The 59,887-nt window shown below is 41.1% G+C and overlaps 3 protein-coding genes and 2 pseudogenes across 3 annotated transcripts; all 5 read right to left on the reverse strand.

The window, feature by feature from the left end:
* Positions 1-1,783: 1,783 nt before the first annotated feature.
* On the reverse strand, positions 1,784-2,722 carry LOC103127373 (olfactory receptor 2AE1-like). The gene has a single exon (XM_007538272.1). The coding sequence runs from the start codon at positions 2,720-2,722 to the stop codon at positions 1,784-1,786; it is 939 nt and encodes a 312-aa protein (XP_007538334.1).
* An 8,209-nt stretch (positions 2,723-10,931) lies between these two features.
* LOC103127363 (olfactory receptor 2AE1-like) lies at positions 10,932-12,168 on the reverse strand (annotated as a pseudogene).
* Positions 12,169-29,363: 17,195 nt separating this feature from the next.
* Positions 29,364-30,287, reverse strand: LOC103127372 (olfactory receptor 2AE1-like). The gene has a single exon (XM_007538271.2). The coding sequence runs from the start codon at positions 30,285-30,287 to the stop codon at positions 29,364-29,366; it is 924 nt and encodes a 307-aa protein (XP_007538333.1).
* A 7,616-nt stretch (positions 30,288-37,903) lies between these two features.
* Positions 37,904-38,842, reverse strand: LOC103127362 (olfactory receptor 2AE1-like). The gene has a single exon (XM_007538265.1). It carries the CDS (start codon positions 38,840-38,842, stop codon positions 37,904-37,906), a length of 939 nt encoding a protein of 312 aa, XP_007538327.1.
* A 9,641-nt stretch (positions 38,843-48,483) lies between these two features.
* Positions 48,484-49,408, reverse strand: LOC103127371 (olfactory receptor 2AE1-like; annotated as a pseudogene).
* Positions 49,409-59,887: the final 10,479 nt, after the last annotated feature.

Raw genomic sequence — 59,887 nt, forward strand, 5'->3', positions numbered from 1 at the left:
TGCTTTTAGAAAACCTAGGTGAGGGTCTGCAGGAATTAATTTGAATTGATATTGGAGTGTTTCTGGACAATTTGTCCTTTTGCATAACCGTGCTATTTCCTCTGCTCCTGATATGTCATTCTAACAGCTCTGATATCTCACTGGAATTCTTATTTACATTTCCCTAGCATGTGATGATGGACATTTCATTTACCTATTGGCCACCTGTATGACTGTTTTTGAGAACTATCTACTCAGATCGACTGCCTTTTTTTTTTTGGTCTTGTCATTTCCAGGGCTTCAGGGCTTCAGGGCTTCAGTGTTCCAGTGCTCTAGGTAGCTTTTCCAAATTGGAACAGGATGACAGAGTCAGAAAGATAGAAGGGCAGGGTGAAAGACACCATAGGAACACAACTTCCTCCAATGCAGTGGGAGCCAGGCTTGAATCTGGGTTGCTACCTTACCCTCCTCACTGACACTTTTTTTAAATGGGTTGTTTATTTGTTGTTGAGTTCTGTATATGAGTGCTTCATGCATTGTGGATATTCTGATCTTGGCAGGTAAGCATGTATGTTTTGTCTTCTCCCACTCAGTAGGTCGTGACTGTGTTTGGTGGCAGGCTTCTCTGCTGAGCTTTTGCTTTTGTTGTCTTTACTATTGGAGTAAGACCCCCAGATACATCTCTTTTTTTCTAAATTCCTTTAAAAAACATTTTTACTACCTTTATTTATTGGATAGAGACAGTCAAAAATTGAGAGGGAGGTAGATGATATAGAAAGAGGGAAACAGAGACACCTGCAGCACAGCTTCACCAGTTGCAAAGCTTTCCCCTTGCATGTGGGGACCAGGGGCTTGAACCTGGGTTCTTGTGCATTGTAACATGTGTGCTCAACCAGGTATGTTACCACCCCCCCAATACATCATTAAGGCCAGATGCAAAGGAGATTTTTGTATATGTTTTCTTTTATGTATTGTATGGTTTTTGACTCTTACATTCACGTTTTTAATCCATTGTGAATTAATTTTTATGTGATGTACATTAGTGACTTAATTTCATTCTTTTGCATGGGTCTGTCAAGTTTCCCCAACAGCATTTATTGAAAAGACTATTCTTTCATGGTCTGGGAGGTGGTGCAGTGGATAAAGCATTGGACTCTCAAGCATGAGGTCCTTAGTTCAATCCCTGGCAGCACATTTACTAGAGTGACATCTGGTTCTTTCTCGCTGCTCCTATCTTTCTCATTAATAAATAAATAAATTCTAAAAGAAAAGAAAAGACTGTTCTTTCTCCAATGTATGCTTTTGGTATTTTTGTCACAAATTAGATAGCCATGTATATGTAGGTTATTTCTGGACTCTCAGTTATATCCTGTTAGTCTGTGTGTCTGTTTTATAATTACTTTTAAACTGTTTTCAATTACTATTTGTTCTCCATGCTTATGGTATTGTGCAACCTATTGTGATTCTTTGCTTTATAAATACTCTCCATTGGCATGTCTTATGTATGGTTTTATTAAATGAAAATGATAGCTCTTAGCATTCCTCCCAGCACCTAGATCTTTGACTCCTAGCCTATAGATTGTGAAAATTCAATGCTGCCAGTGTATGGTATTTTTTACTATAGCAATATACTAATAACTAACACAGTATTCTCTGGTGCTTAGACACCTAGGAGAGTTAGGAAACTGGAGTTAAGCCACTTCATTTATGAGTAGTCAAAGAGCGTCAGGGGTCTGGACTCTTGAAAAATCTCAAGATTTTTCCAGATCAACCGAGGAGCTTATTGTGCTCTACTACACTGCTGTCATTGAATAATAGCATCTCTCCCTAGCACTTTCCTCAGTGCCTTAGTTATATCCTTATTCCGGAGAGTATAGATCAGAGGATTCAGGGTGGGAGTAATGATGCTATAGAACACAGAACCAACTTTTTCTTGAAATGGAGTGCGCTGGGACTTGGGTCTCATATATGCGAAGATGCCAGTACCAAACCAGAGAGAAACCACAGTGAGGTGAGAGCTACAAGTGGCAAAGGCATTTTTTTTACTCCCAGCAGATCGCATCTGGATGACACTGCAGAGGATGAAGGCATAGGATGTAGAGACCAGGACTATAGGGAGAAGGATAAATAGGACACTGCTGATGTATACTGTGGTCTCATAAACAGTGATATCAGCACATACCAACTTCACAATTGCTGGAAACTCACAATAAAAGTGGTGGACTTTTCGAGACCCACAGAGAGGGAAGTTCATTAATATCACTGTGTGAATTAAGGAGTTTGTGGATGCCCCTAGCCATGATGTGGTCGCCATCATCAGTGTTACCCTTCTGTTCATGAGAACAGTATAACGGAGTGGGTTGCAGATGGCCACATAGCGGTCATAGGACATCAGAGTTAAAAGAAGACACTCAGCACCACCCACAGCCAAATAGAGGAAGTGCTGTGTAGCACAGCCCACAAAGGAGATGGACTTCCTGCCAGAGAGGTAGTTGGTGGCCATCTTGGGGATGGTGGTGTTAACATGCATCAGATCCATGAGGGAGAGCTGGCTGAGCAGGAAGTACATGGGGGTATGAAGCCTGAGGTCAGCACAGATGAGGAGAATGGTGAGGGTGTTGCTACTCACTGCCACGAGGAAAACCACCATGGTCAAGGAGAAGAGAAAGACATGGGTGAAGGAGTCATCAAAGAGCCCTTCAAGGATGAAATCAGCCAGAGAGGTCTCATTTCTTTGCCACATCTCCTCTCTTTCAGTCCCTATGGAAACAGGAAGTGAAGTTGAACTGATTCCATAAATAATATGTATCAGCCTGACAAAGAAGCATCTTTTTTTTAAGATTTTTTAATTTTTGGTACCAGGGCTTTATGCCTGTGGAATTCCAGTGAACCAGTGGTCTCTTTCCCCTCCCCCTTTATATTTCAAGTAGAAACAGAGAAGGAGGAAAGAGAAAGAGAGAAGGGAGATATCATAGCACTATCCACCATTAGTGAAATTTCCCCTAGTGCCATTTGTGCTGCTCCCATGTGGTTCTGGAGAATTATACCCAGGTCTTTGAGCATCATTAGCTGTCTCCCAGCCCCCATTTCTTTAAGAACTCTCAAGAAAAAAAGTTGTTATAAGTATTAAACCAGCCTAATTGTTATATAATTTTGTTAAAGACCTTACAGTCTCTTCACAAACATTATCATTTTGAAATTTTCACTATATCTGGACTCTACAGATTGCCAAAATTTTTTTTTTCCTCCTCCAAGGTTATTGCTGGGCTCGATGCTTGCACCATGAATCCACCGCTCCTGGAGGCCATTTTTCCCCCCTTTTGTTGCCCTTGTTGTAGCTTTGTTGTGGTTATTATTATTGCCCTTGTTGACGCAATTCGTTGTTGGATAGGACAGAGAGAAATGGAGAGAGGAGGGGAAGACAGAGAAGGGGAGAGAAAGATAGACACCTGCAGACCTGCTTCACTGCCTGTGAAGCGACTCCCCTGCAGATGGGGAGCCGGGGGCTCGAACCGGGATCCTTACGCCGGTCCCTGCGCTTTGCGCCACATGTGCTTAACCCACTGCGCCACTGCCCGACCCCCAGATTGCCAAAATTTAAAATAGGATTTTATCCCATTAAGGAAGAAATATACATGTACATTTATACATATATAGTAAGTAAACCTTACTAAGTATATACACATTATATACATTATATCTTATATATGCTCTGTACATATTCCTTCTATATTTAAAATAAATTTACATATTATATCAGTGTTTAAACAGAGAATCTGGAATGTAAAGAGATTATACATAATCATTGAATAAATTATACAAAAACTGGCCTCATGCAATTATGAAAGATGATTAAGCAGTCTATGTAAAGCTGTCACCTTTGTGTCTTTTGCTGTAACTAGAAGTCCTTGATACAGACAAGTAGGGAGGGATGTTGGATATAAAGTGCAATAGGGGAAAGATAGGCTACACATACAGGCATGAGAGGTAAGCACTGAAATAAATGTATTTTCTTTACTCTGGAAATGATGATATGGTGCTGGAACTCTTCTTTTGGAACACACACACACATCTTATAGTCAGAGAAGCAAAAGGATAGCTCAGGGGAGAGCTACAGAGAAAAAGTACAGAGCCATTTGATGCTTTATACCAATGAGATGAGTTTGTAGGTCAGCCACAAATTGTGTAGAAAGTCTAATGACTGCAGGATACTCATTGTGTACCAGGACCTGAGGGTGTTCTTTGTGGATACCTAACTTGGTGAAATGAGGAACTGTACTCATCTGCCAATGACTGTATTGCAAACTAGTAGTCTCCTAATAAGAAAATAAAAAGGAGAAGGAGAAGGAGAAGAATTGACAGAAAAAAAGAAGAATAGTAGAATGATTGCTTTCATCTGCCCTTTACATTTTGTGGGTTCACCTTAGTAGAAAGACTAGTAAGACTTTCTGGGAGAGACTGTTTATCTTAACCACCTTGACACATGACAAGGCACTCTTAAGTGCATCCTTCACTTATTAACACACACACACACACACACACACACACACACACACACACACACACACTTAATTAATCTAAAATAATTTCAAATAGCAACATCAAACATTACAAAGGCTTCTTCTACCTAATGTGATATACTACCCAGATACACCAAGACCATGTTAATTCTTTTGGCAAGTGAGAATATGAATTGCTTTTCTTGCCTGTGGGTGATGTTAGTTTCTCTCTTAACTGATTCGTATATGACTTTTATATTTTGTATAAGTACTTTGTGCTAACCCATTGCGCCACTGGAGCTCCAGCTTTTATATTTTGTAACTTAAAATATTTATCTACAGACACATGCAAAATATTTGAGTAAAGCAAAGAAGAAATACCTATTCCACTGTCTGCATCCCGAGTTACTCTTCATATTCTCACAAGCCCTTGCTATGGGATAAATACAATAAATTGATGGAAATCTAGGGCATTTACCACATCCCAGAGAACAGTCTCTGGATATGCAAGAATATGAAGAGTAGAAATAGGAGTGAATTCTCTCACTATAGCCTCTATACCTACTATCCACCTTCAAAACATTTGATCTGCCATTTTGAAGGATTTGGTTCCAAAGGAATTCTTCAACTACATGACAAACAATGATTACATATATTTTGAGTTAAGACTGACACCTTGCCTCTTTGTTGGCACTTCTTGTCAATGAATCAACAAATAAATTAGGCCATTGTATTGAATTGTGTGATTGATCCTGATTAGTGAGATAAATTGGGTTGCTACTACATCATGGGGATTAGTCAGAACATAATGAATACAAAAGGTTTTTCAGGATACCTTTCTCTACTCAAATGCCCTGGGACCAAAGCTGATGGAGAACTACAAAAGCCCAATTCAAATGGACTGTTATCAGGTCCTTAGGGACTGATGGTTTAGGTCAACACACCAGATGAGGAACCATGACCCACTGTGGAAAACAGGAATAGGAATGCAACAAAGGAATGTATTTATCAATACCACTGACAACTACATGAGCAACTATATAAACAAAACCTGCAAGGGTTACAGGCAGTTCGCCCTTATTTTGTTACTTTTTGGCGTGCATGTATTACCCAACTGTTGTTTTATTTCCCTTGATCACCTCTTCTAAAATAAGATATATTAATGATAGTTAATATCTCACCTTAGCATTTAAGTTACATTATATAGAAAGGAGGTTATGGAGTCAGATAGAATAGAAAGAATTTCACCCAACTTTAGAATTCTTTAGAATGGGGATTCTGTATCTTGTGAATACTGGTGTTTTATTTCCTCTTCTTGGAAAAGGTGAACATGATTTGGCTTATATGTGGGAGAGTTGTTCCATGTACGATGAAAGCTAAGCTGATATTCTACTTATTTGGAGATTAAGCCTAGTTTAAAAAAAAGTGCATAAGGGGTCAGGTGGTGGTGCACCTGGTAGAGCACACACATTACAGTGGGCAAGGATGGACCTGGGTTCAAGCCCCCAGCCCCCACCTGCATGGGGGAAACTTCCTAAGTGGTAAAAACAGTGCTGCAGGTGTCTCTCTGTCTCTCTCCCTCTTAAACTCCCTCTCCCTGCTCAATTTCTCTCTGTCTCTATCCAAAATAAATAAATAAATAGTTACCTTTTTTTTTTTGCCTCCAGGGTTCCTGCACTATGAATCCACTGCTCCTGGAGGCTATTTTTTCCCATTTTGTTGCCCTTGTTGCGCTTGTTGTAGTTTTTATTGTTGTCATAGCTATTGTTGTTGTTGGATAGGACAGAGAGAAATTGAGAGAGGAAGGGAAGACAGAGAGGAGGAGAGAAAGATAGACACCTGCAGACCTGCTTCACTGCTTGCGAAACGACCCCCTGCAGGTGGGGAACTGGGGCCTCGAACCAGGATCCTTAAGCCAGTCCTTGTACTTTGTGCCATATGTGCTTCACCCGCTGTGCTACTGCCCAGCCCCTTAAATATTTAAAAAGAGAAGTGCATGGGTACCAACTGGCACATAACAAAGCCTCTACTTTATATCTGAAAACCAATAGCCATATGTCCTGGGTAGACTAGAGATCAATTTTTAGACTAAGGTAATAAACCTGGGATTATGACAGTCAGAATTTCCCAGTTGCACTCTTATCCAATTCTCATGAATGATGATCAGAATGAGAACTTGATTTCTACTTGAAAAGTCTAAATTGAACCAAAATACTTACCCAATTTGAATTTTTTCCTCATAATAATCTCCCTAGAACTCTAGCTCGGTTGCTACAATTTGAAGCAAAGAACTCAAAACAGAATTTCTTCTTCACAGGAATTTGACCAGAAAGGAAGAAGTCAGTTATTTTTCTTCCTGTCAATGTACCTTACTGTGCCATTTTTTTATTACTTTCTCATATTTTCATAAAATCAGTTGCTGATGAACTAGAATTAACTTTCTCCCATGCTCCTGCTGCCCATGCAAACCCACTCAGATATCCACACATCTTCCTTTTACTCAAAGATCAGTGTATTTCCCTATCTTGCCCTCCATAATCCCCCCCCAGTAGTGCTCTGTAATGCTAGTCTTTCCATTATCTGATTCATATCTCTCTTCCTCCCAGGATAACTCCCCTAATAATTTGATGTTCTGATTCTATACTTAGATGACTTTATTCCTCTACTTTCTCAGGAAACATTACTACTGCAGTGACCAGATATCACACTAGTGGTTGGGAGATGACTCAGTAGGTAGAACACGGACTTTAAACCCTGAATTTAAAATCAGTACTGCATCAACATAAAAGATCCTCTTACTGGGGCCAGGAAGTGGCATACCTGGCTAAGCACACACAGTACTTTCTGCAAGGACCCAGGTTCAAGCTTCAGCTCCCCACCTATAGTGCAAACACTTCATAAGCAGTGAATCAGGAGGTCCGCAGGTGTCTATCTTTCTCTCTCCCTGTCTATCCCTCCCTTCTTAATTTCTTTCATTCATTCATTTATTTATTCCCTTTAGTTGCCCTTGTTTTATTGTTGTAGTTATTATTGTTGTTATTGATGTCGTTGTTGGATAGGACAGAGAGAAATGGAGAGAGGAGAGGAAGACAGAGAGGAGGAGAGAAAGATAGACACCTGCAGACTTGCTTCACCACTTGTGAACCGACTCCCCTGCAGGTGGGGAGCCGGGGGCTGGAACCTGGATCTTTAAGCCGGTCCTTGCGCTTGGCGCCACCTGCACTTAACCCGCTGCGCTACTGCCTGACTCCCTCGTTTTATTTCTTTTTTGCCTCCATGGTTATTTCTGGGGCTCAGTACCTGCACTACGAATCCACTACTCTGGGAAGCTATTTTTTCCCCTTTTGTTGCCCTGGTTGTTTTATCGTTGTTGTGGTTATTATTACTGTTTTTATTGATGTCACTGTTGTTGGATAGGAAAGAGAGAAATGGAGAGAGGAGGGGAAGACAGAGAGGGGAGAGAAAGATAGACACCAGCAGACATACTTCACCACTTGTGAAGTGAAACCCCTTCAGGTGGGAAGCCGGGGACTTGAACCAGGATCCTTAAGCTGGTCCTTGCACTTTGTGCTATGCGCGCTTAACCCACTGCACTACCACCCGACCCCTCCCCCTCAATTTCTGTCTGCCCTATCGAATAAAATTGAAAAAAAAAAAAAAAGAAAAAATGGCCCTTGGGTGCTGTGGATTAGTGGTGCCAGCACCAAGCCCCAGCAATAAGCAATAACTCTACAGGAAACAAACAAAGATAATCTTATCTCTTGCTTCTCACTCTTTGTTATTCTTTCCTACTATTTTCTAATAAAATTTTGGATAGCTCACACCCCAGCATTACCTTACCTGGAATCTCCTCTGCAGAGATGTATGGGCGGAACAAGTGGAGAAATTAAAAGGAGGGCAGAATGGGTCCACACTAACTTACACATTGAAACTTATGATCCAAAGAAGTTTTTCCCTAATCCTGAAATTGTCACTACCTGGTGGAAAGACAGAAGAGATTGGTCCATACAGTCGTTGCTTACACAAATTATCCAGAGACAGAGCAATACTAGGAGTCATGATATATGTGATTCTGCCATTTCTGGTTAGGATTTGAAACCCATCAGCTCATAGCAGGACAGATCATATAACTGAACTTCTTTAAGCAGTACTACTTTGGCGTTCATGAATATGATTCATCAACTTAAACATATATCCATCTGTACTGCCTCTGAATTCCAAAAGGACCATGCAAGCTTGGACAAAAAATAATTTTTATGTTATCCAATTAAGAGGCTTCATTTAATTCCAGCTTGACTATTAATGAATTTATCTTCAGTAGAAATTGTGACTGGATTTTTGGCTATTTGGATCACTCAGTGAACTCTGTTCTTCCTTCCTTCTTTCCCTACTTAATAGCACGTTGAATCTAGAACTGATGTTTTCAGAACCATTTCTTTCCTGATGGCATGGGTATTTCCTAGAAACATAGGGGTTAGAAGGAGGACATACTTGACTTAACTTAATCTGATCATGAAGGGAGAGGACTCTGAGATAAAACAGCCCTTACCAGAGCACCTATGGTATCACTGTGGAAAATTGTGGGCATTAAATATATGATGTCAGATATTCCAATCTAGAGGATACACTTATCTCTTCAGGAAACATGTCCTCAAGATGCCAATTAGACAACTTTGTACACTGAGATAAGCATTCCCTAAGGGCTTTGCATGGAGTTTGTCTACAGGGGTCAGGGGAATGGGATATTTGGATGAGAGTCATTCTGAAGGGAATATCTTCTCAAAGGATCAATTAGCCACAGTGAAAGACAATTCATAGAAGTCACAGATAGTTTTAATGTTGGAATCCAAACTTCTTTGTAATTTTTTTAATTTTTATTATTGGGTAGAGACAGAAATTGAGAGGGGAGGGGATGATAGAGACAGACAGAGAGAGACACCTGCAGCACTGCTTCACCACTCATGAAGCTTCCCCTGTTAGATGGGGACCAGGAGCTTGAACCTGCATCCTTGTGCACTGTAGTGTGCGTGCTTAACCAGATGCACCACCACCTGGCCATGGAACCCAAACTACTGCTCCTCCTCCTCCTCCTCCTCCTCCTTCTCCTCCTCCTCCTCCTCCTCCTTCTCCTCCTCCTCCTCCTCCTCCTCCTCCTTCTCCTCCTCCTCCTTCTCCTCCTCCTTCTCTTCTCTCTCCTTCTCCTTCTTCTTTTCTGACCAGAGCACTGCTTAGCTCTTGCTGATGGTGGTATGTGTAGTTGAACCTGGGACTTCGGAGCCTCAGGCATGAGAGTCTCTTTGCATAAACATTATGGTATCTACCCAGAACCCAAACTTCTTTATCCCACTTCCATTCAACCATTGGGGAAACGAATCTGAGAAAGACATTGCTCTCATGCCCATGGGATTCTTTTGAGAGTGTGTAATGTGCCCTAACAACAAAAGAAGTTAAGCAATGAAGACCGGTCATTAGCCCTGCTATCCTCTTCCTTCCTTCTTTCTTTCTTTCCCTTTTTCTTTTTCTTTCTCTTTTTCTGCCTCCAGGGTTATCTCTGGGGCTCAGTACCTGCACTGTGAATCCACTGCTCCTGTGACTTTTTTTTTAAAAATTTTTTTGGATAGGGCAGAGAGAAATTGAGATGGGAAGGGAAGATAGAGAAGAAGAGAGAAAGACACCTGCAGACCTGCTTCATCACTTGTGAGGCGACCTGCCCTGCAAGTGGGGAGCAGGAGGCTAGAACCAAGATCCTTGCCTGGGTTCTTGCACTTCATACTATATTCACTTAACCTGGTGTGCCACCAACTGGCTCCCAGCCCTGATATTTTCTCCTAGCTATTGATCATTTTATGATTCTACATACTATGCTAATTACATAGAAGGAGGGGAAGACAGAGGAAGGAGAGAAAGCGAGACACCTGCAGACCTGCTTCCCTGCTTGTGAAGTGACCCCTTGCAGGTGGGGAGCCCTGGACTTGAACCAGGATCCTTACGTAGGTCCATGCACTTCGCACCATGTGTGCTTAACTAGCTGTGTTACCACCCGTCCCCCCCCCCCCTTTTTAACAGACACCAGGGTTATCACTGGGGTTTGGTTCTGGCATTATGAATTCTAAAGTGCTCTCATTCTCCCACAGAGTGAGAAGATAACTATACCAGAAGGCATCTACCTAGCACACCTTGATCTTGAACCTTATACCTTCCAGAAATGTGAGACAAATAGATGTTCTCTTTAACCCCCTGGGTAGATAGGATGTGTCATAACTGCATTCTGGAATATTAATAGTCTATGGTGCTCTGATGCTTGACATCAAGTCACAAGAATCATGTGTTAATTTTATTACTAGTATAGAGCATCAGCAATCTGACTGCTTAAAAATATTAGAAATACATGCAGATCAACTTACGGAGTTTATCTCATTCAATGATTACCATCAGGGCAACTGATTACAGCCATTAGGTGATGGTATCTCTCCCTAAAACTTTTCTTAAAGCCTTGGCTACATCCTTATTTCTCAGAGTATAGATGAGAGGATTTATGGTGGGAGTGATGATGCTGTAGAACACAGCACCAACTTTGTCCTGCAGTGGGGTGTGCTGTGACTTGGGCCTCATATAGGAGAAGATGGAGGCACCAAAATAGAGAGAAACCACAGTGAGGTGAGAGCTGCACGTGGCAAAAGCATTTCTCTTACTCCCAGCAGATCGCATCTGAATGACACTGCAGAGGATAAAGGGATAAGATGCAGAGACCAGCAGGATGGGGATGAGGAGAAGCAGGACGCTGCAGATGTACACTGTGGTCTCATAGACAGTGATGTCTCCACACACCAACTTCACAACAGCTGGAAGCTCACAGTAGAAATGGTGAATCTTATGAGACCCACAGAAAGGGAACTGCATCAAGGTCACTGTGAGCGTCAGAGAGGTTGTGCATCCTCCTATCCATGATATCCCTGCCATCATCAGTGTCACCCTTCTGTTCAAGAGAACAGTATAACGCAGTGGGTGGCAAATGGCCACATAGCGGTCATAGGACATGAGAGCTAGGAGAAGACAGCACACCCCAGAAGCAAATAGAAGAAGTGCTGGATTGCGCAGCCTCTCTGCTGGAGACAGAGACAACCAGGAACTCGTGGCTGAGCTGAGAACGCAGTTTAATCTTTATTCACAAGTGGGCAAGCAGTCCAACAACCTAATCACCACACAATGGGCTCCTCCATCTCTCTCCCCAGCATCCGGAACCAAGGAAGTATGTTCCGCAGCATCCGCAAGGAAGTATGTTCCGCAGCATCCGGAACCAAGGAAGTATGTAGAATAGGGGGCGGGGAGAAGCAAGAAGCTAGAAAAGGCAAAGACTAAACCAGAATCTCCCAGAGGCAGGGGGAGTGAGACCAAACCAATGTAACAGAATGACCATGGACTTCCTGCCAGACAGATAGTTGACTGCCATCTTGGGGATGGTGGTGAAGACATACATTAGGTCCATGAGGGAGAGCTGGCTGAGCAGGAAGTACATGGGGGTGTGAAGTCTGGGGTCAGCACAGATGAGGAGAATGGTGAGGGAGTTGCCACTCACTGCCACCATGAAGACCACCATGGTCAAAGAAAAGAGAAAGACATGGGTGAGGGAGTCATCAAAGAGCCCTTCAAGGAGGAAGTCAGCCAGAGAGGTTGCATTCCTCTGCCACATCTCCTCTTTCTTAGTCCCTGGGAAATACAAAGCAGAAATGAGCTGATACAGAAACGTTGTAGTCCCCCACTTCTGACAGAAAACACCTTTAGTGTAGGACATTTTGAAGAATTCAACAGCACTAATTATGGTATAACCTTTTATACATTTTTTTTGTTCCAGAACACTGCTCAGTTTTGGTTTATGGTGATGTGAGGATTGAATTTGAGGTTATGGAGGCTCAGGCATAGGAGTCTCTTTTCATAACCATTATGCTAACTATCCCCATAGCAGCTATAGCTTTTTCTTAAATGAGAAAACCTAAAGTCATCACAATTCTAGTCACTTTGAAATTTTGGTCTATCTGGAGTCTACCAAGTTCTGTCAAATTTCAGAACTAGAGTTTATTCTCATCAAGGAAGAAATAAATACAATCAAGGGGGCTGGGTGGTGGCACAGTGGGTTAAGGACACATAGTACAAAGTGCAAGGACCCGTACAAAGATCCCAGTTCAAGCCCCTGGCTTCCCACCTGCAGGGAGTTACTCCACAAGTGGTGAAGCAGGTCTGCAAGTGTCTCTCTGTCTCTTCCCCTCTTCTCTCAATTTCTGTCTGTCCTATCCAAAAAAAAAAAGGAGTAAGGAAAAAATGGCCTCCAGGAGCAGTAGTGCAGGCACCAATCCCCATTGATAACCCTGTAAGTAAAAAGAAAGAGAGAAATAAAAAACAGCATGCACACATGTAATAAATATACTACACACACATACACATATATGTGTACACACACACACACATATATATATATATACTCTTTTATTATACAAGTCAGGACTTAACCAGAGAAGTTGGAATACAAATTCACACAGTCATTTAATATATTATCCAATAATTGGCCTCATGTAACTGAAAACTGGCTAAGGCTATCGCCTCTGTGTTTGATGCTGGTTCAGGAAGTCCATTGGGAGGCAGACAGGAGGAGGTGATGGATATAAAATGTTATAGAGCAAGGATGAATCACAACCTACTAGCATGAAACTGAAACAAGTCAGCTTTATTTATTCTGGAAGTGGTTGTATGACTATATGACAGATGCTGGGTTCCTTACTTTAAAACACACACACACACACACACACACACACACACACACACACACACACACACACACACACACACCTGCTCATGCTATCGGAGACACTTAACAGAGATCCTGAGGAGTAGTGCAGAGAGTAGTTAGAGTCTTTACACCTGTGAGAGGAATTAGTAGGTCAGTCACAAGTACAAGGTGACTGCTTCTATGTGTTCTCTAAATCAGCCCAAGAATCTTGTGGGCCCACCTCAAGATTATCACCAGAAATAGCAGTAAGGGCTAATTCTGTCTACTTTGACACATGACATAGCCATCAGAGTACATCCTCTATTTAGCACATATGCATATCTCATTAAGCCATTTTAATCTGAAAATAAATGTAACAAAGATGTCCTAGGTTTAACATGATTTAACTAAATTATACACACCTAAACCATGCTAACCCTCCCCAGATGAGAATATAAATTGCTTTTCTTTTCTTTTCTTTTCGTGATAATGTTTATTCTTTTAATTTTTTAATTTTTTTTAATTTATTTTTTATTTAAGAAAGGATAAATTAAAAAAACCATAGGGTAGAAAGGGTACATAATGTTTATTCTTAAATGATTCACTAGTACCTTTTATTTATTTACTTCTGTTGCTTATCACTGGGGCTCGGTGCCCGCACCAATAATCCACTGCTCCTGGAGGCTATTTTTTCCCTTTTGTTGCCCTTGTTGTTTTTTATCGTCATTGTGGTTATTATTATTATTATTGTTGTTGTTGTCATTGTTATTGATGTCACTGTTGTTGGATAGGACAGAGAGAAATGGAGAGAGGAGGGTATTGTTTTCTCCGGGCTGGCTTCACAGGCGGGAGACAGAGACAACCAGGAACTCGTGGCTGAGCTGAGAACGCAGTTTAATCTTTATTCACAAGCGGGCAAGCAGTCCAACAACCTAATCACCACACAATGGGCTCCTCCATCTCTCTCCCCGGCCGCAGCATCCGGAACCAAGGAAGTATGTAGGATAGGGGGCGGGGAGAAGCAAGAAGCTAGAAAAGGCAAAGACTAAACCAGAATCTCCCGGAGGCAGGGGGAGTGAGACCAAACCAATGTAACAGAATGACCATGTAAATAGACCACAATGTCAAGCAATGTAACAGAAGGATCCCAGAAGCAGAACTAGAAGCATACCAACAGGAGGGGAGACAGAGAAGGGGAGAGAAAGACAGACCTGCTTCATCACCTGTGAAGTGATCTCCTGCAGGTGGGGAGCTGAGGGCTCAAGCCAGGATGCTTATGCAGGTCCTTGCGCTTTGTGCCATGTGCTCTTAACCTGCTGTGCTACCACCGCCTGACCCCCCCACTAGTACCCTTTATATCCTGTAATTCAAAAGAAAATTGTCTAGAAATATATTCATGTAAAACAAAGGCAAAATATTTACTGACATTTCTGCATCTTGAGTCATCTATCTACTTGCTAGCCTGTTCCATGGATGAGAGTAGACACTCTTACTCATCCCCAATGGACTCCCAAGGATTGTGGATGTAAGTCATTCCCAGAGTCTGCAATATGGACTTCCACTTACCAAAGCCAACCTAATAGAGTCACTGTATATGCCAAGTCACTCAGTATGCCAAGAACTGATACCAGCACTCAATTGCCAACATGGCCTTATTACAGGAGAGTAAGCCAACTACCTGGTGGCAGAATGACTTCCTGGGACTACCTTCTATCATAGAAGTGAAGCACTATGTTCTACCCGTATGTGTTTGCTTTCTTCGTCTATAGTACCAGAGTCACCACAACTACCACCTGGGACTTGTGGAATGTTTATTTCACCATACTTATATTCCTTCAAGCCTTGCTTCTAAGAACTCAACTCCTAGCACATGAAATATGGGAGTGCACATACACTCCAGAGTCTTTGTTCTTGCCATGTTATCTAGCATCCTTCTATAACTGCCTTGAGAGCACAAACAAATGACAGTTTGAAAAGTAGTTTGCAGACCTTGAATTTTCTTTCCATCATCTTCAGGATGTGACATGTACTCTAAATCTCTATCCATTTAGCGTGTTGTTTACAACATAGTAAGGGCTTAGGAAAAAGGAATAAACACCCTTATTATTATGCCCCAGAAAAACATTTATTTCTTAATCTTGGACAGTCTTTCTCTGCTGTTTTAAAGGTATTTGTTCCAAAGGTAGAAATTCTTCATTCATGTGACATGATTCTCCTATTTAGTCGAATTTGAGACTGACAACCTAACTCTTTGGGCTCCTCCTGTCAATGAATCAACGAGTAAAGCAGGTTACCATATTGGATAGTATAACTGATCCTGAGTAGCAAAGGGACCCTGAGGGGCCTGGGTGGTGGCTCACCATGTTAAGCACACATGTTAGGCGCATGTCCAGAATATGAGAGGTTTTTCAGGTGCATCACTGCACTAAAAATCTACTCTGTACCATTTGAGCTGATGTAGAATACTGCAATAACCCAATTCTAACGGACTTCTAATGGCCCAAATCTATTAAAAATGAATGGTTGGGTTACCCTACCCAATAAAAAATTGCTCCCAACTTTGGACAAAGGCATTAATGGATGACTAGCAGGGGAATTTAGTTATAAGCACCACCAGTGACCACTGGGAGATAGTACAGTTGGTAGAGTACAGAACTTGAATGGTTGAGGGTCTGTTTTTGATTCTCAGTGCTACATCCATGTACCAGTATGGTCCTCTGTTCGTGTTCTCTCTCTCTCTCTGTCTCTGTCTCTCTCTCTGTCTCTCTCATATGAAATTCACTCTGTCATGGAAAATAAATTAGAAAAACCAATGACTATGAGCAGTCATAATGAGAAAAAAAAACCTTGCAAGTCAAACATTTATTCCTTATTTTGCTGCTTTCTGGAATATATATATTAACGTATTAACCAGTTATTAGGTTTTTTCCCTTTCCTATTGTCATATGCTTTTTGAAAACAAGATTTAAAATAGATAACCTCCTATCTTGGTATTTAAATTACGTAATATAGAAAGAGGGTAGGAATCAGATAGGATTAGAGGAAATTTCACCCAAGCTTCAAAAAGAGAATTTTATACCCTCCTGTTAGAAAATATTGATGTGTTTTGGATCCCTTTCTTGGGAAAGGATAAAGTGGTTTGGGTTGTATTGTTATTACAAGCATTATATTATGTTAAGTTGGAGATAAATTGGTATTGCCTTTACATGGAGATTACATAACAGAGCCTTTATAATTCATACCTGGCAACAAACATGATGTTATCTCCTGGATAGACCTGAGATTTATGGGTCAGGGTGATAAAGCTGGGATTATGACATCTAATAGTTCAAATTTCTCAACTGTACCATTATCTAATTCTCATATTTTCATATACATATTATCAGACTGAGTGCTTGATATCTGTGATGAATCCCAACTTAAAAAAAAATATAAATGAGGAGCTGAGTGGTAGCACAGCAGGTTAAGCACACATGGTGCAAAGCGAAAGGACTGGTGCAAGGATCCCGGTTCGATCCCCCGGCTTCCCACCTGCAGGTGATCACTTTGCAGTGAAGCAGATCTACAGGTATCTATTTTTCTCTCCTCCTCTCTGTCTTCCCATGCTCTCTCGATCTCTCTCTGTCCTATCCAACATCTATGACAATAACAACTAAAACAAGCGCAACAACAAGGGCAACAAAATGGGAAAAATGGCCTCCAGGAGCAGTGGATTTGTAGTGCAGGGACCGAGTGCTAGTGATAACCCTGGAGGCAAAAAAAAAAAACAAAACAACTAAATGATGAGCCACCTCCAAAAAATCTAAATGATGACCTGCCCTATCTTAATTCATGCTTCCTCCCATAAATATCTTTCTAGGTCTCCCATTCCAGATTACAGTAATTTTGAAGCAAAGACTGAATGCATCCTTCAAAGTTTAATTTGAACATTAAGCAAAGGTTCTATTTTTTTAAACTTGTCTTTATCAGGGGCTGGGTGGTGGCACACCTGGTTGAGTGCACATGTTACAGTGCTCAGGGACCTAGGTTCAGGTCCCTGGTCCCCACCTGCAGAGGGAAATCTTTGTGAGTCATGAAGCAGTGCTGCAGGTTTCCCTTGGTCTCTCTCCCTATCTCCTCCTTTCCTCTCAATTTCTGTCTGTCTCTATCAAATAAATAAACATAATAAAAACTAGTTAAAATTATCTCTATCTATAATTAAACCTAGGACTTCATTTTACTTTAACTTCACAGTGTTTCCAAAAACTCATCCCTTGCTACTGCATTACTTCAACCTGGTTGAGTTACTTACTTACTTACTCCTCTTTTTTTCAAGTTTCTATGTACTCCTCTATCTCTTTTTCGTCCTTCTCTCATCTTTCTCTGTAGACCTGTATGGCATAAATATTTCCATGACCTGGCTCATGTCTTGCATCCTCTCTGGACAGATTTTCTAATAATTTTGTAATCTGATTTGACAATCAGGTGTCTGTATTCCTCTGCCTTTTCAAGAAACTTTCCTTCTACCATAATCAAATATCTCCCTAGCAGTCAGGGTGTGGCTGAACAGAACACATAGCTTGTATGGGTGGGGTCTTTGGTTTAGTCCCTGGCTCTTCAAAAATATGGTCAGTGCTCTAGTCTCTCACTTTCTCTCTCTCTCTCTCTCTCTCATAAGATACAAATTAAATCTTTGACAGTATATCATTTCGTACTTAAGAAATGGGAAAATAAACTGATAATACCAAAACAATGCCCTAGTTTCTAATAAATTTTTTGAGTAATTCACACCTGACTGTTACTTAGCTGGTATCTTCTCTGCAGAGATGTGTGGAAAGAACAAACATAAAGTTAAAAGTAAGGCAGGATGGAGCCACACTGACTCACACACTGAAAGTCATCATCCAAAAAGCCCTTCTTGAGGTACTCATCAGATTTCCTGTTCTGACGCCAATCTTTAATTACCAGAGGGTTGGTAGTGAAAGTATTGTCCCACAGAGTCACTGTTTGCACTAATTATCCTGTGACAGAGCACCATCAGGACACTCAGTATCTGACATATGATCCTGAAATATACTTGTGATCTGTGCTCAGTTTGAACTACATCAACATGCAACAGGACGGATTAAAAACTTGAACTTCTGGGAGTCAGGTGGTAGCGCAGTGGGTTAAATGCACATGGCGCAAAGCACATGGCGCAAAGCTTACAAGGACAGGCGTAAGGATCCCAGTTTGAGCCTCTGGCTCCCCACCTGCAGGGGAGTTGCTTCACAGGTGGTGAAGCAGGTGTGCAGGTGTCTGTCTTTCTCTCCCCCCTTCTGTCTTCCCCATCTCTCTCCATTTCTCTCTCTCCTATCCAACAACAACATCAATATTAACTACAACAATAAAACAACAAGGGCAACAAAAGAGAATAAATAAATAAATATTAAAAAAAACTTGAACTTCTTTTTTCCTTTACAAGACACCTCTGCAAAACTTGAACTTCTTTAAGCTCTACTAATTGAAGCTTTGAATCATGCATATTAGACAGACCTGACTTCACCTCTTCATTTCCATCTGGGATTGAGAGTTTGGGCAAGAATTTCCAGTAATGTTACCTGATTAAGAAATTATATTTGAACCAAGGAGATAACACAGCAGTTTAGGCAACAGACCATCATACCTGAGACTCAGAGGCCCTAGATTCAATCCCTGGGGCCACCATAAAGCTTATTCGTGTTCTAGTTAAAATAAACCCCACATTTAACACCAGCTTATTGTCTATTAGGCTGGAGTCACTTGAAGGTCTGTTTCAGACATTTGCTGTATGGATCATTGAGACACTCTCTTCTCAGCTTTACCCATAATAAAATAAGAAATTACTTCTAGCACTTTTTTTTTTTTAGGATTTTCCCTTCATGACTATGAATACTTCCTCAGCAGGAAAAACAGGGCTTAGAATGAGGCCAGACTTGCCCTGATGTAAGCCATCATGAGGGGAGAGGAGCTTCATCTGTGAGAAATCAAACAGTTCCTACTCCAGAGGACCCTTGGTGTCAGATGTAGCACATTGAGGACACACAATGTATGTCATCAGGGATTTCAACCTCAAGGATTCACCCTGAATCTTGGAAATTAGTCCTAAAGATGATAATTAGACTTTCTGTGTGCACTGAGATAAGCATTCCCAAAGGACTTGTTTGGAGTTTGTAGAGGCCAGGGAAATGAGCTATTTTCAGGAATATGTCTCTGAAGACAGTGTTCAATTATTTTCTCTCAGGGCCAATTATATGACAAGAAGCAATTCCTAGAATGTGTAACTGGTTTTCTTCTTGAAACCAAAAATTTTCCAGGTCCCTCCAAACTTTTTATAAGACAATTGTTGCTGAGGAGTTATTCTGATGCAGTCTCCGCCCCCAGGTTTTACTACGCCCAGCGAAATCCTAGCAGTGCCCCCTTCAACCAATCCTGGCCCTACACGTCACCCCTGGTTGTCGACCAATAAAAAGCCCCTTCACCCCCCCCCCCTCTGGGCTCTCAGCTCTCCCTCTCTGAGATCTCGCCCCCTGCTCTCCCCCTGTGGTCAGGTAGTGGGGACGGCCATTGCTGGCTGGCCCCACATGGTCTGAACCAAACCCCCCCATCCTATAATAAAGATTTGTGTACCCCTTTGCTCTGGACGTCCACTCTCTTCTCCGCGGTGCAGCCCGACACCAGACCGCCACAACAACAGACAATCCTAGACAGAGCTTTCTTGCCCATGGGCTTCTTTTGATGATTTGATATGTGCCATGGAATAAAAGTTAGTAAGTGGAGGCAGGAAATTAACCCTAATATTTCCCACCCTCACTATTGACCTTATTGCAATTTCATAGGCTACATATTAAGGTGAAAAGATTTCAGATAAGAAGACTTCAGAAGGGCTGGGGAGATAGCATTATAGTTATAGTGCAAACAGACACTCATGCCTGAGGCTCCGAAGTCCCAGGTTCAATGACCTGCACCTGCACCAACATAAGTCAGAGCTGAGCAGTACTCTGGTTAAAAAAAAAAAGACTTTAGATAAAAGAAAACATGGCTTTTCTGCATATATTCTCCATATATATTCCTGTCTCATTCCTGTGTTTTGTCTTCTAACGATGTATTCAACTACTTGCTTTTTCTTTATCCCATCCTAGTCAAAAGTCTTCCTTCACTGATTTATGTTGTTTATTCTTAACTAGGTTGAATGCATCTTATTTATTTGTTTATTTATTTAGAGAAACAGGCCATCACTGTGGCATATCCGTTATAGGGGATCAAAAGCAGGACCTTGTCCTTGAGAATTCAATGTTTTATCCACGGAGCCATCTCCTGGACTGTACATCATCACTTTCTTCAAAGTCTGTTATCTTTATTTTTATCTGGTGCTCTTCTTCCACCTGGATATTTATCTATTTAAGGCATTTGTGGAATTTATATAACTTATTAATTTACTTTTTGAGCATCTGCTATGTCCTAAGTACTGTATGATTAGTATATAGTATGACTAAAATAAAACTTGGTTCTCTCCCACTTGGCTTAACTGATAAGGTAAATAAAAAACTGTAGTTGAGATAAGGTAAATAACTGTAGTTGAGATAAGGTAAATAAAAAACTGGGTTGAGAATCTATAATGATCAATAATTGTCAAAAGTGACATCAAACAACCCTATACTATCCTGAAGCATATCACAGCACTGATGGGGTAAATGTAATCTCAGGATAAGATCAATCCTTTACTTTATTAGATCAGTACCTTCTGTTTACATTATTATTATTATTATTATTTTCCTGCACTATAAATCCACTGATCCTGGAGGCCATTTTCCCCATTTTAGTTGTCCTTGTTGCGATTGTTGTAGTTGTTACTGTTGTCATAGCTGTTGTAGTTGGATAGGACAGAAAGAATTCAAGAGAGGAGGGGAATACAGAAAGGGGGAGAGAAATAAAGACACCTGCAGACCTGCTTCACTGCTTGTGAATCTACCCCCCTGCAGGTGGGGAGCCAGGGGCTCAAACTGGAAGGCTTGTGCCGGTCCTTGGCTTCACACTATGTGCACTTAACCTGGTGCACTAAGGCCAGCCTCCCCCCCCCCCCCAGCATTTTAAAGTGGCTAATACTTGCTTAGGGAGAGTGCTTAGCAAGTTAGAGCACAAGACTTTCAGGCCTTACGTTTGGTCTGGCACTATTGAACTGAGCAATCTTCTGGTGTTTTTCTGTTTCATAAAAATAAACAGGTGCTGCACCCCATAAAAATCTCTGGTCTGGGAGTCGGGCGGTAGTGGCAGCAGGTTAAGCACATGTGGCGCAAAGGGCAAAGACCGGTGTAAGATCGACCAGCTCAAGCTCCTGGCTTCCCACTTGCAGGGGAATCACTTCACAGGCGACTCTCTGTCTTCCTCTTCTCTCTCCATTTCTCTCTGTCCTGTCTAACAATGATGACATCAATAACAACAACAACAATAAAAAACAACAAGGGCAACAAAAGGGAAAATAAATAAATATAAAAAATTAAAATATATATTTGGTCCATACTCCTGAGGGATAAAGAATATGGAAGCTTCCAATGGAAGAGATGGAATACAGAACAGTGGTGCTGAGAATTGAATGGAATTGTACCCCTTCTATCCCACAATCTTGTTGATCATTATTAAATCACTAATAAAAAAAACTAAAAAATAAACAAGCACATTAAAATAAGGTTGTTGACATCAAGAATATATAATGACTATAATAATATAGTGCTATATAAGATTTTAGGCAGAATCACTATGACACAGTCCAGTTTATTTTGGCAGGTATTATAATTACATTAATAGTCACCCATAATTGTGTTTCAGGCTGTTTCCTTCTTCAGTCATCTTTTTTATTTTTTAATTTATTTTTTATTTAAAAAAGGATACATTAACAAAACCATAGGATAGGAGGGGGTACAACTCCACACAATTCCCACCACCCAATCTCCATATCCCATCCCCTCCCCTGATAGCTTTCCTATTCTCTATCCCTCTGGGAGCATGGACCCAGGGTCATTGTGGGTTGCAGAAGGTGGAAGGTCTGGCTTCTGTAATTGCTTCCCCGCTGAACATGGACGTTGACTGGTCGGTCCATACTCCCAGTCTGCCTCTCTCTTTCCCTAGTAGGGTGGGTCTCTAGGGAAGCGGATCTCCAGGACACACTGGTGGGGTCTTCAGTCCAGGGAAGCCTGGCCGGCATCCTGATGGCATCTGGAACCTGGTGGATGAAAAGAGAGTTAACATACAAAGCCAAACAAATTGTTGAGCAATCATGGACCCAAAGGTTGGAATAGTGGAGAAGAAATGTTTTTTGGGGGGGTACTCACTGCAAACTCTAGTGTACTATGCTTTCAGGTATATATTTGCCCTAGTTTGTGGATACCTGTGAACATATGCTCTAACTCCTGGAACCTGGTCTATATCTAGGTTTTGGGACTTTGTTAGAAAATGAACCACCTGGGATGAAATTAGAAAATACTATGAAAGGAAAGGTCTCACCCAAGTAATGAAGCTGAAGAATTGTCATTCCACACCTGAAGTCTCTGGACACAGTCTGAGCTGAAGCATTTTGATGTGGCAATCGTTGCATTGATTAGGTTGCGATTGGCAGATGCAATATTATTTTATATGAATTGGGAGAGGCATGTGGGAAAGTAGGCCCTATCCTAAGGCTCCAGGACTGGGGGAAATATAGGCTCTATAGTGGAAATGTGAGATTCCTGCTGTCTTAAGGTTCAAAAAGACAATGGATAGTTATTGTTATCATCACATTATTTGGTAATTGGGTTAACTTTGAAAAGTCCTTTTGTTAGTTTGCTGTATAGTACCCAGTATCTTGTATATAGCTGTGCCACCGGTTGCTTCTGATCTACTTGGTCTAGGCTTTTGAGAGAGTCCACATATCAAATACACAGCCTATATATTAAAAAGACTCAATCTGTGTTTTAAAAACTTCGAGACATACAATCAATTTCCCCCTCTCATATTAATTAACTAGTGATTTATATGACTACACTTTAATAGGAGTGTACATAAACACCATTCCCACCACCAAAAGACTGTGTCCCATCCCCCCACCCCCCACCAGACCAGGAAGCCGCATGTCTACCCTTTACCACAGGGTTTTTACTTTGGTGCCATACTTTCAATTTAGTCAGATCCTGCATTTAGTTTCTCTTTCAGATCTTCTTTCTCAACTTCTGTTGATGAGTGGGATCATCCCATACTCATCTTTATCTTTCTGACTTAGCTCACTTAACATAATTCCTTCTAGCTCTGTCCAAGATGGGTCAGAGAAGGTGGGTTCATTGTTCTTGATAGTTGTATAGTATTCCATTGTGTATATATACCACAGTTTTCTCAGCCACTCATCTGTTGTTGGGCACCTGGGTTGCTTCCAGATTTTAGCTATTATGAATTGTGCTGCTATGAACATAGGAGTACACACCTCTTTTTGGTTGGGTGTTATGGAGTCCTTGGGGTATAACCCCAGGAGAGGAATTACTGGATCATATGGAAGGTCCATGTCTAGCCTTGGGGGAGTTCTCCAGACTGCTCTCCACAGAGGCTGGACCAATGTACATTCCCACCAGCAAATCAAAAGGGTTCCTCTGTCCCCACAGCCTCTCTAGCATTTGTTGCTGCTGTCCTTTTTGATGTATTCTCACAGGGGTGAGGTGGTATCTCACTGTTGTCTTAATTTGCATTTCTCTGACAATCAGAGCAGTTTTTCATGTTTGTTAGCCTTTTGGATTTCCTCTGAGGTGAATGTTTTTTTCATATCCTCTGCCCATTTTTGGATGGAGTCATTTACTTTTTTGGTGCTAAGTTTGCTGAGCTCTTTGTATATTTTGGTGATTAGCTTCTTGTCTGATGTATGGCATGTGAAGATCTTCTTCCATTCTGTGAGGGGTCTCTTTGTTTGTTTAATGGTTTCTTTGGATGTGCAGAAGCTTTTCAATTTGATGTAGTCCCATTGGTTTGTTTTTGCTTTAGTCTTCCTTGCAATTGGGTTTGTTTCATCAAAGATGTCCGTGAGGTTTAGGTGGGAAAGTGTTTTACCAATGTTTTCCTCTAAGTATTTGATTGTTTCTGGTCTAACATCCAGATCTTTGATCCATTTGGAGTTGATTTTTGTTTCTGGTGAGATAAAGTGGTTCAATTTCATTCTTCTGCATGTTTCAACCCAGTTTTCCCAGCACCATTTATTGAAGAGAACCTCCTTCTTCCATTTAATATTTTGGGCCCCCTTATCAAAGATTAGATGTCCATAGGTGTGGGGATTTATTTCTGGGCTTTCAATTCTGTTCCACTGGTCTGTGTGCCTATTTTTGTTCCAGTACCATGCTGTTTTGATGATGATGGCTTTATAATATAATTTGAGATCTGGGAGTGTGATGCCTCCATTTCTGTTTCTTTTCCTCAAGATGGTTTTGGCAATTCTAGGTGTTTTCAGGTTCCGGATAAATGATTATAGTTTTTGTTCTATTCTCTTAAAGAATCTTGGTGGAACTTTAATGGGTATTGCATTAAATTTGTATATGGCTCTGGGGAGAATATTCATTTTGATGATATTTATTCTTCCAATCCATGAGCATGGGATGTCTTTCCATTTCTTGGTATCAGTTTCTATTTCCTTGAGTAGCGACTCATAGTTTTCATTATAGAAGTCTTTCACTTCTTTGGTCAACTTTATTCTAGATATTTTATTGATTTTGCTGATTGTTGAGAAAATAAAGCAAACAAACAAACAAAAAGAAAAAAAAAACACCTCTGGCAGTCTTTCCCTGTCTGAGTAAGGCTCTGCTTGGTAGAATATTTGTAGCTGGAATTGGCCACTTAGAAAGAAAAAGGACCAAGGGTTTCAGAAAGGAACAGAATTGGAATTGGAATGACACCCCCTGGTGGACCAGGAGTCTTGGTAAAGGAAGAAGCTCAGCAGGGGAGCCTGCTAGGAGCAGCTCTCTGGCCCCTAGGGACTAGTTATTGGGGAAAGAGGGTCAGGGGTGTGCTTTGGGAATAATAATTTAAAAGTTTTTTTCCTTTCTTTTTACTCTATTTTATAACCCAAATTGAGTTATAGTCACCTCCTTTGTGTCACCACTCGGATCCCTTATTGACTGTCCTGCTAAAGGCAAAAAATCCTACCGTTTCCAGTAGATGTCGGAGCTCAAGCCACTAGCAGCTTCTCAGTCCGCCATCTTCCGGAATCTCTTCAGTCATCTTTATAGCATTACTGACAAGATTATAGTTATGGGAGTCCAGCAGTAGCACACTGGGTTAAGTGCACGTGGCACAAAGAGCAAGGACCAGCATAAGGATCCCGGTTCGAGCTCCCAGCTCCCCACCTGCAGGGCCATCGCTTCACAAGTGGTGAAGCAGGTCTGCAGGTGTCTGTCTTTCTCTCCCCCTCCCTGTCTTCCCCTCCTCTCTCCATTTCTCTCTGTCCTATCCAGCAAGAAAACACCAATAATAACTACAACCATAAAACAGCAAGGGCAACAAAAGGGAATAAATAAATAAATATTTTTAAAAAGACTATAGTTATGTGAGGTGAGGGGTAGTTAGTAGAGGAAATACCATCTTCTCCCACTGGGAAAGTAGCTTTCTGTCTATTAGACATCCCTTTGCCTCCTCAAACAACTCAGGTATAAGTTTTGTAAAAAAAATTATGCATTTTCATGGGATTAACATCTAGCTGTTTGGGACAAATGAGTCTTACCAAGCCACCTACTATATTATTCATTCTTATTATCTCTTCCTCTCTCTGAATTAAATATCATTAAAGTAAGGTGTTTAAATAGATAGTCTAGGTTACTTTCACTTTTGAACCCATGCAACAAACTTATTAAATGTTTATTTCATATCAGATTCTTTCCCTAGCTCTTATGAGTAATAGTAGCAAAGTGAAGTCTTTGTTCTTTGAAACAGGCAATGTTTTTTAAGATTTTTATTTATAAAATAGAAATATTCGCAAGATGATAGGATAAGAGTGGTGCATTTTTATACAATTCCCACCCCCAGAGCTTCATATCCAATCCCCTCCCTTGATAGCTTCCCTATCCTTTATTCCTCTGAGAGTATGGACCCAGGATAATTGAGGGGTGCAGAAGTTGTGGAAAGCCTGGCTTCTATAATTGCTTCTTCACTGAATATGGGCATTGACAGATTGACCCATACTCCTAGCTGGAACAGGCAATATTTTAAGTTAGGAAATAAATGTAATATAATATAGCATAATACTATGTAGTAACATAGAGAACAGTGTTTTAAAACAGAACAAAGAATTTTAAAGTAGAACAAGGAGAATGAAGTATCCTGCCTTTGATAGGGCAGTTGGGCAAACACATTTTGTCAGTCTTACAAGTAAAGAGATCAAAATTAAGTTAGGGAAATTGGGTATAGAGTATGGGCTTTCTCTTGCAGGTATGGGTTTCAACAAAGGAATAAGATGGGATGACTCTTCTTTCATACATCCTTTCCTTCTCTTTCTCTAAAATAAAATAACTTGCTCCTTCGAGCCCAGTAACTGTACTGTGCATATGTAAGGACCTGGTTCATCTACAGAAGTGAACTGAAAAAAGGGAAAAAGAAACATTCCACACACCTGGAGATTAATTCATGCAAAAACCCATGTGTCTGGCAAATGCAAGAATTCAAAGGAGCGGATGTGGCTAGAATATACTAAAGAAATGATAGGAGAGGAAATAAGTGTGAGGGTCAAGGCCTGTTCCAATAAATCTTTCTTTCTTTCTTTCTTTCTTTCTTTCTTTCTTTCTTTCTTTCTTTCTTTCTTTCTTTCTCTTTTCTTCCATTCAGGGTTATTACTGGGATTCGGTGCTGGCACTATGAATCCACTACTCCTAGTGGCCATTTGTTTTTCCACTTTATTGTATAGTACAGAGAGAAATTGAGGAGAGAGGAGGGGGGAGATAGAGGGAGAGAGAAAGATAGACACCTTTAGATCTATTTCACCACTTCTGAAGTGACCCCCCCCCCCCTGCAGGTGGGAAGCTGGGGGCCCAAACCTGGATTCTTATGCAAGTCCATCAATAGGACCCCCTACAGGACTTTTTACACCCATTAAACACTTTAAATTTTATATAAGTGTGTAGTAGGTAGGTTATGGTGGATTTTTATGGAGCAAAGTGAGATTATATTTTGAAGAGATTCAAAGCCATTGTGTGGAGGTTAAGAGCAGAAATAGAAACATCATTTAGTAATCAAGGGAAGATAATTTTGGAATTGTTAATGCATTGCCACATTTGTATTATGTTTTGAAAAGAAAGTCGATAGTTATACTACGTGAGAAGGTAGGTTTCCACTGCCTCGATAATTGTAGGTAACAGAGAGGCTGCTTTAGATACTATTAGTAGGTGGGAAACACCAGGAAGGACAAGCATGCCTGAGGGGGAGTTTAGCTGGCCAGTGGCATCATCAGTTTTGTGACATTCATACCGATGGTCTAAAATGTGATAATGAAAAGTCAACTGAAGAGAGATCAGGATAGGAGCCAAGTAGTGGCACACCTGGTTAAGTATACACATTACAGTTCGGAAGGAACCAGGTTCAAACCGCTGGTCCCCACCTGCAGGGGGAAAGCTTCACGAGTGGTGAAGCAAGGTTGCAGGTGTCTCTCTGTCTCTTTGTCTCACTCCCTATCTCCTCCTCCTCTCTCGATTCCTCTCTATCTCTATCCAATAAATAAATAAATAAATAAATAAATAGTAAAAGAGAGGTCAGGAGAGAGTAGGAGCACATAGTCCATAATTTGAAAACAACATTAAGTTAGTTTCACAAAGGCAGAGATAATAGTATTTTATTTACTTACATTCAAAATGCCTGCTGTAGCGTTTGGATCCTAACAGCAACTCAATAAAATGTGTTGAGTATTATACACACTAGGAGAACTATGTACATGAAAAGCCACCACTCGTGAAGTGTCCCCGTTGCAAGTAGAGAGCAGAGGCTCGGACCCAGGTCCTTGCACATATCCTTGCACATAGTACCATGTGTGTTTAGCCAGGTTTGATACCACCCACCCAGCTGAAATCTTATACACCATAATGCAGAGCATTCTGTAAGAGTTAGAAATAGTTTTTATAGACAAATGTTTATTTTCAAACAACATTAAGCCACCATATATTGTTAAATGCACATTTAAACTAAGGAGGCTTTTATTCCAATTATTTTCCCATGGTAAACAATATAGAACATACTGATTTTTAAAATATTTACTTAATTTTAATTAGTGAGACATGTGGAGAGAGGAAAAGAGTGAGATGAGAGAGAGACTGAGAGAGAAAGAGAGAGAGAGAGAGATTAGAATACTCTTCAGATCTGGCTTATGGTGGATGTGGGCATGAAATCTGGTGCACTGCTGCTTTGATATCTCCCATACACAGTAATCCTTCACTACCCAGCTTTCTTGTAGTAAGAAGCATCATCTAATTTTATGATCCATAAATACTGTCTGCTGGGACATTCCACAGATTTTTTGTTAATGAAAATAATATTAGAAAGTTCTTTATGGTTACTTCTTGCTGTTTCTTTTTCAACATCACTGCCATTGTGTGTCTTCCTTTAAGAAAATTAAATAACTTTTTGTCTATTTTTTATAAATGTTTAATAAAATATATTTGCTATATACTGGATGTTTATGTAGCTTGAGACTTATAGGTTGCAACCTCATCCCTATATGATAATGTTTGGAGGTGGAGGTCTTTGTGGGGGTCACTGGGTCATGAACGGGATTAGTGCTTTTTAAGAGACCTGTGACCTCTCACAGGTCTATCAATGAGATGCTATCTTTGAGCCAAACTGGGACTAGAAATTAAATCTACTATAGTCTTGACCTTATACTTTCTGGCCTCCATGATTGTGAGAAAAATGTTTGCTACTTAGGCCCCCCCAGTGAGTGGGATATTTTACAAAGCAGCAGCAATGGAACATCAGTACTTCAGTGTCTTGATACCTAACACTAAGTAAGAAAACTGGAGTAATGTGTGAACCAATTCATAAGAGCATCAGAAATCTGAACAATTGAAAAAGAAAACCTTAGAAATTTACCCACATAGATCTGAAGAATTCATCCCACCCAACTCTACCATCAGAGGTGAGTGATACTATCTCCCCAGCAGTCTTCTTATAGCCTTAGCTACGTCCTTATTCCGGAGAGTATAGATCAGAGGATTCAGGGTGGGAGTAATGATACTATAGAACACAGAACCAACTTTGTCTTGAAATGTAGTGCTTTGTGACTTGGGCCTCATATATGAAAAGATTGAGGCACCAAAATAGAGAGAAACCACTGTTAGATGGGAGCTACAGGTGGCAAAGGCATTTCTCTTACTCCCAGCAGATCGCATCTTAATGACACTGCGGAGGATGAAGGCATAGGATGCAGAGACCAGGAGAATGGGGATAAGGAGAAGTAGCACACTGCAGATGTACACAGTTGTCTCAAAAATAGTGATGTTTCCACATACCAACTTTACAACAGCTGGAAGTTCACAGTAGAAATGGCGGATTTTACGAGACGCACAGTAGGGAAAGGACATTAAGGATGCTGTGAGACTAAATGAGATAGTAAATCCTCCCAACCATGACATGGCAACCATCATCAGTGTCACCCTTCTGTTCATTAGAATAGTGTAGTGCAGTGGGTTGCAGATGGCCACGTAGCGGTCATAAGACATTACAGTTAGTAGAAAACATTCAGCACTACCCACAAACAAATAGAAGAAGTGCTGGGTACCACAACCTGCAAAGGAAATGTACTGGCTGCCAGAGAGGTAGTTGGAAGCCATCTTGGGGGTGGTTGTGATGACATACATCAAATCTATGAAGGAGAGCTGGCTGAGCAGGAAGTACATGGGGGTGTGAAGCCTGGGGTCAGCACAGATGAGGAGGATAGTGAGGGAGTTGCCACTCACCCCAACCAGGAAGACCACCATGGTCAAGGAGAAGAGAAAGACATGGGCGAGGGACTCATCAAAGAGCCCTTCAAGGAGGAAGTCAGCCAGAGAGGTCTCATTCTTCTGCCACATCTCTGCTCTCTCAGTCCCTGGGAAACATCAAGAAGAGATGAACCAATTCCAGGAATACTGTGGTTCAGTATGCTTGACAAGAAACACCTTTACTTTAAGATGTTTGAATGCATTTTTTCTACTTTTAATTAGCCAACTCTAATTATGATGTAACATTTTGTTAATATTTAATTAAAAGTCATTTTTCATGAAAATAATTATTTTGGAACTTCAATCTATTGAGACTCTGCTATCAGTTTTCAAAACCAGGAAGAAATAAAAAAATAAGGAAGTAAAAAAAATAAGCAAACTGTTTCTAAGAATTGTGAGAACTATAATGGCTACCTTTTGGAGGTGAAAGGGTGCAGAGAACTTTGTTGGTGGTTGTGGTGTGGAATTTTACACTATAATTGACAATCTTGTAACCCACTGGTAATCACAAATAAAAACAGAAAAACCACATAGTGTGTATACCATACAGTATCATATTTTTATGCATGTAAACACTTTATACCCACATACATACTTTCTTTGGTCATTTTATCAGGGTTTTACCAGAAAAGGTAAACCAGAAAAATACTTATATATGCCAAAGCATTTAATAGATTACCCGTTAGTTGACCTCGTAAAATTGTGACTGATTCAACAATCTATGTATGACTGTCACCCTTATGTCTGAAGCTAGAAGTAAAAGTCCTTGATTCAGGAACATAGATAGAAAGTATAGTAGGTCAAGGGAAGACTAGAGCTTATGAGCATGAGTTTACAATGAGGGCTGAAACAACTCAGCTTTACCTTCTGTCTTGTTCTCATTATTTCCCACCTTTCTCTGTAATCTCTGTAGTGTAAAGCTCTCCATCATTTAAACTGCAGCTCTTCACCCTCCCTGGACACCTTTCCTAATACTTTTACATTTTGATTTCTGACACTCAAGTGATTTTATTCCTCTACCATCTCAAATGGCTTCCATCCAGAATGGTCAGATATCATTTCAGTGGTCAGAAAATTGGCTCAGCAAGGAGCCATGTTCAAACCCCCAGTTCGGGGACCCTTTGTGAATGGTGAAGCAGGGCTGCAGGTGTCTCTTTCTCTGCCCCCTCTACCTCCTATCCCCTCTCAATTTCTCTCTGTCCTAACAAATAAAAATAAATAAATGAATATGCAAAAAAGGAAAGAAAATTTGCTCAGTAGATAAAGCACCGGCCTGCATGAGTAAGGTCTGAGTTCCCATCTCTGGCACTGAATGTGCACAAGCAGTGCACTGCTTCTCACTCTATGCCATATGACAACAAGTTTTATTTAGAAAATATCTTATTGGGGGCCAGGTGGTGGTGCACCTGGTTGTGCACACATGTTACAGTGTGCAAGGACGCAGGTTCAAGCCCCCAGTCCCCACCTGTAGGGGGAAAGCTTCACAAGTGGTGAAGCAGTGTTGCAGGTATCTCTCTTCCTCTCTATCTCCCTTTTCCCTCTCGGTATCTGATTGTCTCTATCAAATAAAGATAATAAATTTTTTAGATGTTAAAAACAGAAAGAAAATATCTTGTTATTTATGTAATGGGAAAGTGCTGGAAATGCCAGATAGTTCTCTGGTTTCTCATAAATATTATCTGGGTAGTTTACATCACAGAATTACTTACCTGGGATCTCCTCTGCAGAAACCTGTGGGCTGAGCAAGCAGAGTGAAAAGGAGAGCAGTGACTCACACATTGAAAATGGCCATCCAAGAAGCCTTTCCTGAGATGCTCACCACACGTCCTTCTCCAGTGCTGGAATCTCCACTAACTGGTGCCAGGATAGAGCAGTTATTGTCTCACAAAGTCTCCATTAATCCTGGGTCTCACTAATAGTCCTGTGACAGAGACCACCAGGATCACAGGATGTCTGACTCTATGAAGCTCTTGCAGTCTGTGCTCTGATTTAAAACTCCACAAGCAAGGCAGATTAAGTAATTAGACTTTTTAAAATTCTGTTAGTTAAACTTTTAGGTTTTGCAACTTTAAGTCACTCTAAATTTATATCTGAGGTACTTTACATCTAAAATTAGCAAGGACAGCTTGGTTAAGAAGTTTCTCTGTATTACCTGATTAAGAGACTTTATTTAATAGCAACTTAATCATCAATAAGTACATATTCAAAAGACAGCATGCTCGATTTTCTGATATTTTGGCTCATTCAGTGAACTTTGTTCTTAGTTTTCCCCCTTACATCATAAGAAATTGGATCTACAATAGATTGTATTTTTCAGAAGAAGGTAGATGGAGCTAGAGATAATCATGCTAAATGAAATAAGAATGAGAGACAACTCTGGGATGTTTTCTTTCATGTATGGACTATAGATAGCTAAAACAAATGAACTTGTAAAAAATAGTAACCAAGCTGTCTCTCAAACTTTGTCAGAACTCTGTTGGATATGGTGGGGCACAGAACTTTGGTTGTGGGTGTGGTGACATAAACACACACACACGAGTATAAAAATATACCCCTAAAAACTTATAATTTTATAAACCCTTATTAGATCCATAATAATAAAATTGAGTTAAAGAAGAAAATGGAGCTCGAGCTGGTGTTTTTTTTTTTTTTTTTTTAAAGAATCAGCCCCTTCCTGATTGTAGCGATGCTTCCAGGGCTTACAGTGAGGGTAGACTTGGCCTGACCTATGAGAAATGACACAGTTCCTAACCCAGAGGACCTATGGTAGGGTCATTACGACAAATTGATACTACATATATAGCATCAGATGGATACAAATGGATACTACATACATCAGAGGGCACATGTTAGATCTTTACTGGAAACCAGTCCTCAAGATGCCAATTAAACTCACTTTGTTAAGATAAGCATTCCCAAAAGACAGTGTCTATAATTTGTTTGTTGGGGGTCAGGGGAGTGAGATATTTTCAGGAATATGTCTCTGAAGACAGTATGGAAATACCTTCTCCAAAGGCCAATTAATGAGAGAAAACAGTCCTAGCATATATGGAGCCCAAACTTCTGCAGCTTCTTTACTTTAAACCTTTGCCAAGACAATCTGAGAAATACACAGTTTTATTGCCCATAGGGTCTTTTTTGAGAGTTTGCCATGTGCAAGAGAGAAAAAAGTTAAGCAACGGAGGCAGGAAATTCACCCTAGTATCTTACCCCCTTTCTCTTGGTCATTCTGCAATTTCAAGGACTGCATTTATTACATGTGCAAAGACTTCAGCTTCAGAAGACTTCAGATGAAGAAAATGACTTGGTATATATTTTTTTCATAGTGACTGCTGTCTCATTCTTATACCCTATTTTAATCTTCATTTAAATACATGTTAGGTGGTTTGCTTTCTCTAGCTCTCATAGGTCAAATGTCTTACTTTTTTAACTTACGTAGTTGTTTAGTCCTGAGTAGATTCAATGCTTCATCGCTTCCTTCAAAGCCTGTTGTGTCTAGGAACCTCCTGCTTCCTCTGTTGATCCTATATTTCCCCCAGTCCTGAAACCTCTAGGGTGGGGCTCACTTTCCTGCATGCTTCTCTCAACTTATATCAAATGATATTGCATCCGCCAATCCCAACCTAATCAACGCAACGAGTACCACCTCAGCATGCTTCACTTCAGACTATGTCCAGAGATGTCAGACATGGAATGTCAACCCTTCACCCTCATTACACGAGTGAGACCTTTCCTTTCATAGTATTCACTAATTCCATTCCAGGTGGTTCACTTCCTAACAAAGTCCCAAAACCTAGATATAGACCAGGTCTGGTGATATAGAACATATGTTCACATTTATTCATAAATTAAGGCAAAATATATACATGAAAGCAAAAGTATACAATAGTCTGTAGTGAGTCAGTATAAAGTTCCTAATGAAATAGTATCTAATTAGACTTAGATACCCTCCTCACCTACTTCCTATTACAGTTCTCTCACTCACTCCAAAGCTAACCTTAGCAAAGCAAGGACTGAAAAAACTGAATAAGGGCAAGAGACTGGCATAATTTAATAATGTTTCTTTAGTCACTATCAGGCCATTCCATCATCTGGGGCCCTAATCGGAGAGTCTTGAGATTCCCAAACAGACATGATGGGCCTAGACCTCGAATAAATCCCTTTCTCCATTGTTACCAGTCATCTCTATCAGGAACAACACAATAGACCCCCTTGTAGGCTCCTATAGGACCTTGCCCTCAACTTGGATCAACAATGGTAGAGAATGTTCCATCCTCCCTTTGGAGGCTGGACAATGTACTCTATGCTACACCTGAGGAAGATGGATCGATATTGGGGCAGCTTGGAATGTTCCTACTCATGACCACAGAATGTGAGCTCCAGTCTATAGGGATGCAGAGGTCACATAGGCTTCCAAGCTGAATATGGGCCCCAGATCAGATCAAATAGATGGGGTTTATAGTCAACAATATTTATACCCCTTTCCCATATTAGGGAGCTACTCTCCCCCCTGATCTAGCTTTCTGGTCCTTTCTCCAGCCATGACATCCTCTCCCCAGACAATAACTTAGATCCACCTGCATATCAGATTTCAGGCTCAGGGGAAAAAAGAAAAAGGAAAAAAATAACTAGGATAGCTATAGGCCCTTAGGAATATAACTAAAATATGCCTACTATCTATCTATAAGATGGAGGACCCCCCAACTCTTCATCTGCACTATTCTAGCCTTTAGGTTCATGATTGGTCAATAATTTGTTTGGCTTTGTATGTTAACTCTCTTTTCAGCCACCAGGTTCCGGATGCTAGCATGATGCCAACCAGACTTCCCAGGATAGACAACCCCACCAATGTGTCCTGGAGTTCACTTCCCCAGAGCCCTGCCCTATTAGGGAAAGAGAGAGGCAAGCTGGTTATATGGATCAACTTGTCAATGCCCGTGTTCATTGGGATAGCAATTACAGAAGCCAGACCTTCCACTTTCACCATCCCACAATTACCCTGGGTCCATATTCCCAGACGGTTAAAGAATAGGAAAGCTATTGGGTGGGAAAAACAGCATAATGGTTATGCAAAGAGACTCTCATGCCTGAAGCTCCAAAGTTCCAGGTTCAATCCCCTGCATCATCATAAGCTAGAGCTGAGCAGTGCTCTGGTTAAAAAAAAAAAAAAAAAGAATAGGAAAGCTATCAGGGGAGGGGATGGAATATGGAGTTCTAGCAATGGGAATTCTATGGAGTTGTACCCCTCTTATCCTATGGTTTAGTCAATGTTTCCTTTTTATAAATAAAATAAATAAGTAAATAAATTAAAAAGCCTGTTGTCTGTATTTTTACTTAGTGTCTCCTTTCATGATATTAACTTTCCTTTAGTCTAGACTGTCATGTATTTATATGATACATTACATTATTTTTTATAATCCTCTAAATTTCAATCACTATTTTGATGCAGTATATGTAGATGATTAATAGAAAGATTTTGTCCCTTCCACCAAAGGACTTAGACGTAGCACATATAAATATATTGTGTGGTATCAGAGCTGTATTGATCAAATCTCTTCAAGTGCAGATTACAATAAGTAAATCCTACACTGACTTTAGGGCACAGTGTGAAATCACCACAGTGAAATAATACCAACCTTAGAATCAAGTCCATCCAGTGACTTTAACTATGCCAAAGCCTTTTCTTTCCATGTTTCACGTTGACTTGAGTCTGTGCTGATGCCACTCAGACATTTTTATAAATAAGGTACACAGACAGCAGGAAGTTCTGACACCACACCTATGACTTGAAATGAACCCACATGCGTGTAGGCTACACACCATCACTGAAGTTCTATGCCCCCTCCTTCCTCTGATCAGCATCATAGTTCTCACATTTATATAAAATCCAAAGTATGACTCTGAGCTTGACATATCATATAAGAACTGACCCTGTCACCTCCCTCATTTCATCTCCTATCATTCTTCACCCTGCATATTGTATTCCAGATACTTTAACCCCCCTGAATTACTGAATATGCCAGGTTGTATGGGTTTTTGCATGAATTAATCTCAAGATGCTTGAAATGTTCATTTCCTTTTTAAAAATGGTGTTGGGGAATGTTCTCAGGGTTGTTGATGGGTCTCTGATATATTCTTCTATAATTTAGTAGAATAAAAAGGGTGCACCTGGTTAAGCACATGTACTACTAAGTGCAAGGACCTGTGTAAGGATTTGGGTTTGAGTCGCCTGCTCCTCATTTGCAGGGGGTCATAAGCGGTGAAGCAGGTTTACAGATATATATATCTTTCTCTCTTGCTCTCTATCTCATCCTCCCCTCTCAATTTCTCTGACATATCAAATAAAATGGCCACCAGGAACGGTGGATTTGTAATGCTGGCACCAAGCCCCAGTGATAATCCTAAAGGAAATAAACTAACTAAACTAAAATGAAATAAAATGGAGACAAAGAGAATGGAAATATCACATTACCTCTCTACTAGGTCCCTAGGGCTGACCATGGTGTTCCTGCGTGGTGCTGAGCTAGAACTCAAGACCTTATATGTAGTAAGGCACATACTCTGCTGGTTGAGCTATCTCCATGTCACTCCTCATTTCATTTTGATCTCTTTAATTAGAAGTTGAAATTTTGTTCTGGAGTTTGAAAAGGAATTTAATGGTACTGTGTGCAAATAAGAGCAAGAGGATGCCATAGTTGAAGGGAAGTAACTGGTGGAACAGTTATACATGATCGTACTTGGGATATATTTTGAAAAGAAAGTTAAAGGGCTAAAGAGTGTGAGACGGGAAAGATGCTAGAACTGCCAAGATTCCTACCTAACAACGGGGATGCCTTTGATACTACTACTGGGTGGGAGACACTGGAAAGGACAGCATGCCTGAGAATGAGTTTGGAGCATTTTAATTTGATTTGTTTATTAGACAATCAAGTGGAATGTGGAAATGTGCTTTTAAAGTAAAAGAATATATACACTTGATTAGGAAATGAGTGAAAGCAGCAAAAGAATCTGAGGACTAAACTTGCAGCATGCTTCAGCACTCATAAAGCGTTCTTCCTGCAGTCAGGGGCCGGGGTCGCAGACCTGGATCCTTGTACATTGTAACATGTGCGTTTGTGTGCTACAACCTGGCCCTGCTACCTCTGTATGCTTCTTCTAAAAAAACTTAATTTTTTAAATTATGTAGATGCTTATTAAAGTGGCCTTGCTATACACTGGAGGTTCATATGCCTACAAAACTCATGTATTGAAACACATTCTCAATATGATATAGGAGGTGAGGGCCTTGGGAAGTCAGTAAATCATGAATGGAATTAATGGTAGGAGACTCCTCAGAGCTCTCATTTCTTCTACAATGTAAGAAGATATCCATCTAAGAATCAGGAATACAACCACACTAAATATCAAACTTGTTGGTACCAGATTCTGGACTTACTGGCCTCCAGAACTGTGAGAAACATAAGTTGTTTAAGTTTCAAGTGCTTGATATATTTGTCATTGCAACATCAGTGGGTTAACAGTAGTCTGTGATGATTTGATGTTTGACACTAAGTTAGACTATAGGAAATATGTGTTAGCCACTTAATTTCTGAGATGTAAAAAAGAAACAAAAGTTAGGACAATTGAACATTATTAGAAATTTACCTGGATAAGTTTAAGCAATTTATTTAATTCAATTCTTATTCTCAGGTCAACTACAGCTGAAGTCACTGAGTAGTGATATCTTTCCCCAAGACTTTCTTCAAAGCCTTTGCTACATCCTTATTTCTCAGAGTGTAGATCAGAGGATTCAGGGTGGGGGTAATGACGGTATAGAACACAGCACCGACTTTGTCCTGCAGTGGGGTGCGCTGCGACCTGGGCCTCATATATGAGAAGATGGAGGCACCAAAAAAGAGAGAAATCACAGTGAGGTGAGAGCTACAGGTGGCAAAGGCATTTCTCTTACTCCCAGCAGATCGCATCTGAATGACGCTGTGGAGGATGAAAGCATAGGATGTAGAGACCAGCAGGATGGGGATGAGGAGAAGCAAGATGCTGCAGATGTACACTGTGGACTCATAGACAGTGATGTCTCCGCATACCAACTTCACAACAGCTGGAAGCTCACAGTAGAAATGGTGAATCTTACGAGACCCACAGAAAGGGAACTGCATCAAGGTCACTGTGAGGGTCAGAGAGGTCATGAATCCTCCTATCCATGATATGATAGCCATTATCAGTGTCACCCTTCTGTTCAAGAGGACAGTATAACGCAGTGGGTGAGAGATGGCCACATAGCGATCATAGGACATGAGAGTTAGGAGAAGACATTCAGCACAACCCGCAGACAAATAGAAAAAGTGCTGGGCAGCGCAGCCCACAAAGGAGATAGACTTCCTGCCAGACAGATAGTTGACAGCCATCTTGGGGACTGTGGTAGTGACATACATCAGATCCATGAGGGAGAGCTGGCTGAGCAAGAAGTACATGGGGATGTGAAGCCGGGAGTCAGCACAGATGAGGAGAATGGTGAGAGTGTTGCCACTAATCCCAACCATGAAGACCACTATGGTCAAAAAGAACAGAAATACATGGATGAGGGAGTCATCAAAGAGCCCTTCAAGAAAGAAGTCAGCCATAGAGGTCTTATTACTCTGCCACATCTCATCTTTCTCAGTCCCTGGGGAACAGAAAATAGAGATTAACTGATCCAAAAATACTATGGTTCCCCATGCCAGGCAAAAAGCACCTTTAACAATGACCCTGGGTCCATGCTCCCAGAGGGATAGAGAATGGGAAAGCTATCAGGGGAGGGAGTCTTTCTTCACAAATACATACCTTTGAAATTTCAGTATATCTACAAAAGGAAGAAATGCATACATGCAACATGTATATGCAATAACTATATTTCTTCTGTCTCCTCACAGGGAATTGATTAGTATATACGAAAGGTTATCATGACTTTGGTTATATATGGGAGTATGTGTCATGTAAGGTGACACACATGTAAGGTGTTTTCTTTCTTTGGGTAGTAAGTCTGCTTTAAAGAGAAATGCATACATGCCAGTTGGCATGTAACAAAACCCTGTACTTTATTTTTTTACATTAAAAAAATATTTATTTATTCCCTTTTGTTGCCCTTACTGTTTTATTGTTGTAGTTACTGTTGTTACTGATGTCGTCATTGTTGGATAGTACAGAGAGAAATGGAGAGAGCAGGGGAAGATAAAGAGGGGGAGAGAAAGATAGACACCTGCAGACCTGCTTCACCGCCTGTGAAGCAACTCCCCTGCAGGTGGGGAGCCGGGGGCTTGAACTGGGATCCTTATGCCGGTCCCTGCACTTTACACCACTGCGCTACCACCCAACTCCCAACCCTGTACTTTATAACTGCAAAACGTGTATGTTCTGGGAAGACCTGAGAGCCTCAGATTATGGACTGGTGATACTAATAGGACAAAAGCATTTGATCACCCAAATTTCACTCACTCCAGCACAACTATCCAATTCTCATGTAGCTGTTGGCCTAAATAAGAGCTGAGTATCTATGGTGAAGCCCGAGTCTAAAATATCTATAAAGTATCACCAACATACCTATCATATTTCACTCTGTGCTTTTCCTCATAAACAACTCTCTAAAATCCATGTATTCTGGATTATCTACTAATAATATTACTAATTTGAAGCAAAGAACTCAGTGTTCTCCACAGTTTGATTTGACGAGCAAGCAAAAAGCCACAGCCGTTATCACTCTCCTTGTTATTATAGTGATATATATATATTTTTTTTTGCGCCTCCAGAGTTATTGCTGGGGCTTGGTGCCTACACCATGAATCCACTGCTCCTGGAGGCTATTTTTTTCCTTTTGTTGCCCTTGTTGTTTTATCATTGTTGTGGTTATTGTTGTTGTTATTGATGTCTTTGTTATTGGACAGGACAGAAAGAAATGGAGAGAGATGGGGAAGACAGAGATGGGGAGAGAAAGACAGACATTTGCAGACCTGCTTCACTGCGTGTGAAGCAACCCCCTGCAGGTGGGGACCCAGGCCTTGAACCGGGATCCTTATGCCGGTCCTTGTACTTTGCATCATGCGCGCTTAACCTGCTGCACTACCGCCCGACCCCCAGATTTCATCTTTTAAACCTTTACCTCACACTGTCTTCACAGTTCAGCTTCAGATGAACTACAAGCCCTACATTCCCCATGCTCTTCCCGGCCAGTCACCCAGCCAAGCTCGCCACACACGGAATTCCCCTCAACTAAAGGACCCATCTAGTTCATCCTCTTTAGTTGACATCTTTGTCTATAGATCTCTTGGGTGTACATTATTTGATTCATGTCTCTCTTCTGTTCTGGACAATTTTTATAATAGTTTGTACTCAGATTCATTACTTCAGTTACTTTGTTCCTCTCCCTCATAAAGTTTCTCTCTCTTCTGTTCTGGATAATTTTTATGATAGTTTATATTCAGATTCATGACTCCAATTGCTTTGTTCCTCTCCTTCCTCATGAAGTTTTATCCTGTGTGGTTAATGTCATCCGACTGACAAAGGAGGTGGCTGAGTGGGGTAAAGCACAGGTTTTTCTTGAATGAGACTTGGGTTGAATCCTTGGCACTGCATATACAGGAATAATATATTAGTCTGTCTGTCTCTTTCTCTTTATCTCTCTGTATACAAAACTATTAAATGTATTACCTTTCTAAAGGATTAGAAAAATGAGGTGAAAATGCCCCAGGTTATAATAAAATTTCACATATAACATTACTTACCGGGGATTTCTTTTGCGGAGATGTGTGGGCAGAACATGCACAGAGTGAGAAGGAGGACAACGGTGGGTCCACAATGACTCATGCATTGAAATTCATCATGCAAAGAAGGCTTTCCAGAGGTGCTCATCAGACTTCCTGCTCTAACCCTGGGGTTTCCCCTACCTGGTGGAATGGCAGAGAGGATATTGTCCCACATGCTGACTTTACACTAAGTACCTTGTGGCAGAACCACGTAGAAACAACAGTATGTATGGCTCCGTGGTGCTCCTGTGATTTCAGCTCAGAGTTTGAAATTCAAGGGCATACAGCAGAATAGATTAGTAGTGGAACGTCTTTAAATTCTATTAGTTTGTCTCTGAAATATATATGTATATATATATGTATATGTGTACATATATATATATGACTTTATATGTGTATGTGTCTAATTTATGTCTGAACTGCCTTTGCATCCCCAAATGAAAACAACCTTAGGCAATTAAAATTTTCATGTCAGCTTAATAAACTTTTCACCTTAAAAAGTAAGTGTGCCTTTATTTATTTTATGACATTTTTTATCACTCACTGTACTGTTCTAAGTTTAATCACTCCTTCCAACATAATAAAGTAAGAATTTGACTTGAGCAGGATATTTTTCAGAATACGTCTCTACTATCTGCATGAATATTTCCTCTGCAGAAATCATGGATTAGAACGAGGACAAACTAGGTCTAACACCAACAGTCATAAGGAGTGGATTACCCTCTGTGAGAAATTAAACAAGTCCCTACTTCACTGGGCCTGTATTGTCAGCTAAAGCAAACTGAAGGCACTAAATATAAGGCACTTTAGAGATTTGAACCCAGAAGACTCACCCTGAATCACTTGTGAGAACTAATTCTCAAGACACCAACTAGACTCACTGTGTACATGAGGTAAGAATTCTCAAAGGACTTTGTTTGGAGCTTGTCTGTTGGGACCAAGGGAATGAGATAATTTCAAGAATATATCTCGGGAGTCGGGCAGTAGCGCTGTGGGTTAAGCGCATGTGGCGCAAAGTGCAAGGACCGGTTAGGATCCTGGTTTGAGCCCCTGGCTCCCCACCTGTAGGGGAGTTGCTTCACAGGTGGTGAAGCAGGTCTGCAGGTGTCTCTCTGTCTCTCTTCCTCTCTATCTCCTCCTTCTCTCTCAATTTCTCTCTGTCTCTATCCAAAAACAAACAAATAAATAATATAAATTTTTTAAATCATTTTTTAAAAAAGAATATATCTCTAAAGGCAGCATGGAAATAGTTTCTGTAAGGGCCAATTAGTCATGGAGAAAAAAATTCCTAGAATTCCTATAGTCTGTGACTAGTTTTTTACTTGGGACTGAAATGTCTCTTGCCCCTTTCCTTCAAGCCTTTTTTAAGACAATCTGAGAGAGACATAGCTTTCTTGCCAACAGAGTCTGGGATTGACCATGTGCTGTGACACAGAACAGAAGTCAAGCAGTAGAGGAAGGAAGCCCAGTAGTTACCTGCCCCCAGCTGTGGGACATTTCATGATTCCATAAACTACATTCATTGTATGTGCAAAGATTTCAGATCTGCCTTGTTCTTGTTCCTTATCTTTCACTGCAATGTAAGGATATGTTGAACTAGTTGTTCTTTCTCTATCTCATCTCAGATAATCAAAATCTGTTGCTGATGTATTGTGAAATAGGCATATTTTCATGGATTGTAAGTAGCTGTATGAAATCTGTGTTTTGAAAAGGTGTTTAAAGCTACTGTGTGGAATTTAAGAGTAGGAGAAACAGTTTGGAGGCTTATAGCTCTGACACTGTCAAGGGAGTGTCTTCTTTAAGGGCCAGTTACCATGGAGAACAACAATTCCTAGAGTTTCTAGCTAGGCTTTATCTAAAGTCATGATTTTACTTGTCACTTTCCACTCAATCTTTTGAGAAAGCTACTGAAAGATCTAGATTCTGTTTCTCACTGGGCCCTTGTGAAAACTTCTCTGAGTACTACTCTTGCATAGAGGTGAGAAAAAACAAGCTATGGTTGCTATGACCCACCATCATTGTTGGTGAGACTGTAGTATTAAAGGACATATTAACAAAACATGAAAAGATTTCAGAGAGGAAAAAAAGGAAATTACACTATACATGCACCTCCTTATTCACCTCATCGCACTCTCATATCCTTTATCTCATTCTAAGAATGTTAAGCCATTTTTTTTAAATTTCTACCTCAACTCAAATACTAAAGTGTCTGTTTTACTGAGCTTATCTTGTTCATTCTTTGAGTATATTTTTTCAAAATCTATGACCTAAAGAAGAGCCTGGGACTTTCCCTCTCGGCTCTGGTTTCTTTCTCATGCTCAAGCTTAGGTATCTGTGGCAGTGATAAAGCACATTGGTTTCAGTGGAAAATCCTTGTGAGTATCTGATGTGCCCCAAGCACTGTAACAGTAGTCTGTGTGGATGATTAATAAACAAGCACTGTATACCAGGATATAGCTCAACTGGTAGATCAAGCACTTGACTGTGTGTGGGATGCTGTGTTTGAGTTCCAGCACCACATAGGTGCATCATCCTTGGAGAAGCTCTGTGGATGGTAGAACAGTGCTATGCTGTGTCTCCCCCCTTTTGTGTCATTATATGTGAGCTATTGTATATGCTAAAGGAATGAAAAAGTTGACCTGGGAGCTGCAATCTCATTGTATGGGTTCTGGTCTTTCTCTTTCATCCCCATTCCCCCACCCACCACCAGATAACCAGATATTAGTTCTTTTTTTTTTTCTTTCTCCAGGATTATCACTGGGGTCAGTGCTTGCACTCTGAATCCACTGCTCCTGTGGCCATTTTTTCAACTTTTATTTATAAAAAGGAAAAACCATAGGATAAGAGGGGTACAAGTTAACACAGTTCCCACCACCAAAACTCTATATTCCATCCCCTCCCCTAATAGCTTCCCTATTCTTTATCCCTCTGGGAGTGTGGACCCAGGGTCATTATGGGGTGCAGAAGGTAGAAGATCTGGTTTCTATAATTGCTTCCCCACTGAACATTGACAGGGCATTGACAGGTCAATCCATACTCCCAGCCTGTCTCTCTCTTTCCCTAGTAGGTCAGGGCTCTGGGGAAGCAGGGCTCCAGGACACATGGTGGGGTCGTCTGCCCAGGGAAGTCTGTTTGGCATCATGTTAGCATCTGGAACCTGGTGGCTGAAAAGAGAGTTAACATACAAAGTCAAACAAATTGTTGATCAATCATGAATTTAAAGGCTAGAATAGTGCAGATGAAGAGCTGGGGGGGTGGTCTTTGTTTTGTAGATAGTTAAATTTTCAATTTTCTTATAGGACAGAGAGAAATTGAGAATGGAGGGAAAGATAGAGAGGGAGAGAGAAAGATAGACATCTGCAGACCTGCTTCACTGCTTGTGAAGTGACTCCCTGTAGGTGGGGAGCCGGGATCCTTGCATGGAGTCCTTACGCTTCATACCATGTGCGCTTAACCCAGCTCTCAATATTTGTTTGGTTTTTTTTTGTAAGTCATGACACATTTTTTGCATGGAAAAACAAGACAAAATAAATTATGTCATGACTTTTCCAACAACCCAATTCATAAAGTAAATCAACAAATGTAGTCTAGCACATTGGCTAAGTTTAAATTAGTAATACTCCTCAAATCAAGTGACATTAAATAAAACTACACTGTATGAAGGAAAGAGATGGAATTATAACAGTCTATGTGGTAGAAATGATCTTAAAACAGCCTAATCCAATTATCTAAATAGTGTCCTGTTTCTCCTCATCATGGATGTTGATGTCACTCTCAGGATTCATATCTAGCTGGAAACTCTCAACAGCATGCTAAGCCCAATTCTCCTTCACCAGTAACTTGGATAGTTTCAGAGAAGAAATCTGTTCAACATACTCTTAGCCTGACGACTAGCCTTTGGAGCAATCACTGGATTATGTAGTCATGGTGAAAATGATGGATTTCCCAGTTCAGCTGTTCATATCTTCCCAGAATGGGGAATGGGTTGGTATGGAATCTCCTGAAACACATAGATTTTGGAATGAAAGTATCATAAATAAAAAATGTGGTTGTAAAGGAATGACAATAGCAGGAGGGAAGGAATGCATAAAGTCAAAGCAGCTTATGTCTTCTGTGAAAATGTACCTTGGCATTTACTGGGCACAGAAGGGAGCTCACCTGGCCAGGTGCCTGTCTGGACATGCACACAGCCTGGGCTCTAGTCCCGATACCTGTGGGAGCACCAAGCACTAGATAAAATGAGATCTCTCCTCACTCTGCCCAGTTCTCTAGTTTTCTCTTTCACCATATGTGTATATAGACATATTAAATACACACATGTATACACAGACATATTTATCAAGTATGTGTAACAGTAAAACTGAAATTTGTAAAGAGAGTGTAATTCATTGCTTTAAAGATTGATAAATTGAGATAAGAGAGCAGACTCTACTTAGTTCCGGCCCTTGACAATCTGGAGGTGAGCTTGCAGCCTCTGGGGCCTCAGACATGTATGTCTGATGTTCCAATAGACAGCTATCTTATGCAGCCTTGAGGTGGATTAATACTAAAGATAGTGTAGCTATGTCAGCATGTCCTGTTGAAATCTGCCGTTCATAGGTAGTTTGTCGTGTAACTGAAGATGCCAAGTCTCTCTAGATGTGGACCCTTTTCCGGAAGACCTTTAGAGCCATAGAATGTGAGCCACAGGTGGGGTTTTCTCTCCAGGAACTCTGTGGTTCTTGGTGACAATGGAAATGTGGTCAAATCAAGAGTGAGGACGTAAGAATGTCCCCCTGGTGTTGGGACTCAGAGGGGACCAGTGCTGCTGTGATAAGCTGGGCTTCCTAGAAAGTGATGGAATGGAGATTTATAATGCAGGCTACTTTGGAAAAGGAAAATGTAAGCATGGTCATAGCAAGCAATATTTACTTTAAAAAATGTAGGAGCTGCAAAGAGAAAGACAAGCTTGCTGTGAGTTTATTTCAGTCACCTCTCAGTCTAAAGGGAAATTACAGACAGAAAGTGGCAGTAAAGAATGGTGAAGAAAGAGAGAGAGATCCAGGAGGACTTGACATTCCAGGAAAGATGAACCTAAGGGAGTTTATATATAAACCAATATAATTTAAATGGCTCAATGAACAATAGCGAGAAAATCTAAAAGTCATGTTGAGAAACAGAATAACTGAATGGTGGAGTTGCCACTGGTTTTTCAGATGCAACACATGCACAAAAATGAAGTGGAAAAACATCAAAATTTAAAACTTTTGTTTATCAAAGGGTGCAGTTAACAGACTGAAAATTAGGCCACAGAATAAATATTGTAAAAAATATTTGTAAAATATCTACTTGCAATTTACATTCTGTAAAAAATGACCATAGTAATACTGTATCATATGCCTCTCCGAGGGGCACATGAAACATATTTTGGCTTGATGGGAACATCACATGAATAACCAGCCAGTGATGTTCCATTCACAAATCATCATAGAGCAGCTGAGGGTTGTGTGCAGAAGGGTGGAGCAGAGGTACCAGCACCCTCCTAACTGGGACTGTAAGGTGATTGTTTACACAACATTTTTGTGCCTTCAGGAAGAACCAAGGCATGCTCTGTAAAATTTATTAACTTGTAAAATTTTAACTTGGTACTGGAGTTTTAAAACTTTGGTCAGGGTGAGTAAGATGATGCCTTATGCATGACAGTAGCTCCTCTGATCGCAGAATGCCAGAAAGCCAGAGCCAGGGAAATAGTTCAGCACTAGAGCACAGGACTTGAAAGTTTGATACCCCAGTTCCGATCCCAGTCACTGCATATACTAGAACTGGGAATGCTCCAGTCTCTGTCTCCTTCATTCCTCTCCATAAAGATAATTGGATGTGGGGGGAGAAGGGTTAATGGATTATAGTACAGCTATTAATATTGGGTGTAATTTCTCATCTCCCTGTGATATGTGTCTACAAAGAGATCTTTTTAAAGGAGTGCCAAGAAGCGTTTTTTTCTCAAAAAGAAAACATACTTATCAGAAAGATATATTTGCCTTATGTCTTTAGTGTTATTCTTTTAAAATGTTCACAGCTGTCACACCTCTCACTTATAGGAGAAGCAGAATATAGAAATATATCTAGATGCTTCAGTGCTGTGTTATGTTTCCCTGTCTCCCTCTCTCCCTCTGTTTATGTCTTTCTATATCTGAAAAACTTGACTTAAAGCAGTGAAGTTCCAGTGGTGAAAATTAAGACACTTTTCTATCACCATGCTTCTGATATTAGGCAACACATTTCTATTTATAATCTCTGCTGGAATGTTTATATATGTTTGTTCATAAAGATAACACTGGGAGAGTGTATATATATTCAGACTGTCACTGCCTTTGTATGTTATCATTAAAGAGATTGTAGAGAGTCTGGCGGTGGCACATCTGGTTGAATGTACAAGTTACAGTGCGTAAGAGCCCTGGTTCAAGTCCCAGATGGGAATCTGCAGGGAGAAAGCTTCACAAGAGGTGAAACAGTGCCACAGGTGTTTCTCTGTCTCTTTCCCTCTCTACATTCTCCTTCCCTCTTGATTTCTCTCTATACCATAAACAAATAAATAATAAGTAAATAAAGATTGTTATCATGTGCAAGAACCTGGGTTCAAGCCCTGGCCCTCACCTGCAGGGTGGAAGGGAACTTCACAAGCAGTGAAGCAGTGCTGCAAGTGTCTCTCTTTCCCTATCCTCATTCCCTCTTGATTTCTCTTTATATGTATCTAATAAATAGTAAGAAATTATACAGGGTCTGGGTGGTGGTGCACCTGGTTAAGTGAACACATTACCATGCACAAGGCTCAAGCCCCCTGTTCCCACTGGCTAGGGGAAAGCTTCACAAAAAGTAAAGCAGTGCTGCAGGTGTTGCTATGTCTCTTTATCTCTATTCCACCTCCCTCTCAGTTTCTCTATTCTATCAAGTAAAGTTAAAACTATTAACACAAGAAATTGCATAAAATTATTTTTCTAATTCTCCAGTTGTATACTGAAATAAAGTTGCCATAGACTGAATGTTTATGTCTCTCCAAATACTTGTGTTGAAGCCTAATCCTTTATTTTATGATATCTGGAGAGGGACTCTTTAGGATTAGGACATGAATGGGACCAGTGACTTAAAAAGAAACTTCAGAGTGTTTTCATTACTTCCACCTGTGAGAAGAAGCCATCTAGAATCTAGGAAGACTTTTACTAGACACTGAATATGCCAGTACTTTCATTTAGAATTTTTAGATGACATGAGCGGTGAGGAATATTACTTGATTTTGAAACCAGCAAGGGTATGCTGTTTTTCTTATGACAGCAGGATCAACTATGCAAGTACTATAGTGTTTAGATACATGGACCAAGTTATAATGTAAAAATTGTGTATTAACCACTTTACTTTTGCATGAGTCAAAAAATGTCAAATATCTGGACCCTGGAAAATATTAGCAATTTACCAAGATGAACTTATGGAGTTACTGCTATACTCAAGGCAACCACAACTGCAGTCACTAATTGATGCTATTTCCCCAGCACTCTCCTCACAGCCTTGGCTGCATCCTTATTCCAGAGAGTGTAGATCAGAGGATTCAGGGTGGGAGTGATGATGCTGTAGAACATAGCACCGACTTTGTCCTGCAGTGGAGTGTGCTGGGACCTGGGCCTCATGTATGAGAAGATGGAGGCACCAAAAAAGAGAGAAACCACAGTGAGGTGAGAGCTACAGGTGGCAAAGGCATTTTCTCTTACTTCCAGCAGACCGCATCTGAATGACACTGTGGAGGATAAAGGCATAGGATGTAGAAATCAACAGGATGAGGAGGAAGAGAAGTATTACCCCACTGATGTACACAGTGGTTTCATAAACAGTAACATCACCACACACCAATTTCACAACAGCTGGAAGCTCACAGTAGAAGTGGTGGGTTATTTGAGACCCACAGAAAGGGAACTGCATCAATGTCGCTGTGAGGATAATTGAGATAGAGAATGCCCCCGACCATGACATGGCAGCCATCATCAGTGTCACTTTTCTGTTCGTGAGAACAGTATAATGCAGTGGGTGACAGATGGCCACATAGCACTCATAGGACATGAGGGTTAGAAGAGCTCTGTCAGCACAACCTGCAGACAAATAGAGGAAGTGCTGGGCTACACAGCCTACAAAGGAGATGGACTTCCTGCCAGAGAGGTAGTTGGCAGCCATCTTGGGGATGGTGGAGAAGGCATATATCAGATCCATGAGGGAGAGCTGGATGAGCAGGAAGTATATGGGTGTATGAAGTTGGAAGTCAGCTCAGATGAGGAGGATGGTGAGGGTGTTGCTACTCACGCCAACAAGAAAGACCACCATGGTCAAGTAGAAGAGAAAGACATAGGTGATGGAGTCATCAAAGAGCCCTTCAAGGAGGATATCAGTCAGAGAGGTCTCATTCTTCTGTCTCATTTCCTCTTTCCCAAACTCTTGAGGAACAAGAAATGGAGACTAGAGTAATATCGACATACTGATGGAAGTAATCAGGCATAAGTATTTTGGTGGTGGGTGCTGTGAATTTTATATCTACATATATAGGGATGAAACTATAAAAGTAAGCCTTTATAATCAATTATAACCCAAATGAAAATAGATGGTGGCAATAATAAATGTTATGTTAGTGAGGAAAATACAAGAAATACTGTGACTCAGCATACCTAACAATATTATTTCTTTATCCAGTGAGGAAAACAAGAAAAGAACTCTGTTGTCATTATTCAACAGCAGTGATTTTGAAATTGGTTGATAAAAACAGTTAAAATTTATCTTCACAAATGTAATCAGTATAAAATTCCAGAACACAGGCACTGTAGTGTACTAAGCTTCAAAACATAATGTTCTCCTCACTGAAGATAAGATGTGTATTTATACATATTATTTACCTTTTAAAGAACAATATAGTTTTCATATTACTAATTTTATATATTTCATTATCCTTTAAATGTATACACACATATATACATGCACATATACATGAATGCACACTTCTTTTGCTTCTTATCAATCAAGGTATGACCTGAATGACAGTGAAATGTATACATCCTAAACAATGAATGGAGTGTGCTGAAATGAGGTCTCATGCAACTACGAAAACTGGTCAAGCAGTCTGTGTAGAATTATCACCTTTCCATTTAATGCTAGACCTGAAATTCATGGGTCAGACAGTTGTGGAATTAAGAGGACGTGAAGAGTGGCAGATCAAAGGCAAAATAGAATCCACCAGCATGAGCTGTAGCCACTCAAGGTCAGCTTAAAACTAGTCAGTATTGGGGGGGGGGGGACGGTAGCACAGCAGGTTAAGCGCAAAGCGCAAGGACCAGTGTAAGGATCCCGGTTCGAGTCCCCGGCTCCCCACAGGCGGTGAAGCAGGTCTGCAGGTGTCTATCTTTCTCTCCCCCTCTCTTCCTTTCCCTCCTCTCTCCATTTCTCTCTGTCCTATCCAACAACAAATGACATCATCAACAACAATAATAACCATAACCAGGCTACAACAAGGGCAACAAAAGGGGGAAAAAATGGTCTCCAGGAGCAGTGGATTCATGGTGCAGGCACTGAGCCCCAGCAATAACCCTGGAGGCAAAAAAAAAACAAACTAGTCAGTATGTTTACTTAGCAAATTGGTTATCTTACAGATAACTGTTGCTTTTTATAATGAAATTAAACTCACTCACTCACCTGATCAAATAGAGAGGCCACTTGGCTAATGATAATTATTCTCTTAATTGATATGTATAATATCCATTTAAAAATGGAAAAAATGTTGCTATCATTCACTTCTAAGTCACATATGCATTCAACTTCCCCCAGGTTCCCAGTATCAAAACAATCCTGTTGAGATATGACACATGTACATATTACTAAAGGACTGTATGCTTCCTTATCTTCTTCATTATTTACCATTTTCCCATAGATTTCCATTGCATGAATATTTCCATCATCTGAGCCATTTCTCTCCCTCCGTTAGGCAACTTTCCTGTAAGTTTTACATTTCACCTATAGGTCTCAAGTTACATGCTTTCTCCATCTTTGTGGTATGGTCCTCATGGACTAAGTAAAAGTCACTCCAACTTAAATGTGGAAAATAATCTGGTGAGGCTACAAGAGTCCTAGATTCTAATCAAAGTTTTCAAGCCCAACTATTCATCCCAAAGTGAGAATGACAGCAGGGATGAAAGAATTCCCTTTAAATTACCTTACTAAGAAACTACTTCTGGTGTCACCTATTCATATGATTCCAGAGTTCAAAGGAAATCTGTTTTGAATTTTCTACTACTTGGGTCACTCAAACAACTATATTTTAAAAAGCTTTCATCCTCCTCTTCTTAATAAAACAAAAAAATTTTGGCTCTAGTTCTGGTGTTTCAGAGTCAGTCCTTTCCTGCCTACGTGAGTGCTTCCTCACTGAGAATCACAGGGCTTAGAACTCGGATAGGTATGTCCTGACTTCATGCAGGATGATGAGCATCCTCTGTAAGAGCAGAAACAGCCTCTACCCTGGAGGACCTGTGATGTCAGCTATGGCAAAATGAGGACCCTCTGTATAAGACATCAGGGTTCCAAGCCAGAAGACACACCCTCCAGATGCCAATTAGATACTTTAATTAGAGCACTGAGATAAACGGGTCCAAAGGGTTTTGCTCAGAGTGTGTTTCTAAGGGCCAGGGGAACAAGATATACTGAGTATTTTTCTGAAGATAGCAAGGGAGTGCCATCTCCAAGGACCATGGTGAGAAACAATTTCTAGAATTCTCTCTCTTTTTAAAAAGAATTTATTTATTCATGAGAGAGATTGGAGGAGAGAGAAAAAGAACCAGATATCACTCTGGTACATGTGCTGCCGGGGATTGAACTCGGGACCTCATGGTTGAGATTCTAATGCTTTATCCACTGTGCCACCTCCCAGACCACAATTTCTAGAATTTTTTTAATCTGAAATTTACATCTGAGAGATAAAGTCTCTATTTTCCACTGGGACCTTGTAAGGGCTTCTCCATGTGCCATACTAGAGGCAAGAAAAGAATATGAGCTATGACGGCCAGTATTTCCCTTTATCATCATGGGTCAGGCTGTAATCTTGTGTGCAACATGAATTTATTCTTATTATTACTAGTAGTAGTGTTTACCAGATCACTGCTCAGTTCTGGCTTGTGGTGGTGGTGTGTATGTGTGTGTGTGTGTGGGGGGGGTTGAACCTGGGACTTCAGAGCATGAGTCTTTTCATAACCATTATACTATCTACCCTACTCCATGTGCAACATTAATATAACCTGCTAGTAGATGGTATTATATGCTAGAAGCAAGGAACAGGCTGAAGAGTGCTGCCTTAGAGCAGTCAGGGAAGCACCTTTATCTGTTTTTATTGAGTGTGGCATCACATTAGAGTGTCTTCATCACAGCACTGGAGTGGGTTCAGGTGTGCACCATTGAAAGTTCACAGGCACACCCACTCTGCCCATGTTTATGTGCCCTCTGCATGCTCCCGATGTCCCCTCCCCTTGTGGTAACCACTAATTGGTCACATAGTCCAGAATTTTTTTTTTTTTGGCCTCTAGGGTTATTGTTGGGGCTTGGTACCTGCACTACAAATCCGCTGCTCCTGGAGGCCATTTTTCCCATTTTTGTTGCCCTTGTTGTTGTTATTGCTGTTGTTGTTACATAGGACAGAGAGAAATCGAGGGAGGAGGAGAAGACATATTGGAGGAGAGAAAGATAGACACCTGCAGACCTGCTTCACCACTTGTGAAGCAAACCCCCTGCAGGTGGGCAGCTGGGGGCTTGAACCAAGATCCTTACACAGGTTCTTGAGCTTTGCACTATGTGCGCTTAACCAGCTGTGCCACCGCCTAGCCCCCCCATAGTCCAGAATTTTATGACCATTATACTTAATTCACTAAGTTGCTTCTTCTCTCCATATACCACGCGGTGGTGAAGTCAACAGTGTTTCTTTCCCCACCTGCTTATTTTGCTTAGCATAACGCAGCTCAGATACATCTCTGCTGTTGCAAATAGGAGAATTTCATCTTTCGTACTCGAGAAATATATGTCATTGTGTAAACAGACTACATATTTATCCATTCATCAGTCAGTGGGCACGTAGGTCACTTCTGTTCTTGGCCATTGTAAATAATGCTGCAATAAGCATGAGGGGTGCATCTGTCTCTCAAATCAATGTCTTTGGGGAAGGTATCCAGAAGTGTGACAACTGAGTCACATGGGATCTCCATTTCTAATTTTCAGAAATTTCTATAATAATTACACCAACTCACATTCTAGCAACAGTGTATAAGGGCTGCTAGAAACATGTTTTCACATGGTTTCATTTAGAAACATCATAAAGAAGTGAAAAAGTCTAGCAATGCTAAGACCTAGAGAATCATATGTACAGCTGGCAAGTGGAATTTGACACATTGAGGAAACATCAAGCAGATGACATGACTGGGATGCAGTAACTGAGGGGCAGAATGGCAGGGGTAACCAGGAAAAGGGTCTCTAAGGCTCAGATAAGTGTTTTGGATTATTCTTCATTGAAACCCAGGACCTTGTACATGCACTATACCTCTGCTCCCAAGCTAATGTTTTCATTCTCTTATTTTATTTTTTGCAGAGAGAGGAAAGAAGAGAGAAGACTGACAGAGCAGGAGAGACACCACAGCACTACTCCTTCATCCATGGAGCTGCTTCCATGGCATATGTGGGACTTGCACAGGTCGAAGGCGCTCAAATCCAGGACTACAGACATGGTAGGCCTGCTCTCTGCCGGGTGAGCTAGTAACTGGTTCCAGTACTTTGGACTTTGTGTAAGTGTGATAGAGGCAGGTAGTGATGGTGTTCAAGTAGCAGAATAAAATGTCTTGTGATCTTAAATAACTGTTCTAGCTCTTGTGCAGAAAGAGCAGGAGTGGAGATAACAGTCAGGGGTCTACTGTAGTACTGTCAGGAAGAATGCGTGGTGGTGCATTGTCACATTGGAACTTTATTTGAATTGAAAGCTCATAGGATGTGTAGTACAACCAGCAAGTTGCCACTGACTCCAGATTTTTGAAACAACAAGCAGGTTGCATTTGAAAGCAGTTACTGGGATGTTAAAATCTGGGAGGAACAAATGTATTTGGGGGCGGGTTTGATTTGGGACATCTTAGATTTGACGTAGTATTAGACAACTTGTCTAACTTATTAGACAAGCCTTTCCCACTACGAGACAAGTTCTCAAGATCTTCCCGCACAGTCATCACCGCCCAGCTATCATCCACATTGGTCTCCAGCTCCCACTGATTCTGTGCTCGGAGAAACTAAGATGGAACTTTCGGAAAGCAAACTGGCATCTGTTCAGTGATCTTACCAACAAATCTATTCCTGAAATTCCAATTAACTCTATCCCCTCTGAAGATTCCTACAGGCGCTTCCGCCAAGCCATCTTCAAAGCAGCTTCCCAAGCCATTCCTCGTGGGAGACGTGCTAACTATACGCCTTGTCTTGATGCTGAATGCGAGCAACTACTAAAGCAGTATGATGAGTCAGGCGACCCAGATGTGGCTGACCATCTCATTGCCTCCCTGGATGCAGCACGCCAAGCCCGCTGGCAACAACTCACGGAAAGTCTGAACTTCACCCACTCAAGTAGGAAGGCCTGGAAGCTTCTTCACAGACTGGGTGCCGGTAGCCAACCCCCTCCCGTCTCCCATCCTCCCGTATCTCCAAACTCAGTGGCCAGTCACCTAACTCAAGTTGGACGTGCTAAGATTGACCCAGTCTGGAAAAGAGAAATTTCCCATGAGTGGTCATCCCACTTCCGTTTACCTTGTCCATCTCCAAAACTCTCTCCCTTTACACTGTCTGAACTGGAAGACGCTTTGAAGAGGGTTAAACCGGGAACAGCTGCTGGCTGTGATAACATCACCCCAGAACTCATTCTTAACCTGGGCCCCGCGGCAAAGAAGTGGCTCGCTTCATTCCTGTCCCACATCTTGGAATCTGAGTCTATGCCCAAAGTTTGGCGTCGTGCGAAGATTATAGCGGTTTTGAAACCAAAGAAAGACCCAACACTGGCCGCCAGCTATAGACCAATTTCTCTCCTCTCCGTGTGTTACAAACTCCTTGAGAGGCTGCTTCTGTCACGTATTTCTCCTCTTACAGAGAAATTCCTATCACCCGCCCAAGCTGGTTTCCGCCCAGGAAGATCTACCTGCGAACAAGCCCTGGCCTTCTCAACTTACATTGAAAATGGATTCTAGAAGAATTTAAAGACGGGTGCTGTCTTTGTTGATCTCACAGCAGCCTATGACACGGTCTGGCACCGTGGTCTCCTAGTCAAGATCTCAAGATGCCTGCCTCCATGGGTGGCCAACTCTATATCGTTTCTTCTCCAGAACAGAAGATTCCGGGTGCATCTGGGTGACAAGTCTAGCAGATGGAGACTTGTCTCAAGTGGCCTCCCCCAGGGCTCTGTTCTGGCTCCTACGCTGTTTAATATTTACATCAATGACCTCCCAGAAACTTCTCCAAGGAGGTTCATCTACGCCGATGACATCTGCTGTGCAACTCAGGCATCAAAGTTCGACATCCTCGAGGAAACACTCACGAAAGACATGTCTCTGATATCTGATTACTGTAAAAAATGGCGACTAATCCCTAGCACTGCAAAAACGGTATCATCTGTTTTCCATCTACACCATGCCTCGGCCTTGCGTGAGCTTAATGTGCAGCTTGGCGAAACGAGAATCCGGCATGAAACCCAGCCAGTCTATCTTGGCGTTACTCTCGATCATACTCTGTCATTTCACGAACATCTCATAAAAACTGCAGCAAAGGTGGGCACGTGGAATAACATCATCGCAAGACTGGCCAGCTCCTCATGGGGCGTGAGCACTTCCACACTACAATCATCATCTCTGGCATTATGCTATTCCACTGCAGAATACTGTGCCCCAGTATGGTTCCGTAGCCCCCATGTCCACTTGGTCGATTCCAAATTATATTCCTCCATGAGGATAATTTCTGGAACCATCTGTTCCACCCCGGTTCCATGGCTGCCAGTTCTTAGCAACATCGCCCTGCCAGATATTCGTCGGGATGCGGCATCATCTAAGTTCATTTCCCACATTTACGCTTGACCGGACCTGCCAATATACGCGGATATCTTCGCCCACCCTGTCCAACGCTTGACGTCTCGTCACCCAATCTGGTCCCCTATGCCTACACTGAACTTCTCTGTTCCAGTCTCTTGGAAACAGAGTTGGCAGTTAGCTGAGGTAAAGAACAAACACCTAATCACAGACCCCTGCAAGCTTCAACCCGGCTTTGACCTAGCACGTTATGATTGGGCCCTCCTCAATCACTATTGAACAGGCCATGGCCGGTGCGCCGCTATGTTCCATCGCTGGGGAGCCAGAGACGACCCGTACTGCCCCTGTGGCTACAGACAGACTATGACCCACATAGTCAACGACTGCCACCTCTCCAGATTCAAAGGAGGTCTCGAAACTTTACATCAGGCTCAACCTGATGCTGTTGACTGGCTACGGAAGAAGGGCAAATGCTAGAAGAAGAAGAAGACTACTTGTTCTATTAGATAATAATAGAATTAAATCAGTGGTTTCCCAGACAATAATTTGTTGTCTTAATGACGATTTAGCATTATTGTAAGATACTGAGTGGTGTTTTGCTCCTGTGTGGACATATGTTTGTGTGGGTGTATTCAAATCTCCACTCCCACTACCAGCGCTCTTGTGCCATTACACTGAAGAGAAACCTCATCTTTCCTCTTGTTTTTTTTTTTTTTGCTGTATGTTCATTTTAAGTTTTTATTAGTGATTAAAAGCTGTTTTACAGAATTATCAGATTTCAGGAGTACTTTCACAACTACACTTGATGCATGAAAGTGACCACACCCTAAACCAGTGTTCTGTGCGCACATACCACCACCCCACAGCCCTCCTCGCTGCTGCCTGCTGTAACCATCTTAGTTCTCACAAAGTCCAAGAGGCAGTTTGGTGATCTTGTTATTTTCTGCAAGTGCTTTTGCTTTAGTCATCTATACCCCACATATGAGCAAAACCATTGAGTAGTTGTCCTTCACTCAGCATGATCACCTCTACTTCCATCCATTTGTCCCAAATGATACGACCTCATCCTTTTTGACTACAGACTAGCGTTCCATTGTATACATACCCCACAACTTCTTTATCTAGTCGTCTGTCACTGTGCATTTAGGTCATCTCTATCTCTGACTATTGCGAACAATCTATGAACAGCTGTAGACAAGGAGTGCGTCTATCCTCTCCACTTCATTCCTCTGTGTTGGGCAGGCAAAACTTGAATTTTAAGAATGGAACTTATATTTGAAAAGTGTAAGACCTGAGGAATATTTAAAAATAGAGGTGGAGTCTGATGACAGAATTTGGGAATAGATATATTAAGAATTTAAGACGATAGGGATCAGGCCGAGGAAAGTGGGAAGGAGTAATGAGTTAATACAGAATTAGACTGAGTGTAGTACCCAGAAACCCAGAAGTCCAGTGAAAAAAGTGCTTCCAGGGGCTGGACAGTGGTACATCTGGCTTAATACACATGCTACCATGTGCAAGGACCCAGGTTCAAGCCTCACTCCCCACCTGTAGGGGGGAAGCTTCACAAGTAGGGGAACTTCACGAGTGCTAAAGCAGGTTTTCAGGCATCCCTCTCCCTCTCCCTAACCCTCTCCCTCTTCCCTCTTCTATCTCCCTCTCTCAATTTATCTCTGTCCTATCACTTAAAATGGGAAAATGGCCACCAGGAATGGTGGGTTTGTTGTGCAGGCACTGAGCCCCAACAATAACCCTGGTGGCAATTTATTTAAAATAAAAATGAAAAAAGGGCTTCCAAGTAGAAAGCATAGTCAACTCTGTCAAAGATTGTTGGGGGAACTTGCAGTCAACCATTTCTTTGAGCAATATGAAAGCAGTTGTGGCTTCCTTAGAGCACTGGTGTTAAGAGCCAGCTGAACTGAACTTGGGAGAGACTGGGAGCACAAGTTTGTAGTGGAAACAGTGTTGAGTTTCACAATGGCAGGGATTGATCATTGCCTTTCTTTACTGGCAAATCCACAGCACATAGTGAGTACCTGATCATAGTAGGTACACAGGAAATACTTGGAAATGCTAACAGGTATGATAAGAATCACATGAAAGTGTTGTTTTCAAAGTGCAAGGACCAGCCTGATCCCGGTTCGAGCCCCCGGCTCCCCACCTGCAGGGGAGTCGCTTCACAGGCGGTAAAACAGGTCTGTTGGTGTCTTTCTCTCCTCCTCTCTGTCTTCCCCTCCTCTCTTCATTTCTCTCCATCCTGTCTAACAACGATGACATCAATAACTACAATAACAATAAAAACAACAAGGGCAACAAAAAGGAAAATAAATAAATATTTAAAAAATTTAAGTGTTGTTTTATATATTTACACAAATGTAGTCTTTCTACATAACCTTCATACAGTGTGATCCAAGGAATTTAGGAATATATTTTACATCAATCCATCTTTTTTTTTTTTTTTTCCTATCAGGGTTATCACTGTGGCTTGGTGCTGGCACATGAATTCACTGCTCCCAGAGACCATTTTTTCTCTTTTTACTTAATTTTTTTCGTTTGATATAACAGAAAAATTGAGAGAGGAGGGGGAGATAGAGAGGGAGAGAGAAAGAGAGACACCTACACACGTGCTTCACCTTCTAGAAAGTTATCCTGCTGCAGGTGGGGAGAGGGGACTTGAACCTGGGTCCTTGCACATGGTAACCTGTGCGCTTAACCAGGTGCACCAACACCCGGCCCCCTCCACCCTTCCTTTCAAAATAATCTCCAGCTACCCTTTGCCTTACTTCTGATATTAAGTAACACATTCCAATTTTATACACCATAAATATTCTGTACTGGGATATTTTATGTAAGTTTTTATAATAAAATAATAATGGGACAGTGTTTACTGCTATCTTTTATTCAGAGTGTCATTGCAATTATAGGTCTTGGGTTTTTTGTTTTGTTTTGTTTTTTGCATTTTGCCTCCAAAGTTCTTGCTGGAGCTCAACGCCAGCACTGTGAATCTATTGCTCTCAGCTACCATTTTTCCTTTTTTTCACTCCCATTTTTTATTCTGTAGGACAGAGAGAAGTTGAGAGGGGATGGAGAGAGAAAGACATACACCTGCAGACCTGTTTCACTGCTTGCCCCCTGCAGGTGGGGAACAGGGCTCAAACAGGGATCCTTGCTCAGGTTCTTTTGCATAGTACTATGTGCACTTAACTGGGTGCACCACCACTCAGCCCCCACTAATAAGTCTTTTTTTTAATGAATTACAGTCAACAATAAAATACAGTAATGAAAAATAAAATGCAGTGGTTTGTACATGTATAACATTTCTCAGTTTTCCACAAAACAATTCAACCCCATCTATGTCCTCTGACATCATGTTCCAAGACCTGAACCCTCCCCCACCACCCCAGAGTCTTTTACTTTGGTGCAATACACCAAACCCAGTTCAAGTTCTGCTTTGTGTTTTCTTATTTTTCAACTTCTTTTTTAAATTTATTATTGGTGGTTTAATAATGATTGACAAGACTGTGGGATAAGAGTTGTACAATTCATACAGTTCCCACCACCAGTGTGCCATATCCCATCTCCTCCATTGGAAAGTTTCCTATTCTTTATCCCTCTGGGAGTATGGACTAAAGTTCTTTATGGGCACAGAAGGTTAGAGGTCTGGTTTCTATAATTGTTTCTCTGCCGGGTTCTTAGGGGGGTCTATCTCAGGTCTGGATTCCCTGGTGTAACTGTTCTGTTGGCCACTGGAGCCAGGCACCAGTGAGAATCAGACCCAAAGCAGTAGGAGTGAGTACACTGGGATCTCTCTCTGCAACCCGCAGCAAGA

This window comes from Erinaceus europaeus, chromosome 15, assembly GCF_950295315.1.
Source record: "Erinaceus europaeus chromosome 15, mEriEur2.1, whole genome shotgun sequence".
NCBI lineage: Eukaryota > Metazoa > Chordata > Mammalia > Eulipotyphla > Erinaceidae > Erinaceus > Erinaceus europaeus.

Excerpts from the sequence above, each read along its gene's own strand:
- LOC103127373 (XM_007538272.1), bottom strand. The coding sequence starts at position 2,722 with ATGTGGCAAAGAAATGAGACCTCTCTGGCTGATTTCATCCTTGAAGGG.
- LOC103127372 (XM_007538271.2), bottom strand. The coding sequence starts at position 30,287 with ATGTGGCAGAAGAATGAGACCTCTCTGGCTGACTTCCTCCTTGAAGGG.
- LOC103127362 (XM_007538265.1), bottom strand. The coding sequence starts at position 38,842 with ATGTGGCAGAGTAATAAGACCTCTATGGCTGACTTCTTTCTTGAAGGG.